The sequence below is a fragment of the Chanodichthys erythropterus genome, chromosome 3, assembly GCF_024489055.1.
Source record: "Chanodichthys erythropterus isolate Z2021 chromosome 3, ASM2448905v1, whole genome shotgun sequence".
Taxonomy (NCBI): Eukaryota; Metazoa; Chordata; class Actinopteri; order Cypriniformes; family Xenocyprididae; genus Chanodichthys; species Chanodichthys erythropterus.
In genome coordinates, this window is record NC_090223.1 from 23,994,820 (window position 1) to 24,066,908 (window position 72,089).

The 72,089-nt window shown below is 38.5% G+C and overlaps 1 protein-coding gene across 1 annotated transcript; it reads right to left on the bottom strand.

Moving 5' to 3' along the window:
- Positions 1–6,887: 6,887 nt before the first annotated feature.
- On the bottom strand, positions 6,888–43,562 carry arhgap44a (Rho GTPase activating protein 44a). Its single transcript, XM_067372260.1, has 18 exons — positions 43,451–43,562; positions 41,975–42,051; positions 41,756–41,873; positions 41,534–41,602; positions 41,359–41,440; positions 41,075–41,202; positions 38,823–38,934; positions 38,348–38,429; positions 34,385–34,465; positions 33,005–33,118; positions 31,507–31,598; positions 31,230–31,413; positions 24,629–24,646; positions 21,903–22,091; positions 18,773–19,285; positions 13,338–13,483; positions 12,079–12,456; positions 6,888–7,709 (listed from the first exon to the last, which is right to left on the bottom strand). Exons 1-18 carry the CDS (start codon positions 43,556–43,558, stop codon positions 7,555–7,557), a joined length of 2,646 nt encoding a protein of 881 aa, XP_067228361.1. The 5' UTR covers positions 43,559–43,562; the 3' UTR covers positions 6,888–7,554.
- Between the last annotated feature and the right edge of the window lie 28,527 nt (positions 43,563–72,089).

Consider the following 72,089-nt stretch of genomic DNA (forward strand, 5'->3'; position numbering starts at 1 on the left):
TTTTTTTTTTTTACCAAGAATTCTGCTGTTAAAGGATTAGTTCACCCAAAAAAGGAAAATTCTGTCATTAATTACTCACCCTCATGTCATTCCACATCCGTAAGACTTTTGTTCATCTTCAAAACACAAAATTAAGATATTTTTGATGAAATCCGATGGCTCAGTGAGGCCTCCATTGACAGCAAGATAATTAACACTTTCAAATGGCCAGAAAGCTACTAAAGATATATTTAAAACAGTTCATGTGACTACAGTGGTTCAACCTTTATGTTATGAAGCGACAAGAATACTTTTTTGCGCCAAAAAAACTAACAAAATAACGACTTTTCAACAATATCTAGTGATGTGCGATTTCAAAACACTGCTTAGAAGCTTTATGAATCTTTTGTGTCGAATCAGTGGTTCGGAGCGCCAAAGTCACATGATTTCAGTAAACGAGGCTTAGTTACGTCATAACTATTTCAAAATTTCAATACTTCACGTGTCTTTGGCAGTTTGATATACGATCCGAACCACTGATTCGAAAATATTTATTTTTGGGTGAACTAACCCTTTAAACACGAGTATTTTAAAACTAAGTTGAAATATTGCAGGCTGACGGCTTCAACAGAAGTAAATATTGTCGATTAATAACCTCGTAGCTCACAGTAAGGCCGTCTTTAAAGTTATATAAGTTAAAGTCGTTTAGTTTTTACCTCCAAAACCCGACAGTTGCACTCTATAGTCAATATTATTTGGAACTAGATGAGAAATTTTTGAGTTCATATTGAGATAAACACTCAACTTTGTTAAAGATACAGCAGTTTCAGACATCAAGCTTGTCATTTTTTTTTTTTTTTACAAAAATCATGAGCATGCCTTATATAATGTCAGGATGTAGACATTGTTATTACAGCAGTTTGAGGTTAAAACACAAAAGCACTTACACCAGAAGTATTATTACAAATGTAGAGTTTAATATATATCTATGTATTTCTGACATTCTGATAAGGACTGCGGCAGGCTTCACAGTTCAGACTGTGTTCTTCCACTGATATGCTAAGCTGAGGAGGGTGATACAGGCAGATTTGTACATTAGTTCGGTAAGCAGAAGTGGAGAGGGCTGTACATTGTTGGATAATGTGCACTGATCAACCTTTAAAGTTCACACATCCCTGGTTCACCGTTGATTCCCTTTATGATCTGGTATCATTGAACAAACACATGATTATCTAAGGGGGATAATTAAATGCATGCTCTGTTCTGTCACTCCAACTTGCTGGCTTTAACAGGATTATGTAAATGTATCAACCAAAATGTTCAAAACAGATGATGACTGAATGGAGAAAAAGATCAGATCTTCAATTCAGTTTGTCTCCGTTATCAGATTGTTGGGTTCTTTATCCATTCTGTTCTTTGTGAACATTTGATTTTATGCTGGAAATGTCACAGATAAATTAATAAATAAATGTATCTATATAAATTATTATAACTGTGTATTACATCTCTTTTGAAAAGATCATTCATGTCATAAACTTCCTTGATTTAAGCAAGTAATGAGACGCTTTGCATGTCGGTTTAACATCTATTTTGACTTGTATGACAATGCTTACAGTACTCAATAAGAATTTAACACATTTTCTCATTTAAAAGTCTTTCTGCACTGATTTCCCCCCCAAAATCAGTACATAAAATGCAAGGAAAAGCATCCGGGTGAATTTCACAACAACATGTCCAGGTAAGGCCATTTCACTACAAAATCGAAAGAAAAAAAATATGACTATTAAGATTTTTTTAAGTACATTAAAAATTACTGCAATACAAATATTTTTATTTAATTCTACATCAGTGAAGTACAAATCATACTACCATATAAATACAATTTAAATAATATATATATATATATATTTTTTTTTCCATTGCGGTAATGACATTTGGTGTTGAAATTGTGCTTAATTATCATTAAAATTGTTTAATTGAATAATTTAAGCTATTATAAGCTTCTTCTTCTTTACAGAAATACAATTTCTTATTTGTTTTCTTCTAATTTTGAGGTGAACTATGACCTTGACAGTTATGAGATTCACCTTCTGTGTACAGATTCTGCATGTCAAATCATCAGTTAAAATTATGTTTGTACAGTTCTTCAGCTGTAATTCTTTAAAAAGTTGCATGGCTATTACATCCATTCTGTTTTAAACATTTCTTGAAAATTTCATTGACTGGAAAGGAATGTTAAACATTTTGCCACTTGTAAATGAAGAACTGAATCTGATGACAGAATAGCTTAATTTACAGATCATATTGAGGGTACGTTTACACGACAACTGCGTATACTAAAAACGGAAAAGTTTTTCTTTTGTGTTTTTTTTTTGTGTACAGACAACAAAGTTGTCAAAACAATCCCCTTTCAAACGGATCCATAAAAACTACTAAAAATGCTGTATTATTCATGCCAGGCCAGTAGATGGCGATGTCACTTTGTAAAAAAACACTACACGCCTATAAACTGAACACGTAATACGCATGCGGATGACGTCGCCGTTTCACAAATTCATGTTTTTGTAGTTTTACGCAGAGACGATAACAGTATTGTGTTTAAAAACTTGCACTTTGAAACTTGTTTTCAAAAGTTTGCATTTCCAGGCCCCCAAAATGCAATTGTCATGTAAATGAACATCCACAACAGTGTCATTTTCCGTTTTTAAGTTAAAAACATGTCGTGTAAACGCCCCTAAGATAACGTATAGCTGTGCCTTTTCACCTTTGGAAAATGTGTGATAACAGATGCAGTCTTGCAATGAGAATTCATGTACATACTGTACAAAACCCTCCCACGTCTCCGTTAACAATAACATAAGCATTCATTATGATTGCTAACAGAAAGAGATGAGCAAAAGTTTCATGTTTATAAAGAAAATAAACCATGCGTCTATTGCAGCTGCTATAAGGGGCCTTTACTCTAGTGCACTTCCAAGTAAAGGCTAAATCACATTCAATCAGCACACTCGAACAGACACAACAGCCTCCTCACAGAACACCGCGGGAAACGGCACAGACAGAACCTCACGTACGCACGAAACTCGCCGTTAGCTTCAGGTTATAAATACTGAATGTGAGGGCACTTGCAATTATCATTGTGTAATCACTACAACTATTACTCAGTCACCAATAATCATTAGACTATATTTCATCAAGAACACACACTGAGGCATATCACATTTCAGCAAAAAAAAAAAAAGAAGTCCTTTTGTCCCTGACGTACACTAATGCTTATTCAAAGAGAGATAAACAGAAGCCATGGCTATCCACCGCTGGAAGTAGAGTCCTTCGTATGAGAACAGAGACGCTTTGTTGTGCTCATTCCTTCCAAGGGACAGAAGTGAGCAAATGTTTCTTTGACCTTAATAAAGTCCTGCGGTTTTTGTACAAGTTCCGACAAGAGAAATTGCAGCATCCAGTAGTCTCGTATAGTCTTGTCTACTGATGAAACAAATGGCCAGACTCGTGCCATCTCAGTGTGACATCAGATTATTTGTCTGGGGAAAAGCAATGAGACTTTGAAGGATTTTTAGGGCTTGATATCTTTGAGATGACATTTCACAAAAATGATCCCTGCCAAGTTATAAATCAGTATCTTTCCATTGATTTTATGGGGAGATATGCTATTATAGTGGCCCTAAAAAGTATGTGGACACATTGCGGTAGTCAAACATTCGTGGATCATGTTGAACAACAGCTTTGGGGAACTCACATTATACATCCAGTTGATTAAAATTAGTTGGGGGGAAAAAAACGGGTAGTTCTAAGACATTTTTTAAGTGTCCAAAAACATTTTAGGGCCAGTGTATTTTCATTTATATAATCAGCCAGTTGCAATGCAATACTAAGACTGAGGAGATGTCATACAATCTGTTGACTTCTTAACATATTTTCTAATTATAATAAGTAGATTGTGTTGTTGATTTATGCTGTTGATTAAGGCTGTTATCGATGAGGTTGGTTTAGGGATAAAATCTCTCTCGGGAGCAAGTCTATCTAAACTTCCGCCACGTCTGCATTCATATTTCTACATCTAGTTCATGGCTTACAAAAGTGCAAAAACTCACTTGCTATGTGAACCTGACAAAAAGTGTTCAGGGACAAAATAATACTTAGAACATTATCTCTATACAAGATAAATATGGCATGTCACATTTATGAATATATAACTCATGTTTGCCTTTACATTTGTCCTCTCGTTGACACTTATCTACACATCTTTATATACAGTATTGGTATATACATAAAGGATAGTGTGGCACTGCATTTGAAGCACTTTGGAGGGCATATGGATGCAGAAAGACAACAGAAAATGCAAGGCAGTGCATTAGAACAGAACCAGTGGTTGATCCCAGTAGTGGCTGCCTAAAGTTCTGATCATTTGCAGAAACGTGTTTGCATTGACCCATATTAGCACAAGTACTGTTTCTGTTTTGTGGGCAAAAGGTGAGGAATTGAAATTTCCAGGGTTCCCATGCCTTCTGAACAATTAATTTCCATAATCAGTTTTTCCAGTTTCCAGGATAAGGATTTTTGAATACTTCAGAACTAACTTTTTTACAAACTACAGAAAATTCTATCATTTTTAACAGGATTTCTTTTAAAATGTTATTCATTTCCCATGACACAATTAAAATATAACTGTGGAAACCCTGGATTTCCTTCCTTATTTTCAGATTTCATTATATTTGATTGGGTCTTTACACTCTAATGCAGCAGTTGTCACTGTGTTGCTATTACTGTATTTTGTGGATTTCAGAAAGTTCTAATAGTGTTTTAGCACAGATAAACGCACAAAATATTAAATAATTGAACTGACCCACCGCTAAGCTCCACCTCCTCAGTTTCTGTTCACTCAATGTTTACTGAATCCCCCACAGGAATGAATTGGAGATGGAATATTTAAAAGGATTAGTTCACTTTAAAATGAAAATTACCCCAAGCTTTACTCACCCTCAAGCCATCCTAGGTGTTTATGACTTTCTTCTTTCTGATGAACACAATTGGACCGCCTTCCGTATTCAACTTACGAAGAAAGTGTAATGCCTCGCACAGTTCAAAACGCTTACGCTACTATGTCCTATGCCAGGGCTCTTCAAGTAGTTTCATTCGAGGGCCGGATTATCAGACTTGGTAACCATAGGCAAAACCATACATGGCATGGCATAGATGGATATTATATTATGATATGTTATATAGGCCTATAAACAATGCCTAAACACAGGTAAAAACTACACCTTCACAAAGAAATGAATTCCCATACCCACCTAATAAATGTATTGCAATATAAATGTCTATAACATAGTATTCAATATAAATATTACACATTTCCTCAAACCATGATAAATTACTACAGTTTGTTCATAGTAAATGTTTTGTGGTGATTTTGGGATTTAAAGTCTTCTATCTTCATTCATGGCACGTTTCTCTTGTTTCCCCTCGTTGGGAATGTTGAAGCTGTTTCATCTGATTTAAAACTAGTTTAATCATCGAGTGATTTGTGGCTTGTTACTGAGAGGTGTGTGTCGAATTGAAACACTTCTCACTGGATGTCACAACGATGTTTAATAATGTTGACTGGGAATAAACGCAACTCCTTTAAGCTTTCGTTCCATTATCCACTGGGCCGTGTTGTGTAGTGCAAAGTAAACTAGTGAAACACTTGAAAACAGAGCTATTTGTTCTGTATTTGTTGTGACTGACTGAGAAATCACCTCAGATGATTCAGTGACAGAGCGGTCCCAACAAATCCAAATAGTTTCAGATCATTATGCAGGCGCGTTTGGCCAATCACGGAAAATAAATAATCGAGCCAAAAGAATGATTAATTCACAAATGATTGATATGGTTCAGTTAACAGAAATACAGGACACGCATAATAACTGCTGAAATATTTGCACAGAAAACGTTTCTCAGTTTAATCGGGGGAGTGTGCATGGATATATAACCGTACAGCTGCAAGTGTCACTGCGGCCATGTATCTAACCAAATTTAGCCGCACCACCAGGAAAAAAGGAGGAGGGAGGTTGGGGTGCACTCGGGCCGGATGAAGATGATTGGCAGGCCGGATTCTTTATTAACCCCCCGGAGCCGTGTGGAATATGTTTTGCTTTGTATGGATGCACTTTCTTGAGCTTCATACTCATTTTGCCACTATATAAAAATGCCATTATAAAGCTTGATGCAACAGGATATTTATTAATATAACTCAGATTGTGTTCATCAGAAAGAAGAAAGTCAAATACACCTAGAATGCCTTGAGGGTGAGTAAAGCTTGGGCTAATTTTCATTTTAAAGTGAACTAATCCTTTAATTAGAAATAAGGGCTGATGCATTGTTCAAACTAGAGAGTTTATTGTATACTTGGATAATTTTGGGGAAAATTCCATTTAAAACTATCTTAAAACTTCCATAGAAATACATTTGCCCTGTGTTCTATTTATCCCTATGCCCTTTAAAGGGTTTACCCTCAAGAGTGAGAACTTCGAAGGCCTGAAGGGTATAGGGAACCAAAAAAAAAAAAAGTTCACAGAAGAGGTCACATCTTTGCCGAGCCAATTAAAGATGGGCTGTAATCGCACAATTGTGTATGCTGGGGGATCATGGGAATGAAGGGTCAATTACCCTTTGAAATCCTTCATTTTGAAGTGGCCAGTTTTGAGCACTCCGATTTGAAATGATCCTTCAATATGGCGGCCATGATTGTTCTTACTCTGAAATGCCAGTTGGAGGCGGATTTATCCGGTTTGGAACACAGCCTAGAAATTAGCACTTGTCTGATAATATAATGAAAGGCAATAGTTGCTAAGGCCGGATTGGTCAGTAGCGTTTTAGGTGAGGCTTAGTGAAAGGTCATTGAATTGGATTGCTAAAGTAGTGTATAGTGTAGGTTGGAGAGAGAGAGAAAGAAAGAAAGAAAGAAAGAAAGAAAGAAAGAAAGAAAGAAAGAAAGAAAGAAAGAAAGAAAGAAAGAAAGAAAGAAAGAAAGAAAGAAAGAAAGAAAGAAAGAAAGAAAAGAAAGAAAGACCTCAGCATTGCAAAATTAGACTTAAACATGCTATATGCCAAGTCACCTATAAAGAGCATGGCATGGACCCTGTAGGGAAAACAAAGATGGCCCACTCTCATACCGTGAGGGTGGGTCTCAGTTCGAAGCCTCCAGCAAGATAAAGTCTATGAGGTTCCTTTAACTTCTTCAGACTGCTCCCTATGTGCATTGTATTGTAATTGCAGCTCTGATAAGGCAGAAATAATAATAAAAAAAAAACATCCCAATCAAACAAAACCAACAACACAACAACAAAATGAAACAGACAGAACCGTTCAGATCGTAAAACAAAACTCCAGGTTCCTTCAGTGGCAATTTGAACAAAATCCATTCTGTTGCTTTTTATGGCACCTGTTGTGTGGTTGGCATCTTATCTAGTCTCTCATGTAGTATCCGTGACTCAGGATTTGGCCAAGGTGGGGTTCCAGTTGGGCTTCAGCAGAAGTGGGCAAGTTCTGGGTGAAGCTGATGGGTGGGCTCAGGGGTCATAGCGTGGTGCTTTGGCCCTCCTCCTCGGACACGGACTCCCCCTCCGGAGAGCTGATTGCAGCAAGGGAGCTCCGACATGGGACCCTGAACTCGTCCAACAGGCTGTCCAGATTGACATTGATGGAGGGAATTTCCAAACTGAAGAAATCTGCTACAGGATCATGGGAAATGAGAGCAATGGCCACAAAGCGACAAGACAGGTTTACAGTAAAACGATGGAAATGGCGATGATGAGGATGTTGAAAAAGACACAAAGAGAGAGAAAGCAAAAAGTAATTTCAGTTCCCAGGCCACTGTTAGAGGCAAAGTCAGCGAAGGGTGTTGAATGTGTGTTGCAGCAGGAGAAGGGGCACATCAGACTGTTTCCTGGCATTCTACACAGGGATTCTGTCACACTAAGCCATTGGGGAGGAAGGCGAAATATGTTTCCTTTCATATGAAGCCTGTAGTGCTTGCTACTCCTGCTTCAGTGCAAAATCTCTGCTAATACTATTTTTTTCAAAAAGTACAGTAAAAATAACAGAATCAACAGTTCACCACAATCAGTGCTGGGGAATGTTATTTAAAAATTAGTAAGGGCTGGTTCACACAGAACGTGTTTTGCTGTTAAAAATGCGAGACGTGGGTCAGTGGAATGGAAAAAAAGAGATGCGTGTTTTTAAAAAATTTGAACTTCATTTAGCTTGAGCGCTGCATTTTTAGAACGCCGTGTTATATGTGAGATGCTGCAAAGGACCAGACCGCAATGGTTAAACACGTCTTTCTATCACGTTTACATTGAAAAACAGTGGGAAAGCAGCACAGTAGAATGGCAAAATGAGTTCTGTGTGAACGGTCCCTAATGTGTTTTATTTACAATGCTCTTAAAAAGTAGATAATCCAGTTACATAATTACCTTTTACAGAAAGTAACGTGATACTTTTGTGTTATTTGGACTTGCCGTCAAGTAGCCATCTAGAACTGTGGTTTCAGACGTTTGTATAAATTCTGAGGTATTTTTGCTGTGAAAAAGTATTTTTCCCCTGACATAATTTGCCTGCAACAACAAATATAGCATGAAATTGTGCTTATGGATGTTTTAATGTCACACAAAGACTGCATAAATGTTTTTACACAGAAATTTCACTGGATTACTATCACTGGAAACAATGCATTGCACACGTCTCCATTTGTCCAGTTTCAGATTTTGTATCTGCAAATGGACAGGATTTGAAGTGTTGATTTGACAGTGTAAAGATGCTTTATGTTATTTTATTTATATTATATGCAATATTTCCAATTGTATCAGAAAATAAGCAGAAAGGTTGTGTTACTTGTTACTTGTTTAATGGCCTGTTATGTGCCATTAAAGGATTAGTTCACTTTAAAATCGAAGCTACACTTTACTCACCCTCGAGCATGACTTTCTTCTTTCTGATGAACACAACCAGAGTTATATTAATAAATATCCAAGCTTTATAATGGCAGTGAATGGGACCAACGAGTATGAAGCTCAAGAAAGTGCATCCATCCATCATAAACGTACTCCACGTGGCTCCGGGGGTTAATAAAGGCCTTCTGAAGTAAAGTGATGCATTTGTGTAAGAAAAAAATCCATATTATAGTATCTAGCTTAAAGTAGAAGTATTAAAGTATCTAGCTTTCACCAGACCGCCTTCCGTATTCAACTTGACTGATGTTACGCCTTTTTCGTAAGTTGAATACAGAAGGTATATGACGTAGCTTAAGCGTTTTGAACTGCGAGAGGCATTACACTTTCTTCGTAAGTTGAATATGGAAGGCAGTCTGTCGGAAGCTAGACATTTTACTTTATAACTTGTTAAATATGGATATTTTTCTTACACAAATGCATCACTTCACTTCAGAAGGCCTTTATTAACCCCCCAAAGCTGTGTGGAGTATGTTTATGATGGATGGATGCACTTTCTTGAGCTTCATACTCATTGGTCCCATTCACTGCCATTATAAAGCTTGGACATTTATTAATATAACACCGTTTGTGTTCATCAGAAAGAAGAAAGTCATATACACCTAGGACGGCTTGAGGGTGAGTAAAGCTTGAGGTAATTTTCATTTTAAAGTAAACAAATCCTTTAACTGTTACATGTTACTTGTTTGAAAAGGAATCTTAGTGTAAATTAAAAAAAGTAACACATTACTTTACTTGCTACCAGACAAAAAATATGATTACATAATGTGTGTTACCTGTAACGCACATTACCTGTAACACAAGTTACCTGTTACGCACGTTACTTGTAACGCATTACCCCCAACACTGACCACAATGACTAAAATACTCCACACATAGACAACAAGATGGGTGCAAATTGAAGATGTGGTAACATTAAGAACCTTGTCAGTGGACTATGTGGATTGGTGGACTGTATCTGATTGTGATGACCTCCCCTGTGTAAGAATGAGATGGACGCAGATGGCGTAGTCATGACTGTGGGGGGCGGACAGCTGCCGCCCTGTGATGGACTCGACTCAAAGAGAGTTTGGTTGGGGTTTACCTAGGTCCACCTATGTGGTGGTGAGGATATTGGGAGGGGGAATGGATCACGATGTGAGGTCAGGGCCGGAGGCGTTGAGATGAACTTTATAAGCGACGACGTTGGCAAATGTGTGATGTTGCTCAGGAAAGTAAGGCCGTAAGCCATGCATAGACCAGTCTCACACCATGCACAGACTACACTGAGAGAATGAAGAAGCCAAGGACAGCCCTGCGACTTAGAGAGAATGACAGAGCTAGAGAAGGTAGTGTTACGGTATGAGACAGAGAGCAAGGCTGCGGTAGGCCCCAGATTCAGCCACAGCACCAGGCCAGACGGTGTGAGATGAGGCTATGGCACGGGCACAGCAGGTTCTGGCTTACCCTAAATGTCCCCCTCACACTCAGCCCACACTCAGTCCCTGGCCTCACACAGCTGCAAGGTGCACAACGATGACAGGGGATAAAAGAGTCATACATCAATCAGTGCTCAGGAGAATGACTGACAGACACGCCTCACATGAGAAACATACAATCAGTGCCATACAGCGGGCCACTAGAATGATACAAAGACCACAGAACCTTTCTTTAGGGAAACAGTCTCATACTGAAGCTGAGAAAATAACTAGGACTCATACTGAAGGTGAAGTGTGTAATTTTTTCCTTGTGGGTTTTCCTCAGAATTTCGGCATAAAGAGGTGGATTCCTACTGAAATGACTAGATTTAGCTCACCAAACAGTGCTAAATGGGACCACACCTGTTCTCCTGAAAGTTGGAAATAAAGCTTGCCATCAAATTGCAGTTGACGATTTGCCAATTTGAACTCCTGCATGGAGATATCTTTCACCCTCACATGTACTTCATGTTCACATGGATTCCTATTGAAGTGACTGGATTTCGCCCGCGAAAATTGAACAACTATAAATATGAGTGCTGAAAGTTGAAAGTAAAGCTAGCCAATCAAATTGGACTTGATGCTTTTCAGCAAATGCTTGCTAATTTTTGTGTAAGTTTGACTACTCTATAGACTGTAAACTCTTTTTTTTTAAAAAAAGCTGCTGTGTTTGTTTGAGTGATCTGACATGTCCATCAGCTTCTTGCTCAAGTAATGGCATGAGTTTAGTGTGAGACTACCTGTTTGTGGAGGGACAGAAGGGTTGGTAGGAAACCTGGTATGGAAATATTCATTATTTTAACAATTGGCCCTTCTCTGGGAGTTTGATTGACAAGCGATCTAACCAATCATAATGCCGAATCCACCATTTTGTCCGACAAAGCAGTCAGGAATTAGAAGATTAACCTTGGTGGACTTGAACTTAAATAAATGGTGTGTACTGACGTCTTTCCGCGTTTGAAATAACATTCCTTTTCATGTTCATTCATGTTTATTTGATGTTATAAATGAATTAGTAGGAAGAGATGATCGGTTCACGAGCCGCTTGAGCTGAGGTATTACAGCAATCTTTCATGACACATTAAAGAGCCACAAAATGTTTTTTATTGTTCTAACTTCTTAAAAAATTACACAATTTGACTGGGACTTTGTTTAATATCATAAGTAACCTGCTCTGTCTTGTCTGTCGACGTGTTGTCAGTGTCCTCTTTACTCCACGATGTATTTTTCACTCTTTGTGGCGTGACAGCGCCACGGCTTATCGGACAAAGCAGCACTAACTAAGGGGGATAGGTCTTTGCGCGGGTCAATTCTGCTGGTTGTGCAAAAATTACGCACTTCACTTTCTAGTAAAATGTATATAGTACATCCCTGGGTTTTGACTGAATTCCCTTTGTTTCCACTTTTTCACAACTAAAATATAATCCTAGGGATTAAAAAAATAAGTATAATAGTATACATCTCAAAGGCAACTGAATCTATGGGCACCCCATATTTAAGACAAACAAATCTTTTCACATTTCATAGGGGATCTGGCTCCTAAAGTCCATCGCCTGCGTAGGACGGAGAGACAGACAGTTTGAGAGAGGGACGCTGGACTCCCACTCGTGATGTTGCCACTGAGGCATGTTTACCTGTGGACATGCTCTCTCCGGGGGACAATCCGTCAAGTAGACCCTGCTCCAAGGGCTGGGGGACCGTAGGGGGGACGGTGGGCGGCTGGGGAGGGGGTAGGCTGGGCCTCTGCCTGGGCTTTGGGGTGGGTCGGGACTTTGTGAGTGTACCAGTCAGAGAGGGCGGCGAGGACAACGTATGGGGTCCCCCTAATGGGGTCTGGCCTGGGGAAGAGGTGGGCGCATGTCCAGGGGGACAGCCCAAACCGTAAGGGGAGGGGGTACTTGGGGGAGTGGGGGACAGGCTAACCGGAGACGGCTGACCTGTGGATTGGTCTGACATCCCCCCCGACTGGCCGTAGGGAACCTTGGGCGGCACAGGGGCCAGTTTCTTAGACGCTGCAGGGAGAGAGAGAGAAGACAAAATCAAATATGCATGCAAGTAACCTTTACTCCACAACCCTGTTTAAACTTGGTATTAACATTTGTTTCGGGTGATCCGATCACAAATAGGAAGCACTAAAGTGAAAATTATGTGCAATGCATCTTGGGAATTTGTTTAAATTGAATGACTCTAAAAATATCATGTGGTGTAACTATCAAATAAAAGTAATAGCATTTTCCTTTCACCTTGAATGCATGTGTAAACATCTTAATCATTATTTTCAAAAAAGTTTTTAAATATTTTATATTATATTTAAATAATTTATAATATTTTTTAAATACTTAATAGTTAGAATATTCATATTTTTTAAATGTATTAATATTTTATTAATACTTTATAGTTAAATAATAAATAAATATTATTTATTATTTATTTATGTATTGGGGGAGTTGCACCACATGGCAATTTTTTTGTTGTTGTTGTATTTTCTGAAGACATGAAAAGCTAAAATTATGTATCTGTCTTTTGTCGTTTGAGTCTTGTTTTCTAAAAAAAAAATGTATAAAAATTAAGTGTGTTTATGCTTAAAACATATATATATATATTATAATGAATATAAATGAATTTTTATTTAAGATATATCTAGATATTAGTACTGGAAAAATAAATACAATTCTTAGTATTTTAGTTAATTATTTTAGCAGTTAACTAACCTTAATTTTTCATAAAACGGACAAACGTGATAAAATCGCTAGAGACGCATGTTATTACCAGGTGTATACTGATCTGTCTGATCACCCAAGTCAGATGTTATACCAGTTTTAAAAAGGAATTTTTCTCTATATAAATAATACATTTTATAAAATAATTAAAAAGGAACCCCAGTGGGACGAACCTTTGCGTAAGGTGTGGGGGCTGTGCTCTGCCGAGTGGGGAGACTGACTGTTGCTCTGCTGACCGCTGACAGGGGGCACTGTTGCACCTGACGCCTGCACCGCCTTGTGGCCAATCACAGGAGAGAGTTCCTTGCTCTTCAGAGTGCTGGAGAGAGAGACAAACATGACTGCCTGCCATCAGTCTGCACCCACCATATCATTAATGACTAACAGTGTGCAAGGACCCCCACGTCCCCCGTCATCAAAACGAAATCGTTAAACAACATGCTGATGGTTTTAATTGTGTCTGAAAACACCTTGACACAACATTGGCATAACTGATGTGGGAATCGACCCCATGACCTTTGTGTTTCTGGCATCATGCTTTACCAGGTGACCAGGTGATCTAAAAGAGCTTAAAATGATGATATAACATATAAGATAACATAAAGGAGATTTTAAAAAATCCACAACTATATCTGCTTTCATGTGGGTGTGATGTTTTTTTCTTTTCCAAAGACATGTGAAGGTGGATTTACACAGAGCGTCTTTCTCATCCACGTCAGCAGGAGGGGGATTGAGTGTCCTTGTCCAGCAAACACACACACACGCAGCATGTATCTTTAATATAACTGAGTTATATATACTTGTTTTTCACTCTGACAGCTATATTCAGGCGGCTCTCTGCTAAACTCTGATGAAGATAAATCTACGTGTACACATGGACACAGGTTGTCTACATCTATATCCGTGCAGACATGCAAAGAACAAATCTGTGATATCTGCTTGTATGTGACTATATTTGGAATGAGTCCGTCACATCTATGACTCAATCTCTGCAGTTCTCTGTGACTTTTGAATGAAGGCTCATGAGGATATATGGGGTGGGGAACCATTGCAATACACAGTCAACATCATTAATAAAAAAGCTAATACTGTCCATATTGATGCTAAGCGCTCATAATAAAGATCTTAGATTGATCTTTATTGCATTGATGGAGTCTGTATGTGCAGCAAGCGACGGGAATTCATGTAATTCCATTGACATTCCTGCAACTCGGGAGACTGATGTTCCAAAAAAAGAGCATTCATATACACAATTCCCACCTCAATTAAATTTGTGGCCTACATTATGTTAAATGTCAGAAATCTAATTTGATTTGGTAAGCATTGTTTCAGCCTTATGATGGTTTCCCAGTGCAGTTCTCAAATTCAGATGGCTACTTAGAAGGAAAGACTTAAATCTTGCACAAATTATTACATTTTAAGTGGCAATCTTTACTTAGTGTCTATTGCTTTGTTCCAAAATCTAGTGAGCTGTCTTGCTGTCTATGGATTCCTAAATGTAAATACTGAAATTATATAATATATTATAAATTAATTTAAAAAAAATTATAGCCCTGAAGTATACTTCAGTTTTGACATAAACACTTTGTGTACAGACTCAACATTTGAGTGCTGTAGCTATGACATATTTTTTGCAGGCCAAAACCTGAAAACATCATTAGCATTTTAGCACTTCCTGCTCCATCTTCCTGAAATCAATGGGTTCTCTTTCGAAGACGCTGTAGGAACACCTCTGCATGATTGCGCCACAAAGCACATGTGAAATCAGTCCAATGGCATGTTGGAAGGTCATAAGCAGGTTATGTCATGACCGGGAAACCATAAAGCAGACGAAAAACAAAATTATTGAAAATGGTGCACTATATATTGAAAATGGTGAGCAAACAACAGTTTGTTGTGTACGGAGAGACATCTATGGCTAAATCTGTCCAAAATCCAAGAGAGAGATAAGAGCTTCCTCCTGGATGCCCCACTCTAGGCCTCTTCGGCCATGCTGTCACCTCAGTCCTCTAGAGGTTTTAGGAGATGAATAAGCAGTTGGCGGCATTCCAGAAATGTTTTCTTTGCTGCTCTCAGGTCTCTGGGGCTGCTGGGCTGGAGCAGAAGCTGAGTGTCTCTACCTATACTCCCCCTCAGAAGGACCAGGGATCAGGGCAGTGCTCGCAGCCGAAGCCTTCCAAGGGTAAAATGAATCCGAGGACCATTATTATCTCTTAGAAGGCTTCAAAAAAGAAGCCCTGACGCCAGTGTTGTCCGGCTTCTGAGGGCTGTTCTCTTCTGGAGCGAAATGGATTACACCACAATATTCGGTGCCCATCTGCCCGCCACCTCGCGTGCCTCAGGGTGCAGAGTTCTCCAGCGAGTTCATGTCTCAACGTCCGCCCAAAAACATAGCGGCACTGGGATGAGGCGGCACCTCCCTATGAGGAGGGTCTCAGAGGGGTCAGTTTGGGACTGCTGGTTCGGAACACCAAGTTGGCCATTCAAGCTACACCAGAGGCCAGTCTCAAAAGGCTGGTTCCCTTAGTAGATTTTTTGGCAGCATGGAAACTTCTGCCAAATATATCTCAATGAGTCCTGCAGACAGTATAAAAAGGCTACAGAATTCAGTTTGGGTCTTGTCCACCCAGGTTCAATGGGATTTTACCCACAGTAGTAAGCCCCGAGCAGGCTCTGGTCATGGAACAGGAGGTAAAGGCCCTGTTGGTGAAGGAGGCCACAGAACGTGTTCCTCCTCCCAACAGGGAGCCCAGGTTTTACAGCCAGTACTTTATCGTTCCAAAGAAGGATGGGGGGCTGTATCTCAAGTTCAGAATGCTCACTCTGAAACAGATTGTGACACAAATCAGATCCAAGGACTGGTTTTTCCCAAAAGATCTAAAGGACGCATAGTTCCATGTTTTCATCCTTCATCAACACAGGAAGTTCCTGAAGTTTCCTTTCGGGGGGGAAGCATACCAATATCGGGTTCTTCCTTACGGCTTAACTTTATCACCCACACCTGCATGAAATGCATGGATGCAGCTCTGGCTCCTCTACGACCCCAGAGCATTCATGTGTTAAACTGCATAGATGATTGGCTGATATTAGCTCATTCGAGACACCTAGCAGTTCAACATCGAGAAGATGTTCTTGCTCACATGAAGATGCTGGGGTTGAAGTTAAATGCCATGAAGAGTGTGCTTTCCAGCTGACAGAGCCACTTTTCTAGGTGTGGTATTGTATTCATCTAAGACGCAGGGATGTCTGTCCTCTGGCCATATAGATGTGATTCTCACAATGGTAAACAAGCTAAAGCTAGGTTGGTCATTCACTGTCAAACAGTTTCAAAGACTGTTGGGTCTGATGGCAGCTGCATCTAATGTGATACCTTTTGGCCTGCTGCACATGAGACCCCTGCAGTGGTGGCTCAAAACCAAGGGGTTCTCCCCGAGGGGAAACCATTTTGCATGATCAAGGTCATGCGGCTATACCTTCGTGCTTGTGTCATGTAGAAGAAACCTTGGTTCCTTTCCCAAGGGCCGGTGTTGGGGGCTCCTTGTCGTTGTGTAACGCTTATGATGGACGTATCCCTCACTGTCCACTGTGGTACTCCCTCATGCATCCAGCCCCCTGGGGTTGGATTCTATGGTGCAGACATGGCTGAGGCTACATCTGTACGCATTTCCCCCGGAGTGAGTGTGTCAGGATGGGGTCCATCTTCTGCTAGTAGCCCCATTCTGACCGGGCCGAGTCTTGTTCTCGGACATGGTGTCCCTCCTCGACAGCTCTCCCTGGGAGATTCCCATCAGGAGGGACCTTCACTCTTAGGGTTCAATCCTTCATCCTCATCTGGAGTTATAGAAACTGCGGGCTTGGCCTCAGAGGGGACCCAGCTCATAGATTCAGGTATCTCAACCAAGGTTGTTGAGACCATACTTCACTCCAGAGATCCCTTCATGAGGAAACTGTATGCCCTGAAGTGGAGGGTCTTCACTTCATGATGCAGGAGTCACCTGCCAGACCCAGTTACCTGCCCAGTTGGTGCAGTGTTGGAGTTCCCGCAGGAACGATTTTCCACAGGGTTATCTCCATTCACCATAAAGGTGTATGTTCTGGCCATAGCTGTGGCCACAGCACAAATGTTCCCACAGCATCTTTGATTCAGTGCTACTTCCCTTGAAAGGGATAGTCTCAAGTTACGATTGTTACCATGGTTCTCTGAGAGGGAACGAGATGCTTTGTCACTTTGCCATACTCCCTGCATGCCTGTGACCAACTTGCTTGAGCCTATCAGAAGCTAGCGCTGTTTGGTTTGGGTGTGCTTTAAAGTTTCCTGGTCATGACATCACCGGCCTATAATGTTTCGTCATGCCATTGGACTGATTTCACACGTGCTTTTCATGACGCAATCATGCAGAGGCGTTCCCACATCATATTTGATGCATATTTGATACTCTTATTCCCTCCCAGGTAACCATGGTTACAGTCATAACAAGAGATGTTTTCTAAATGGGCTTTTAGTTCAATTTTTTAGAGGTTGTCGAGCTGGTTGTACAGAGGTTGTTGACCAAAGCTATCTTATAAGGCAGAATTAATCAGTTTCTTATTATTTGGAAGAGTCTTTGTGAGAGTAGCTAGATTGCCTATGTTGACTAAAATAGTTACTTAGGTGGGCAGCTCACTTGGTTTTGGAACTGAGCTGGTGGTGTTTATGTACTTGCACATCAAATGTAACTATTCCAATGAGCAAACAGACCTCATGACCCAATATATTCATAATCATCCATTTCACCATGTGCAGCTCCATCCATATGTATTTCTAGCAGGGTAATTATAGTTAAATAAAGCTGACACTAAAACTAAAGGCAACTAATAATAAAATAAAATACAAAAAGCTTAAACATTTCTCATTTTATTTGATGTAAAAAAAAAAATAAATAAATAAAATATATATATATATATATATATAAATTTATATATAAAATAATTCTAAATTCTAAATATATATATACACTATTTTAGAATTATTTTTTAATTAAAATTAAAAATTTTAAAATAAAATTTTAAAGATTAAAATTAAAATTATTTTTTAACATTAAAATGGAAAATATAAAAATTAAAACGGATTAAAAACTATTAAAATGACCAAATTTCTAAAATCTAACTGAAAATGAAAATGGAAAAAAATTAAAAACTGATTCAAAATATTAAAATAAAATATATAGACATATTTGAAAAAAAAAAAAAATACTAAAATCATAACTAAAATTAAAATGAGAATTAAAAAAAAAACTGATTCAAAATATTAATAAAAACCATAATGGTATTTCAGTGATACTACAATAACACTGATTTCTATTTAAAGGATACACTTTCACTAAAGGCCAGTAACATTATCAGTTACTAGGCAACCTCAGGCTTCCCTGGACAATGAGAATGTTACGGAATCTGTGTGATGAGGCTGAAAAAGCAATAACATCACAAATAAAGTTTAAAAAAAAAACAAGATGGAAAGAGGGAGCCAGTATGGAGTGATCTGAGGTGAGCGCTCAGAGAGTGTGGGGAGCCCTGGTGGACGTCACAGTGTGTTGCGAAGGCAGGATGGCCGCAGGCAGGTGGTATTTACCTAGTCAGCCTGGGGGGTCCTCTGTCGCGGGCACATGGACAGGCAGCCCACGGCGGGGGGGCGGAGGAGGGGAGGCTAGGGGGGTTTCCGAGGGACACGTCGTGGCGGGTCAGCACGAGAGGGGTTTTAATGTAGAGGGGCGAGGCATTGGCGTCAGGCGGAGCGGCATGCGGGGCGTCACACACTGGGCCGTGTTTGGGAAAGTGCAGGCAGCTAGGCTTGGGGTTGGAGTTGATATCGAGTGAGGAGGAGGAAGAGGAGGAAGAGGAGGAAGGGGGTGGCTGGGGCTGGGGCAAGGGCAGGGGTGGGCCAAAGCCGGCCCAGCGCAGGGGCGGAGGTGGGGAGCCGGGAGGCTGCGACTCAGGGCCGGGGGCCACGGGCCGAGCGCAGGGAGGGGGCTTGGGGTAGAAGTGGTGGGAGGACGAGGAAGGGTAAGGAGGGGGTGGCCGCTCCTCCACGTGGGACGCATAGACATGTGAGGAATCCGGCCGATTGGGCGACACGTCGTCTGAGCTGCAGATATTGGAAACAATAAAGAGCAAACACAGGAGAGAGAGCTCTGGTCAACTGCACACCGATGTTTAGCTCCAGCTGTGGCTCGCTAGCGTTATACAATACTGATCATACTGTCAGGATCCTTTGGTCTGCATGTTTGTCTCAAGCTGGTATGAGCATTTAGCCAGTTTAGCGCACGGCAATGAGCAACAGGTTTAGCAAACAGCAAGCTTAGCAACGAAAAAACAGGCGCAAGGAAACGCTTCCAACTCCGTTGGGAGGAAAAGCACAGCAATGCATTAAAATGAAAAAGAAGACAGAAAATTACACTGAAAATGACCTTGTGTCTGCGCACTGCACCAAGGGAAGAAAAAAAATCTCTGTTAAAACATCACAGAGAGTTTGGTGAATCTAGAGCTAGCGCTTAAACCAAGGTCTCCAAATACGATGAAAACCCAGAGCAGTTAAACACAGACACAAAAACCCTTTCATTGCCTGAAAGAGTGTCAGAGGAGGGGGGAGGTAAGCCAATCAAGTCATCAGCCATCGCAAACCCTAAATGCAATGACTCAACCATGGCGTGACCTTCAGTTCATTAATGTATGATTTACATATGGGCTTATGGGTTGAGTATTAGTGAAATTAAATGAATAGGAAGCCACAGCAAGAATGTCTTACATTCATGAGATAAATTGTTCGAAACTGTGATGGTCTTACCTCACTAAATGATCATATAGGCCTGTACACACTGCAAAAGTGACAACCACGTTCAAATCCAAAAGTGAATCCTCTAAATTATCGTTTTGGGTGTGAACAAAATACAGGAGTCACTCCTGAAATTGCATCGGTCTCCCATTAAAAATGTCTTTACTGTTTTGTAAGAGTTTATAGCAATTGATTTTGAGAAGTCCAAAGCTATCATATAAAATCTGTTTCTTATTGTTTGGAAGAGTCTTTATGTTGTAAGAGCGCCTATGACAAGGGTGTCCAATCTTCTCCTGGAGGGCCACTGCCCTGCAGAGTTTAGCTCCAGCCCCAATTAAACACAACTTAACTAGCTCATCATGGTCTTACTAGGAATAATGGAAGCTTCCAGGCAGGTTTGTTGAGGGAAGTTGGAGCTAATCTCTGCAGGACAGTGGCCTCCAGGCCCAAGTTTGGACACCCTTGGCCTGTGATGAATAAAATAGCTAACTTAGTTGGCATCAGTGTCACATTAAAAAAATATTTACTGTCACTTTTGATAGACACTAGACATTACAGGTGAATAGGGCAAAACATTTTAACTAATAGATATCACCATACCTTAAGTTTGTTTCCACCATGAAATAAAAAAGAGAGAGAAAAAAAGTAATTTGCGACTTTTTATCTCACAATTCTGACTTTTTTCTCAGAATTGTGAGATATAAACTCACAATTGCAAGTTTTTAAGTCAGAATTGCGTGATATAAAGTCAGAATTGAGTTATAAAGTTAGAATTGCATGATATCAAGTCAGAATTACGAGTTATAAAGTCAGTGATATAAAGTCAGAATTGCATGACATAAAGTCAGAATTGCGTGATATTGTGACTTTATATCACAATTCTTACTTTATAAAACACAATTCTGACTTATATCACACATTTCTGATTTTATAACTCACAATTGTGAGTTTAAATCTCTCAAATGTGAGAAAAAAATCAGAATTGTGAAATAAAAGGATGTAATTACCTTTATTTTTTTATTTAGTGGCGGAAACAAAGCTTCCATACTTTCCCCAGTTTATTAATCACAGTTCATGAAGACAACTGTTTTGTATTACAAGTTTTTTGAAATATTATGCTTAAATATAAAAAGAAGCATTATCTAGTGAAATATGCAATTTGCAAAACATTCCAGAACAAAAATCAGAACACTGGATAAAGCCAGGTTCAAAAGTCTTGTTTCATTTTGTTTACATACTGGAGTTATTTACAGTTTCACCATGTTTTTAGGAATAAAGTGTTATATAAATGAGGTGAATTATAAATTAAAAAAGTAAAAACTGTTAAATTATTGATAATAATAAAACTGTAAAGTAAGTGCTACTGAAGTGGAGATTTGGTGCACGAGAAAAAAATTGAGATGTTTAAAGGCTGAAAGAACAGCCTTTAAACATACAGTATGTAGTGTAATTGAAATCTACAAATGCAAATAGACAGAGTGCAATAAAATAAACACTTAAATGTGTGTTTTGGATGTTTTCTTTCTACTAATCTGAAAAAAAAAAAAAAAAAAAAAAAAAAGTTATGCAAAAAGTCCAAAAACTCAAAACTGACCAGTGCATGAAAAAAACAAAAACATATTTAACTGCAGTGTGTACGCGGCCATACTGACTGCACTATGTATAAGAAAAAAATAAATGACTTTTATTTATATAGACTCAGTGAGGCAAAAAAATAAAACAGTAAGAAGAACAAGGAAAGCATGAAAAAGCAGAGGAAATGTCATTAATACACAAATGCAGGGAAAGCAAGAGAGTTAATTGCTGAATGGAAAACAATGATGTCACAGGTTAGTTAATGCAACTGTGAAATGCATATACAGTACATTGAAATGACAATGGAAAACGGGTAGAGGATGAAAGGGATCAGATGTTTTGTTTTGTTTTTTACCTGCCCCTGTCTCCAGGAGGGGGGGTGGGGATTGGAGATGTGGCCAGCTCACCGGGCTGCTCAGTGATCAGGGTGTCCGCAGGAGAGCCGGGAGGTTGTGCGCTGGGAGGCGTGGAGGAGGCTTTGCGGGCCAGCGTACAGGAACTTTTGCCCTTCACCCACGATGTGTCCATCACTCTGACACCCACACTGCCCACATAAAGACCACATTTGAGAAGTCACTGACCCACAAACCCGAGCTCCACCCAACCACTAAACGCAACACAACACAACACAACACAACACAACACAACATGTACAGTACTGAAGCGTTAACCCTCTTAATCATTACATCAACTTGTGTGTTGTTACATACAAGCCACCATGGGTCATTAAGCAAAAGCAGTTCAAATGTATAAATACTTTATCTGATGGTGTATTTCAAAATGGCTGACAAAAGCAGTGAAGAATAAAAGTATCCCTGGAATATCTATTCAAAATATTGTCATTACAGATGCCAGATGTCTAACTCCCACAATTTTTATTATATTCTTATAAAAAGAAACATTGGTAACACTTTATTTTACAGTGTCATTGTTACATACACTGATCAGGCATAACATTATGACCAAATTCCTAATTGGTCCATCTTTTTCTGCCAAAACAGGTTTGATCCGTCAAGGCATGGACTCCTCTAGAATCCAGAAGGTGTGCTGTGGTATCTGTTCCAAGATGATAGCAGCAGATCCTTTAAGTCCTGTAACTTGTGAGGTGGGGCCTCCATGGATCGGACTTGTTTGTTCAACACATCCCACAGATGCTCAATTGGATTGAGATCTGGGGAATCTGGAGGCCAAGTCAACACCTCAAACTCGTTGTTGTGCTCCTCAAACCATTCCTGAACCATTTTTGCTTTTTGGTGGGATGCATTATCCTGCTGAAAGAGGCCACGGCCACCAGAATACCGTTTCCATGAAAGTGTGTACATGGTCTGCAACATTGCTTATGTAGGTGGTACATGTCAAAGTAACATCCACATGGATAGCAGGACCCAAGGTTTCCCAGCAGAACATTGCCCAAAGCATCACACTGCCTTCTTCTCATAGTGCATCCTGGTGCCATGTGTTCCCAGGTAAGCGACGCACACGCACCTGGCCATCCAAATTATGTAAAAGAAAACGTGATTCATCAGACCAGGCCACTTTCTTTCATTGCTCCGTGGTCCAGTTCTGATGCTCACGTGTCCACTGTTGGTGCTTTCAGTAGTGGACAGGGGTCAGCATGAGCACCCTGATGGTCTGCAGCTATTCAGCCCCATACACAACAAACTGTGATTCACTGTGTATTCTGACACCTTTCTATCAGAACCAGCATTAACTTCTTGAGCAATTTGAGCTACAGTAGTTCGTTTGTTTTGCTTCCCACGTGCATCAATGAGCCTTGGCCGCCCATGACCCTGTCACTGGTTCACCACTGTTCCTTCCTTGGACCACTTTTGATAAATACTGACCACTGCAGACTGGGAACACCCCACAAGAGCTGCAGTTTTGGACATGCTCTGACCCAGTCGTCTAGCCATCACAATTTGGTCCTTGTCAAACTCGCTTAAATCCTTACGCTTGCCCATTTTTCCTGCTTCTAACACATTAACATTGAGGACCAAGTGTTCACTTGCTGCCTAATATATCCACCCACTAACAGGTGCCGTGATGAAGAGATAATCAGTGTTATTCACTTCACCTGTCAGTGCTCATAATGCTATGCCAGATCGATGTATGTTACATGCAGTTACTTTAGTAATAACTATAAATTAAAACCAAAAACCAAACCAAATCCTCTCTACATGTACATGTAGTTACTTAATATTGAATGTATAATTACAGTGTAATAAAGACACCTTGAAACAAAGTGTAACTGAAACATTTTTTTTTTTTGTAATTTAATAATTAATGTCAGAGGGTTAAACACTGACTTTATAGTAACTTTTATTGTTAAAAAAATAACATTAATTATTGTAATTATTACAATATATAATGTATAATATTATTTGTATTAAATTTTTGATTCATACTGTATTCACTATCATTCAAATGTTTAGAGTTGGCATTATTCTTTTAATGTTCTTGGAAAATCAGGATTATTTGATGAATAGAAAGTTCAAATAGTACCTATTGTAACATTATAAATGTCTTTACTATTACTTTTGATAAATTTAATGCATTCTTAATTTTTTTTTTTTTACTGACCTCAAACATTTGCAATAATACACTGATCATTAATTAAATTTTTAAATCTCACTTTATATTAGGTGTCTTTAACTACTATGTAATTATTTAAAAAAAAATGTAGGTACAATGCATTTACTGTTCTGGTACGGGTGTACAGGTAAAGTTTTTAAATGTGCGGCGCTCACGTTAAAAACAATTGAAAAATAACGCTGGCCTTTGAAGAAAAAATGCTTTGGTGGACACACGGCCTAAGTTTGGTGGTATGGGTAGATTTAAGGGTGGGTTAAAGGGAAAGGGAAGGGTCAACAGTATAATTAATTATGTAATTACAGAAATCAATTACAGCTGTAATTACATGCAGGTATTTTTAAAAATAAGTACACCGTAAAAACATGCATGTACAACAAATGTCCACTGCATCAAATGATTAATTTAAAAAAATTAGTAAAAAAGTGGGAACAAAAGTGTTACCAAAAACAAAGAAAGTCACAGTATTACAGAAAATGTGGAGAACAGTACCTTTGAATTTTCCTAATGCTGCATTAAGTAAAGATAAAACAATGATTTTAGAGAAAACACAGTGTGTTTACATGTCTGTTATGAGTAATAAGAGTAAAAGGAAATGACATGGAGACAGGGAAGGACAGCAGAGCGAGAATTATGTAGAGTGCAGTGGGAGACATGTGTAGTTTGACAGTGTTTAGAGGATCAGGGAGGTCCAGAGGTGAGAACATGTCAGTCTAAATAAGCAGCTGGCACTCTTGCCTGCTGCGACACCATTAAGCCTCATTTACTCTAATTGCCTTTACCCCGAGAGCTGTGGACGTTACAATTAGACACTTAACCTCTGCTTAAACAAAACAAGTCACTCCTAAAATACGATTGATTAGGGTCCTTAATTGTTATATAATCTCTAAAACATGTGCATTTGAAATGAGAGCAGACATCAGGATATATTAACATGAGGAAACGTGAGGGAGACACATTTTAAATGCCAAGCTGGCGGGGAAATACTCATATGAGATAAAATCTGAAAGATTAAAAGCTAATGCTTCATGGAAAATGTCAGTCATTCCTGCAGTTTTGTCAAAGTTTAGGTTTAAATGTCTACAAAGCCAATTCCAAAAAAGTTGGGACACTGTACAAACTGTACAGAATGCAATGATGTGGAAGTTTCAAATTTCAACATTTTATTCAGAATACAACATAGATGACATATCAAATGTTTAAACTGAGAAAATGTATGATTTTAATGGAAAAATAAGTTGATTTAAAATTTCATGGCATCAACACATCTCAGAAAAGTTGGGACAAGGCCATGTTTACCACTGTGTGGCATCCCCTCTTCTTTTTATAACAGTCTGCAAACGTCTGGGGACTGAGGAGACAAGTTGCTCAAGTTTAGGAATAGGAATGTTGTCCCATTCTTGTCTAATACAGGCTTCTAGTTGCTCAACTGTCTTAGGTCTTCTTTGTCACATCTTCCTCTTTATGATGCACCAAATGTTTTCTATGGGTGAAAGATCTGGACTGCAGGCTGGCCATTTCAGTACCAGGATCCTTCTTCTACGCAGACATGATGCTGTAATTGATGCAGTATGTGGTCTGGCATTGTCATGTTGGAAAATGCAAGGTCTTCCCTGAAAGAGACGACGTCTGGATGGGAGCATATGTTGTTCTAGAACTTGGATATACCTTTCAGCATTGATGGTGCCTTTCCGGATGTGTAAGCTGCCCATGCCACACGCACCCATGCATCCCCATATCATCAGAGATGCAGGCTTCTGAACTGAGCGCTGATAACAACTTGTGTTGTCCTTGTCCTCTTTAGTCCGGATGACATGGCGTCCCAGTTTTCCAAAAAGAACTTTTGATTCGTCTGACCACAGAACAGTTTTCCACTTTGCCACAGTCCATTTTATATGAGCCTTGGCCCAGAGAAAACGCCTGCGCTTCTGGATCATGTTTAGATATGGCTTCTTTTTTGACCTATAGAGTTTTAGCCGGCAACGGCGAATGGCACGGTGGATTGTGTTCGCCGACAATTTTTTCTGGAACAAGACCTAATAAGTTGCAACTTGGTCCTCCAGCTGTTCCTTATATGTACATTTAACTTTTCCGGCCTCTTATTGCTACCTGTCCCAACTTTTTTGGAATGTGTAGCTCCCATGAAATCCAAAATGAGCCAATATTTGGCATGACATTTCAAAATGTCTCACTTTCAACATTTGTAACATATGTTATCTATATTCTATTGTGAATAAAATATAAGTTTATGAGATTTGTAAATTACTGCATTCCTTTTTTATTCACAATTTGAACAGTGTCCCAACTTTTTTGGATTCGGGTTTGTATAATGTTGTTGTATGAATATACAAAATGCATAATTTTGTAAAATATCTCTCCTTTTCCACTGTTTGCATCTTCTTAAGAAGTTTACTTTTTGCCATTAATAACTATAACTATATTACATGACTTTAATACTGTTGTGCCAAATTTCGACCCCCTCGCTACTTGATTGCATAATCTTAACTCCAACCTAAAACCTAACCCCTCCCCCACACCTACTCCTAAACTTACCAATACTAGGGGGGGTAATATTCTGGCAGGGGGGTCAAAATTTCGGCACAAAAAATTCTCAGGTTGCATAAAAATCATCTTTGTTTTGACTTAACCCTGCAGTTAATACTTGATAATTGATAAATCGCCATTTATGTTAGCCAAATGTTTGCCAGAACTCAATATTTTTTGTAAGGCAGTCTGGAGTAGGACTCTGACTAACAGAAGTCTGGATCTCCTCCTCCGTATGCAGTATTTTTCCACCTGCTGGAGCATTGCAGGTGGCATGAGTCAGAGCCTGGCACATCTGCCACGTGTCTGTGTCGATAGCGGCAGAAATCCAGCCCCCTCAGTAAATGATAAGCGAGCTGTGGCCCTCCTTCTAAACTCCATCCATGTAACCATAGATACCGTGGCAGCCCATCAGCCCGAGACCAGCGCTATTCAAATGAGATGTTCCCGGAGTTCAACTCCAATTGAGAACAAATGACACAGAAATGTTACTGGATAACGACCTGACTGACGTCCCAGTCGAAGTGAATTAATCGCTGAAGATATTAACTATCTACTGCTGTCTCATCTGCCACTTCTAATTGGTTTAAGCGGCATTATCGAACCCTGTCGGTAATGGGCAGTTAGTGCAATGATAATAGTGATGTTTAATTTAAAGTTCAATCCCTTTAAAAATTCTGTTCTCATTTTCTTTTTTTCAATGGAACATTAAAGGTATCTTGTATTAAAGGTAACATTAAAGGTCACTCTTGTCCATATAATTAAGGTGAATCGGGATGAGGTCAAGCTCCAAAGTTATTCAAAAAAAAAAAAAAAACTCATGAGCAAGTCTTCTGAAATAAGACACTTGCCTACTGTCACAATTTAAAATAAATAAATAAATAATAATAATAATAAAAAAACAGCAAGCTCAAAGTTTGCCATGCTTGTTTGTTGGGCTGCATAATTAGGCCAAAAATGTTTTAATTGTAATATTAAAATTATATATATATATATATATATATATATATATATGTGCATGGGCGACATTTGACTCTCGAGTTAGGGGGGGCAATTTTATTTTTTTATTTTTTTATTTTTTGCAGGTAAACATCTTTTTGTACCTGCATCAGCAAATTATTCGCAGAAGCTTTAAGCAAACAAGTTTAAGTTTGCTTGTTCTTTTTTTTTTACTTATTTATTTAATCATTCACTTAATTGTATTATCACGGGAAATGACGCGGACGTGGAGTTCATCATTTTGCGAGCAACTGATGATAAAGAAAAATGTCACGTCGCAATATTGATAATAGGTATTACGATTTTAAACCATGAAGCCGAGCCAGTTGATATCACACAAACAATGAGCAAACTTTGCGTGAGAGTTATGCGGATGAAGTCTCACTAGAGAACAGTAGCGGCTCCTTGCCATAAATATAGGTAGGGCAGATTCTGGGTGTTAACGCTAGTTTATTATAAACATTTTGCAAGCTTTATATTCTAATCGCTGAACACATCAGACACACTTTTGGCAGAATTCGAATGTCCTAGCGTTATTCAGACTGAGGGTGGCGCTCTAATGATGATTGACAGACTTTAGTACACACAACACACAAAATCTTTGAATTGTATTTATTGCTTTTGTTTTTAGAATATTGTTTTAGAATAGTTATGAAGGAATTCGAGAAATGAGCACGTTTAAATTAAAGGGTTTATACCCTCATTAATGTTATACGCTACTCCACATAGGAAGAACAGACATGCCAAACAGTTACTGACCTGATGCAGACACATATCTGAAGCGGACTGATATCGTCTTGGTCTGGAGCGAGGTGTACGTGAGGCGTGTTTAACATGGAAATAAGCGGGGCAGCCAGAAATCTGCCACTATGGCTCTCTATGAGAGGGTGCTGCAGTTCCATTTTTCACCACAGATTTACATAGGAAAGTTGTGTGGCGCTGTAGAGCTGGGATGGGGCTTCCCCGCTTAGTATTATGAATACATGCCTGTCGAATCCATGCACTACAATTTAATATATCCAGCTCACTTTACGACTTAAAGTAGTCTAGAAAATCAGAAAATTATTTGTTGCAGAATGCTGAACACATTTATAATGTATTATTAATTCAGTGTACATAGGGGTAGGCCTATATTTTGGGATTAATATTTTGGTAAGGCTCTGCCCCACCTGCCCATACAGGGCTGGTACAGAAACTGAAAGTAAAAACCATAGACTGTGGTAAAAACGGAGCTTTTGGCATCTGTCGGCGCATATCCTCTTAGAGACTATTAATTTATTTTCTTAATATTTCTCTTGTGGTCCATAGTGAGGAAAAAAATGTAAAATTTTACAAAAATAAACTAGTTGTTTTTTAACAAGTATCCAACTAATCTTTTATCCTCACTCACAGCGTATCGGTTATGCGGTGATACGCTATGATATTGTGGGGAAAATTAATTACAATATTATCTGAATAATAAAAGTAGCATAATAATAATAAGAAGAATTTAAGCCTACCCGAGAAATTTTATATATATATATACACACACACCGCTCCAAATTGTAGTGGACGAGCTGATGGCTCACATCGGGAAAAATTATGGGGGGGCAACTGCCTAAGTTAGTTAGATAGTAGGTTAGAAAGTTAGTTAGTTAGTAAGGTAGATTGATAGATAGTTAGTAATATAGATAGATATTTAGTTAGTTAGTAAGTTAGACAGTTAGTAAGATAGATAGTTAGAAAGTTAGATAGTGTATGAGTTTGAATGAGTTTGAATGGCTCAGTAATAGAACATAGAATGGAAGCTTCATTGAGTCTAATGGGCTTCAGTATGTTTAGATTTGAATTTGTGACAGCTGGAGGTTTGATGGATTGTTCAGATGTTCAGTGCAAGTCTATGGGAGTTTTTCCGAGTTTTGATCAGCATTTTTAGGAAAACCGTAAAGCCGCGCACACACTTAACGATTGTAAGGCCGATTATGAATGTAAATTGATACTTATGACTGATTGCGCTCAAATGCGTCCAGTCAGAGCCAGTTGTGTTCAGTCTGCGATTGCAGTCGGTGTTCAAATTCCATGTGTAAGTATTTAAATTGGCTTCAGTCACAGGAAACAATCGCTTATATGTTGAGCACAGACTTAGAATGTTTAGTCGTTAAATGTGTGCCCGGCTTAAGTCGGATCAGTTTGAAAAGATATAGCAACCCGAGTCAGAACAGAAGAAGAATAATAATATGTTTATATAGCAGATCAGTAAGTTGGCTTTTTCAAGCCAACTTAACTATAAAATTACAATACTAATATTTATGTCTGCTTTAATTAATTAATTTTCGAATGTTAAACTATTAAGCGTTTATTTTGGAGGAAAACCCTTGGGAGCCCTTAAAGCAGGTTTTATAAGCACTTCTCCAGAGTTTGGGAAGAATCGAGCCACTCTAAAGGCCTGTTCACACCAAGAATGATAACTATAAAGATAAAGATATAGCTGTAATATTTGTTCTGAATATAAAAGAATAGCACTGTCCACACCACAGCTATAACGATAACAATATAGAGAAACGATATCATTGGGATCACTTTCAGAATTATTTTTTTTTCAGCTGTTGAACGATAAAACACTGACAACCAATCAGAATCCTTCTAATCTAAGTGCTCGCGCATTTAAAATGGCAGACGACATTGCGGAGAATTTAATCACAGAGGTCCAGAAAAAGCCACCTCAGTTTGACAAGTCAAACCCCCTTTTCAAGGATACTTTAAAGAAAATGGATATATGGAAAACAATCAGTCATACCCTCGGAATAACTGTTGAGAAGTATTAACGATGAGATCATTATGTCAGGCTAGCAAACAGTGTAACATAAAATTAACTCAGGAATCCAGCACTAGTTTCCACAACACTTCCTTCCTTTGAAGTTGCAGTGAAAAAGACTAGGTGTTTATTCCACTATATTGACTTTGTCAGCTAAATTCACTGTTAGATTAGATTGATTACACTAGCTATTCACTCGAAACATAGCATTCTGAGGACATCTGCTGGTTAAAGCTGTGTAAGTGCAACAAGAACAGCAAAAACATGTTGTACACACTTTGAAACCGCAGCGCATGAGCTCAGAATAAACAGACCTTTATTGTTTGTTGGTGTGGATGCAAATAGTTATCTTTATAGTTTTCGTTCTTGGTGTGAACGGGCATAAAGACATTAAATCAAAACTGATAATGAGCTAAACACATGTAAAAGAACACAGTGCCTTGCTTCACTCTGAAACATGCAACACATTTATTTCACTAAAACAGCCATATCACGATTTCAGTTTTATTTTGATTAATTGTACATCCCTACTAGCCAAGATATTCTTCAAAAATTCACCTTTTGTTTCGTGAAAAGAAAAAAAGTCATACAGGTTTGGAATGACATGAAGGTGAGTAAATGATGACAGAATCTTCATTTTTGGGTGAACTGTCCCTTTAAGAAGTAAGGATGGCATGAGAAGGTAATGGAAGCGTGTGGGAGGGGAACAAAAAGAGGAGAGATGGAGGAGGCAGAAAAGAGTGCAGAACAACCTACCCATCCTTCTTGTAGAATTCCAGCATCATGTTGTCAGTCGCAACACTAAGTGGGCGTCGGCCCTGGTCGTGCTGCTGCTTGCGATCTGATTGGTCCATATCTGGTGAGGGCATTGAGCTGTAGTTGGAGTTGTGGTTGGTGTGGACCGGGCTGCCATAGCTGCCTGTCAGGTTGAACTCAATATCTAAGAATAGCAAAAACAAATTAGTCCAAATCTCACAGGAGAACATGCTCGTGTGTAAGTGCGAATATGCTTTCACAAGTCTTTCTATCTAACCTCCAGGGAAGAACCAGTCAGCATGCTGGATTATCGGCTCAATGATGCCAACGATTTGCAGGGACACGGTGGTCATCATTTCCGTCATGTTTCTGTGAAGACCAATGACCCATTTCATCTACACATTTCATATGTCAAAATATAAAACTACTAGATCCATTAAAGCAAAAATGTCATTAATTTACATTGAAACCTGTATGACTTTCTTTCTTTGGTGGAACACAAAGGGTTACATTTTGAACAATCTTCATGAAGTTCTTCTCTATAAAACAACTCTTGGTGACTACAACTGTAGAGCTCGCATAACAACTTAAATGTCACTCTGTTTTCCACAGGAAACATTCACATGACTTCAGATATAATGCACAAGCCATATGAACTACCTTTATGGTGTGCATTTTATAGGTTTCTAATATTGTTTTGGAGGTCTGAAACAGTTCAATAAAGCATTTAGTAAACCCCTCCTTTCCAAGATCTACTCTGCTCTGATTGGTCAGATGGCCGAGTCTGTTGTGAGAGAACAGTCATACTCGCTTTGAGTGACCGCCGATGATGACAGTGTTGGAAACTTAATGCCAATTATTACCATATCTGAATTTCAGCTCCGGATCTTCCTCAGCACTTGAGTGATATGAACAGTAATGATATTATGGTTTTGCTGTATCAATTCCAGTGTTAGTCCTCTTCTTATGGAAGTGCATCAAAGTAGATTTGCTTTCGCAGCACGGAAAACTTTGTCTTCTCAACGTGTCGACAACACAAAACCAACTTACCCAGGCCTCAGAGAGCCGCGAGGGAACGGCGCGAGGCCGGTGACGCGAGTGATAACGAGCATCACCTGCGAGGCGTGCCGGCCTCGAGTCTCTCACGGAGGAGCTCCGGAGGCATAAAAGGAGGAGCGACATCAGTGAAGGACAAGAGAGGACCAGGCCTGGACTTTATTTTATGTTTTATTATGTTTGTGTGGCCGGCAGACGTCCGCGAGGGTCTGCCGGCATTACTTTCGTTTTGTTCTTTGTTTATTTTGAATTAAAGTTTTGTTGAATGTTCGCCGGTTCCCGCCTCCTTCTTCCCATATCTACTGACCTCGTTACAGTTACAAACCTTCATAGGTTCGAATTACTGAGAATTTCAGCAGTTCAGAATCGGTTCTTTCTTTTGGGAGAGAATAACTTTTTCATGCACTTTCTGGAAATTAGTTTTTGCAGAGTGAGATGTCTGAAAACAGCTATATTACACACTACATGAAAGGTAATATTCGGAAGAAAAATAAAAAGCATATTATTAGCACTTTCAACAAAATACATGATAGTTTTAGTCAACAATAACAACACTGTGCTCCACAGAAGAAAAGTAACAAAGTCATAAAGTCATAAGTCATATGTAAGCAATGACAGAATTTTCATTTCTCAGTGAACAGTCCCTTTAAATTGCTATGTGAATTTGCTGCTATCCACATAAATGAGAGAAATAAGCCAAACAGAGGACATGCACTCACCCTTCCGAATGTGTCCACAGCAGGTTGGGTCCAAGAACTATTGCAATGTTACCTGGTGTCATTTTATTAGCGTCTTGATGCTCTGTGAGTTTGGCTAAGAATTTGATTAGATATCTGTTTAGAAAAGGGAGAAAAAATAGTTTCAGTCTCAGTGTGTCAAAAGGTTTTAGCCCTGGCATTCACTCTTAAACTTGCTATTCCTGTCGCTGTATATTATCAATATTTCAGTAGGTCTGACTCAAGCCAGGTGCAGTCAAACAGCAATGACCCATAGCCTATATCTGGAAATCTTGTCAGGTGGGCTGGAAGTAAAGATGGCCAAATATTCACAGGATTTTACAGAGGCATTGTAAAGAAAATACATAATCAATATGAACAGGCCTCCTTATTTTCTATAATAGTAGCTTTGTTTCTAGATTATAATGATTTAAGTAAGCAATAAGGTATGAGAGGCTGTGCTGTATCATGAATAAGTCACGGCTGAAGGGCGTTGTTAGACACGATGCAAAGCGGAGTGCCTGCAACCCCTTCAGCCGTGAGTTATTCCTGATACAGCACTAGCCTTGAGTACCTTATTGCTTTTGTAAAACGGTTACCACACAATACAAATATTAAAGCCAAAAATATGTATCAATGCAACTTTCATGAAGTAAACTTTCACTAAAAGCCTTCCTTCCACCGGAAAAAATAGTTCCTGACTGTGAACAGCAACAAAAGTTACATTATTACGCCATTAGATGGCAGCAAAGACTGTCTTTATGAGTGTGTCAGTCAGTAGCGAAGACTTTTACATTGAAAAGACTGAATTGTTGTGAACACGGAACAAGACGCAACTGAGAAAAGCTTTGACTAGCGCTGTCAGTCACGGGAAAACCCCTTAACTGTTAAAAGGACAAGATGATACATCAGACATTTAAACAGATTTTTTATTATGGACATAGGACTGACCTGAAGGAAAATGCTAAATCTGAATGCTGGTAATAAAATCACTCACTCAATCTCTTTCTCACAATACTCTTCTACATAATACAGTAAGCTTTAATGAACAATATCAACTGAGAACAAACAGTTTACGTTGCTAAGGGTGTTGTGTAGTGATATAAAACACAGCTATTGACCAATCAGAATCAAGGACAGTAACCCTTTTATATATTAATTATTGTGGCTCTTAACTTAGTTTTCTTTGGCCACATCATTCAGGGCAAAATGAAAGGCTGAATTTATCCTAGCATCTGTAAAGTTGGCACATTAAACAGGTTATATGACCGAGATTTGACATTCCTCTCTGCTAATGAGCTGTTGCATTCATGACTCATTCAAAGACAAAGACCTTGTCAGAAATAACAAATAATAGGTAAATAACAAGCACCACACACCCACCTGAAGTTGTTCAAATTGTCTGATGGTAGTTTCTCACATGTACCCAACAGGGCTTGAAGCCTTTTATCCATATCTTGAATACTATAGATTGGACATTAGAGAGATGCATTAAGGTACAGTATATGGATATACTGCTGTATGTTCATGGGTGAAATTCAGTTTGATCTCTTGTATACAGTACTATTAACACTAGAAGTCCCAGAGAGCAGCCATTTGGCTTTTCTACCTATAAAACCCGCAGGACAGCCGATGGGCTTGATGTCTTTAGGCTAATATCCTTAATCAGCTGTGAACAGTTGCTTTTGTTATGTAAACAATGTGGGGCCATGCTGAGCCAATTCAAGGAAACTTGTGTTTCACTTTGCCATCTTAGGGAGAAATCAACACACATGTTTTTTTTTCCTTTGTTTCTGAGATCTATTGATAAAAATAGTACAAAATAAAAAAAAAAGAAACCAACCATTTGTACACATATTTACAAATAATATTAAAAAGTGAGTGAGTACATTCCAGCAATCACTCAAAATCCTGGCACTGCCTGGCAATATATTATAAATACATTTTGCATATATTCATTATATATTAATCTTATATTTGAAATACATCATAAGTCCATTTTTAAAAGTGTTTGAAAGACGGGTTCAAGTGTACTACAAGTGGTAACTAAATACATTTTTTCTATACAGAGATAGTATGTTAAAGCACATTTTAGTTCAAATTCATGGTGTCTCAAAATAGCACAGTTGAGTACACTTAGATGTTCTTAAGATTATCTTAAGAAGTACTAAAGAAGAGCTTTTAGTATATTAAGTACAAAATAAGTGCACGGAAATAGAGCACTGTACATTATGGAAGTGTAAAAGTGTACTAAAATAAAGTGTATTTTACTGCACTTTTTTTTTCACCTGGGTAGACACTCCAACACTTTCCGTTTGCATTAAGATTATTTTTATTACCACACTGGCAGATATTGATCATTTTACTTAAGTAAAATGCACTTAATTTAGATCCCCCCAGGAAACAAGACTAAATATCATATATAATTTTCTCATATAGAAAATCCATCTTGATTTAAGATTTTTTTTTAAATTTACTTTAAATAGGATAAAAAAAATACTTAGTATGAAAAGCATTTTTGCAGTGTGAATGAGTGAGTTAACTTTTTAAACATCACTTGCACTCCCTCATTTCAGGGTTAACATACTCAGAGTTTTCACTTAACCTCCTTTCTGAAACCGGCCCATGGTCAATCAAGTTCTCTGCTTTTAGCAGTCCTCCCTCCCCCACACATACAAACAAGCCACCAGCAACCATTCACACACACACCCCCAACCCCCCTGCAGATTGCTCAGGTAATGACCATATTTACACATGAATTGATGCTAATGATAGCCAAAAGACTAGCCAGTTAGCATCCACTTGGCTAAAGGAGGGTTACAAATCTCTGGGACTTCTAGTGTTAACCCACACAGAAACTGTAATACTTGCTTTAATACTTGTATGCATACAAATATGCACTAATACTTGTCTAAGTATGCTATAACATACAATTATGTTTTATGCTGTTGCTGTATAAAAATGATTAAATTGGTAGTATTCTGCAAACTGTAAAACCTTGAAATATTAAACTTACAAGTATACTACTAAAACATTGATAATATTTACACTTAATAAACATACTTTACTTAAAGCTGTAGTCCGTAAGTTTTAACTCTTTGTCGCCATCTCTGTTTGAAACCTGCAATTGCAGTTATTCCAATGTTTGCTGTCAGTCTACATCGGTGTGGATGCTGTACTTCAGAATCACAGATTGTAGTCTTGAAGTATGACCAAAATAAGAATTTTCACCGGAAAATGTCATCTGAACAAGTAAGTGACATGTCTGCCACGTTTTTCTGACCAACTGATAAAAAAAAAGCATTACAATATTTTGTGCTGCCAATGGTGATACATCTAACGATCGCTTAGCTCGGATCACATCAAACCACGAAAATTATTATTATTGTTATACTTGATTCTCAAATTGTTAATGTTAACAACATCAGCATTGCGTGACTATGTGCATTTAGTGTGTATTAGCGTTACCTGTAGATTTCAGTTTCTGTATAGTCTAATGTATAATTGTCCATTTGTCATACCATACCATACAATCTGTCATCAAATTGATAAGTTTAATTATTGCAGCTGCTGTGACAAAAGGCTATAAATGATCCGTCACCAGCAGCATCCTCACATGCCTTATAACCTACTAGCTGGAACTGGTTCTTTATGTAAACAGACGTGACGTAATTATGCAAAGACGAACGGCTGCATGCTTGAATTTCCCGCGGAAACCCACCAGTACTGATTTTATTATAAAACATTATTACAAGCTTACCATTGTGAATCGGGCTAAGGTAAGGAGATAGTTTTGAATACTGGCTGGTTATGTACTTGCTCAAACATTTTTATTTTGGATCATTTTTAGCCAAAAAATGTTACATACTGCAGCTTTAAGTTTGCTTACTAAGTATATTTTTTGTAAGGTTTTGCTCAATTGACAACATACATTTGATTTTAATCAAGTTTAGCATTTCCACATGCTGCAAAGCTAACATAATACTCTAAAAAGCATACACAAATAACATCGCAACACAAATATTGGGTGATGATACTGTGATTAAATTATTCATAAATCATACAAGCAGTGTTAGGGAAAGTTACTTTTAAAAGTAATGTATTACAATATTGCGTTACTCCCTAAAAAGTAACTGATTGTGTTAGTTACTTTTTATGGAAAGCAATGTGTTACATTACTTTTGCATTATTTTTTCTCACCTGGGCTGGGCTTGCTTGTTTGTTTTTTAACATTACAACAAAAAAAGTTCTATTTTTGGCAAATATAAAGGCTATTTTACACCAAAAGTGAATAGAATAAGCTTTAGGCTGATCACAAATGTGATGTTTATCACAAAGTAATTTTTGCTTATTAGTATGGTTGAATTGGATAATCAAAGGTCAGCAGCAAAGACTTTGGTGAATAAAGTGAGATTAAATACATAAAGTATATTTGTGCAATTTAATATATTTAATTTTTGCAGGTTTATGCAATATTCTGAGATTGCATTTCACTGTTTTTATTCATTTTGAGGAATACTGAATTTTGTGCAAGTGAGATGAGTAAATGAATGTTCACATTTAGTCTAGAACTACAATAACCATCATGTTTACAGAGCGCACACAACGCCTCGGCACTTACTCTCGATTTTTCTTAACATGGGGACAGGAGAGCTGTCAGTTAATACAATGATAAAACAAAGTAAATTGCATTACTGGTAACACTTTACAATAAGTTTCATTAGTTAACATTAGTTAACTACATTAGTTAACATGAACTAATAATAAACTGCACTTATAAAGCATTTATTAATCTTTGTTAATGTTAATTTCAACATTTACTAATACATTACTAAAATCTTGTTAACATTAGTTAATGCAATGTGAACTAACATGAACAAACAATGAACAACTGTATTTTCATTAACTAACATTAATGAAGATTAGTAAATACAGTAACAAATGTATTGCTCATGATTAGTTAGTTGTTAGTTAATACATTAACTAACGTTTAACTAATGAACCTTATAGTAAAGTGTAAAGTGTTACTCCATTACTTGTTAGAAAAAGTAACTCAGATATTTTCATGTAAATTTAAAAGTAATGAGTTACTTAACTAGTTACTTGAAAAAAAGTAATCTGATTACTTAACTCAAGTTACTTGTAATGCACTACCTCCAACACTGCATATAAGTGGTATTTTAAGAAGGTATCTCAGAAGACAGATCATTTTTCATTGTTTTAAAATGCTATCCAGGTAGGTGGCTCACTTTGTTTTAGAACACAGCTAATGTGTCACATCAATATGAAAGTGGCAAATGGTGCTGGGTAATGGAATGTGTGTTTGGGTAGATCATTGATACTCACTTTGAGGCTTGAATCCATTCATCATAAAGTTCAAAGGACATTAGAGGTTCGGGAAGTTCACGAAGATAAGACTTCAATGCCCCTGAGGGAAGCAGATGAAGAAGGGAAGAGGTCAGTGGGAGAGAAGGAGAGAGTGAAAGAGGCAGGGACATGGAGAAAGAGGGAAACACAGCATGTGTGATAGGATGTGAGTGGAGGTGTGCTATTCTCTGCTTGAAATACTAAAGGGAAGGCTGACAAATGAGCTGTCAAAAGCTACAATCAGCATGTACCGCCTGTCGGCTGTGGCCCCCCTACCTGGCGGCTAATAGGTCACACTTCAGGCCCACTGTAATGAGATCAAATTAACCTGGGAAAGAATTTAATGTGAACTGCCATGGGGTCTGAGCCTTTGTAGCTGCGATCGACTAAAAGGACACTGAGGGTAGATCAGTGAACTCTTTAAAAAGCTAATAGCAAAGAATCAGATGCTCACCTGCGATGGCATGTGGGTCGGCTGAGTACTCCTGCACATCAAGAACCCCGCAGTCCAGTGACGCCTTAAGTTTCTTCAGTTTGGAGGCCGAGGGAGCCACCCGAAATAAACCCTGAAGTGACAGGAAGAGTTCTCAACCAGGTGGCTAGGACCCACTAGGGGGCCTTGGCATTTCATTCATTTAAATACTTTTTAGTAATCTTGAGGCCGCAAAATGACCAAAAAGTATATGAATTAATAAATGATTATTAATATATTAAATCAATGGATTGAATTGATCTCACTTTAAAGGGATAGTTCACCCAAAAATGAAAATTACCCCATGATTTACTCACCCTCAAGCCAAGGTGTATATGATTTTAGAGTTATATTAAACAATGTCCTGACTCTTCCAAGCTTTATAATGGCAGTAAATAGAGAATGAGATTTTGAAGCCCCAAAAAAGTTTATCCATCCATCATAAAAGATATTCACACAGCTCCGGGGGTTAATAAAGGCCTTCTGAAGCGAAGCGATGCGTTTGTGTCAGAAAAATACCCATATTTGAAACTTTAAAAACTATAATAACTAGCTTCAGGTAGACGGCTGTATGCACGTCGACTTACGCCAAAAGAGTAACCCCTGACTCAGGATCTTCTATTGAAATCATCCGACATTTCACTTTAAAAATGATCATTTTAGACTTGACCGGTGTTTTGATTTGCTCTCTCCTTTGCGCTTCCGCTTTCGTCAGTATGTCATGTGTCACTTCAGGGGTTACTCTTACTCTCTTAAATTGATGTGTACGGCCGTCTGTCAGAAGCTAGTTACTTTCGTTTTTAAAGTTTTAAAAATGGATTTTCCTCTTACACAAATGCATCGCTTTAATTCAGAAGGCCTTTATTAACCTACTGGAGCCATTTGGGGAGTACATTTATGATGGATGGTTGCAATTTTTTCATGGGCTTATTTTCGGTTTTGGGTGAACTATCCCTTTAATAGTCCGCTCACTGTTTAGGCTGCTCCATAGAAGTCTCTGAGGACACATATAGGCTAAAATGCAAATTGGGACACCCTAAAGCAGGGTTGTCTAATCCTGCTCCTGGAGCAGGGGCATTTCTTCCGAGGAGGCAAGGGAGGCAGTGCCTCCTCAAAAAAAAAAAAAAAAAAAAGGATGAGAAATTAATACATATTACATATTAAACAACAACATTTATTTGACAAATTATGGCATTAAAAAGAGCGCAAGTCACTGGTATTTCTAAAGGAACACTGCCCAACAGTGACACCCGCAGGTAAAGTTACAGTTACCATTAGACCCCTTAAGCGTGCAGTGGGTTTTGTGGGGGGTAATTGAGAATGAATGCGGGAAAGTCACGTGAGAGGAGGCAATGTCTCCATCACGCTATTACTGGATGTAATTGGTTATGATTGGTTTGTGCGATAAATCTCGCCTCTTGTGCACGTTCCGCGCGTCAGTTTGAATTCTATATAGTATGAATGTAATCCTGAAGTACTATATCCACCATGTTATCATTATCATGTGACCTACCAGTGTCAGTTGCGTTGCTTCACTGCTATTCATAAATCCTCTCCCGTGGCCTCAAGGGATAGTAAATTGTTTATCGAATGCGTACTTCAGAATATCACCGAAAGTAGTAAGTCATCCGGGGACTTTTTGCCTACTGTTTTTCGAATACTATGTATTCAGACATACTCTTTTGCCATACTGTTTTTTTGTTTTTTCATATTATATAGTACAGAGAAGTATTTGATTTCAATCTTAATCCTGAAAACCTAGATCAGCTGGTTCAGGTGTGTTTAATTAGAGTTGGAGCTAAACTGGGCAGGAGCCCTCCAGGAGCAGGTTTGGACACTCCTGCCCTACAGTCTTGTGGACTTCATGACTGTTTTTTTCCATTTATAGGCAGGTTCAAATAAATAAATATATAAATAATGGCACAGAAAAAGTGATAAACAAATGGGTACATGGGATATAGTTAACAGACTGTGGCTTGTTCTGTGGATGTTCCATCTGATGCTGAGACTATAAAAATTCTGGTCATTGGTACTATAGACTTAATAATTTTTCAAGATGAAATCACTGGGATCTTTCCAGAATATTTAAAGTTATCTACAGTATAATGTCTCTGAATGGCATCCGTGACATGCCGTTGACTACCACAGACAATAGTTTCTTCCTCAGTTTGTAGAGAAACTGTGCTTCCAGGTATACATAAGGCATGTTGTGTTATTTCTCAGCAGTCTCGCACCTCTTCCTCCATGCCACATTCTAGCAGCATGGTGACGCACGCCTCGATAGGAAACGCAATCTCCCTTCCGCTGATGGCTAGATGTTCCTCTAAGGCCTTTCCATATGATGGCTTCTCTATCCAGGCCTCTGGAACACATCATGATTGATGTAAAAATGCATCATTTTGAATCATTTTAATAGCTACAGAAACAAGTTTACTGACTTATCCACACACGCATTTGAAAGACACCACTTAACCAAACTTGTATGCTCGGACATTGAAGTGGAAGTGGAGAGTCTCACCCTGGTGAGCTTTGATCTGTGGCAGCACACTCTGCAGAATCTCCAAAGACTTCTTGTGGTACTCTGCCTGAACCTCTATGAGCTACAGCAAGACCAATAAGAGGACACACACACATGTTGAAAGGTATCCCGGCCAAAATTACACACTTCACCTTTAGTGTCCAGAGGTACTTACCGTTTGAAAGTAGTTTGCATAGTCTATTTCTTTGGCCACAAAGTTGTACATGTCCGCTGATAACTGGTCCTACAGAAAGGGAAACATGTACATCGTCATAAATATCTGAAATTTCTTATTTATAATAAAACAAGCAAAAAGTTTTGAGATGGAGGCTACTAAGTAAGTGCTATTTTTGCTTTGCTTTTAGTAAATTCTTTAATCAAATAAAGAGAAATCGACCCTGCAGATCTCCATCCGATTGGCCGTCTCCTCCATTTCCTCTCTCAGGGACTCAGACTTGGCTCCACCCTGCTGCACATTACTAGGGTGGCTTGAAGACTTGGATGACTGTTGCCACCTACAGCGCAGGAGGACAAATGACATTGTCAGAGCATAATGTGGGCAATACAGAAGAATCCAATCTCTGGAATCAGCCGTCATTTTGCTTATAGTTCATACCGTGTCCTTGCAGAATCCATGTCCAGGACAAGTTTGGCTAAATGTTTTCGCTGTTTCTGAATGTTCGGAATTTCCACCTAAACATAACAGAGTGACTTTTATTTTTTTAGTAATATTTCAACATGAACACTTGACTGTATTGCATTGCATTACAAAAAATAAAACAAAAAATAAAATAAAAAACAGAGCATTTATCATAAAACTAAAGGGATAGTTTATCCAAAAATGATCCCATGATTTACTCACCCTCAAGCCATCCTAGGTGTATATGACTATATTCTTTCAGACGAACACAATCGGAGATATATTTTAAAATATCCTTAGTCCTCCAAAGTTTATAATGGTTGTGAATGGGAGGCCACATTTTGAAGCCAAAAATAATGCATCTATCTATTAAAAAAGTAATTCATACGACTCCAAGGGGCTAATAACATTTTTGAAAGAAAAACATCCATATTTAAAACTTTATAAATTCAAATAGCAAGCTTCCGGCGGACGACCGCACATAGAATGCCCAAGTCGATTTGTGGCGGAAGAGTATCCTTTGACCTGACGCACAACGTAATGACGAAGGTGGAGGCGCAGAGGACAGAGCAAAACAAATCACCGGTCACGGTGTCTAAAACTGAAAATGATTGTCTAAAACAATCATTGAAGAGACATGTCAGAGGATTTCGATATAAGAGAAGAAGAGCTTAAATTAGTTTGAACCGTGAGAGGCATCTAAGCTTACAATACTCCTACATACTGCGTCATACTTCGCATCAGAGGATTACTCATTTGGCATTACACATTCTGCGTACGGTCATCCGCCGGAAGCTAGTTATTTGAATTCATAAAGTTGCAAATATGGATATTTTTCTTACAAAAGCGCACCGTTTCGCTTCAGAAGGCCTTTATTAACCCACTGGAGTTGTTTAGATTACTTTTATGGATGGATGGATGCATTATTTTTGGCTTTAAAATGTGCCCCCATTTCACAACCTTTATAAACTTTGGAGGACTAAGGATATTTTTAAATGTATCTCCGATTGTGTTTGTTTGAAGGAAGATAGTCATATACACATGGCTTGAGGGTGAGAGAATCATGGGAAAATTTTCATTTTTGGGTGATCTATCTCTTTAAATATCACCTTACTGAGACTACTGGGAGATTTGGAGTGACAGCTGATCTTTATATGCATTATATGTCAGTAGTCAGTTATACTGTTATAAAGATCTCTTTGATTTACATTAGAAGCTATATCAGAATTTCATCAGAATGTCAGCAACTGCATCAAATTGCATATTTTTGTTCAGTTTCAGGTGTTTTTCCACCTCGAGCATGAGCTCCTTATATTGATACTCAACAAAAAACTTTTTTTTAGTCTAAAGGTTCAATAAACTGTTAGGCTTTACAGGGTTAAATGTGGATGAAAAAGAATGCAAGATGTGAATTTCAGCATAACACTGAAAGGGGAAAAAAAACATGCTCACCTCAGCCAGCACATACAGAGGCTCCACAACATCTCTTTCAATCTGTAACTCAAACACGAGCAGCTCTTGGGCCAACTTTTCCTCTGTATCGCCACAGAGCTTCAGCATCTTACTGCAGAAAGAGACCGCCAGTCAGTCAACAATCTAGTCAACAAAATCAGGACTACATCCTGGTTGTTTCACAAACTTCTTGGTGAAACTCATGAAAGCTCTCAAGAACTTGGATGTGAGCAGAAAATGCTAGCCATATCTTTTGATGTTGATATCAAAGGCTGTGTGTCTAATCAGACACTGTGGTACTTTGGTGCTGTTTCATCTGTCTCTTCATAGAAACTCTCAAACTGGGCCCACACACCAAAGACATCAAGGTTTGTCATGTTAACATGATCCCATGATCCCTACACTGCTGGTAGGTGCTTTAACTACACCACCTGGCTGCAAAAAACACTTTTCTTCTTCTTGACTGGGGGTGCATCTCAATCAGCTCTCTACCTCCTGATCTCGTGAATCAGTATGCAGTTTAAACACATTGTTCTGTTACATATCCTTACAACATTTCAGCCGAATAGTCATTATAAATTTTAACTGTCTGTCTAATAATGCGTTTATGCTAACATATAATAAAGAAACAGTTTGTCTTTTTACATTTTCTATCGTGTGATTATATTGAGTGCGTTTCATGTTTCGCACTTCAGAAATGTGACGTAATTTCCACTAAAGTGAGCATAGTGAACATCAATGCTCCCTGGTTTTTGCAGTGCATTGTGGGATTTTCGGGGAGCGAATGTTCTAGTGCACTGCAAGGATTTTGCGATTGAGACAGTCCTTAAAATATCTGACTGGTAAACTAGGGAACACCCTGAGTTTACTGGCAGGTTGCAAAACAACTGAAGTAGATGCATGCTGCCATCTATTGGGCTGGAGAGTGGTGACAATTGAGTGTAAGTTTATAATGAAGATTTGCTACATCATGTGTTTAAATCCACTATTTCTAATAACTTTAAAAAAAACGTTTTATCATTTTACCTGCTTCTGGTAATTTTGTGGAATATTGTCTATTTTATGGCGATATTGCCCTGACACAGTGTCACTGAGATAAAGCTGAAATAAAATAAAATATAAATATTAGATTTACATGAAAACTTGACTGAAGCAACTTTTATTTGATTATCCATATTTTTATTTTTTATTTATTTTATTTTATTTATTTATATATATATATATTTTAAATCATGTTAAAATGTGAGCATCAAATATGATCCATCAGGCTTTTGAGGAATGTTGATTCGTATCACTCATAATCACTGTATTGCATTGCATTATATGTTTTATGTTACTGAAATAAAATAAGTTGAAATACAAAAATAACAAAAACTAAAATAAATGTAAGCTAAATAGAAATGTATATATATAAAAACTAAAACTAAAAGTGACAAAAACATGAAATTACTAAAACTTAAAAGTGGTCATGACATGGATTTCTTTTTTAAATTATTTTGATATGTTTTTTTGAGGTTTACTTATAATGTTAATAACGTTTTTAGCACAAAAAAAAAAAAAATACATATAAGATATACATTTGCTGAAAAATGATTATTTTCATCCCTTATTCTGCCACTGTTATGATTTGCTAACGTCACTGCATAGGAAACAGTATCAATGCCCCCTCGCTATTACATGTGATTAAGTTTTTTGAAAACTTTATCCATATAAAACCATAATTTACAGACAAAGCATTATGAAATCATATGGTTTGTGAGATCCAATACATTTGGCTGATTCAGCTTTCAACAAAAGTTTCTTTTCGAACTCTCCATTACACTGTGCTTTGTTTACAAAACAAAATGCTCTGAAGAAAAATAAGCCATCCACTTGTTTGCGAAGCTGTGATCCTTCTGAAGTCTGTACGGGGATGCAAACAAGCTGTTTAAACTGGAACAGCTTGTTTGCAAAACTTTCACTCATCCATTTGTCCTGATGTCAGCAGACTCAAGTGTGTGGATGCGCATCTGTATACTGTATCCAGTGTAGCTTCAGTGATTATAATGGCTTCTACTTGCTTTTGACGCGACACTCACATCTAGTTTAATCAAATGTTAGCCGCTAAGCGACTGAACGTCAGTGGGCGGGGCCTTTGGTGCGATCAAGTGAAACTATTCGTCGATGTCTTGCTTTGGATGCAGTCATATGCAAATAAACGTCATAAATCCCACAATATCCAAAGAATGAGCCGTTTTTGGAGCTTGATATAACACATGCTTTGTTTATAACGAGGAGGATGTTTTAAGCTCTGGAAATGCAGGATGTTTTAATAGTACAAAGACCTCTTATATGTCATTTCTCATGTCATGACACCTTTAAACTAATATTACAATGAAAACTAAAAATACAGTATATATAAAAAAATCATTCTAATATTATTAAATACAATGATAAAAATAATACTAAAATATCACTGAGTGTGACACACATAGTACTCCTGTAATTTATGAAAAGCTAGGATAAATTGCTTCCGCTCTGCTCTGCTTTGAGCAATTGTTAAATTTGGTCAAATCGAAGGGATTGATTAGCCATTTTGACCGCTTTTTCATTTCAGGATTAATCTGTATTATAATACAAATAGTATTTTTGTTAAAATATTATATCAGTGTCTGAAATGAGTGAAGGCTAAGGAGTGATACACTGAACCAGAACATATCACAACTCTTTTTGGCATCATGTATTGCTACCATTTTTTAGTGTACACTGATGTCCCATCTGTCAGTTTCCCACATTTTTCATTTTCCTTTTTTATACTTGAGGACATTAAATACTGAACCTGTTCATCCAATATCTGCACTGCAAAAAGTGATTTTCTCACTCAGTATTTTTGTTTTTTTCTAAACATTCTTAAATCAAGAAACATTTACTTGAAAAGCAAAATGACATAAGATATTAAGATATTAGATATTATTTATTTTTCTTTCCCCACTGGCAGGTATTTTTCTCATTTTAATTTTGATAAATTTGTCATTCTGCTTCTTGTTGGACAACAAGTTTCGTTTCTGAATCATTTATCAAAATTAAATGAGTTTATACATAAAACCTGAAGAATATCTGACAGTGGGGTGAGAAACATACAATTAATAAAAAAAAAAAAAATCAATTTTTTTTTTTCGTTCCACACTGGCAGATATTTGTCTTATCTTCCAGAAAACAAGTTAATGTCTTATGTCATTTTGCTTTTCAAGTAAGTATATATCTGTAATAGAAAACAAGACAAAAATACTGAGTAAGAAAATTACTTTTTGCAAAGTGGGTTTTCAATGCATCTTCTCCATTGATGCTCATTCAGTGCAATATGATCCTGGATGCATTAATCCTAATCTGGCATATACACTGGGCAGAATGAGAATTAGGACGCAGCCCAAACAGTTAAAGGTCAAAATACAAAGGCAACCCTGCTGAAAAATCTGGTCTCCCTGCCTGGTCATAGCTGGTTTTAGAGGGGTTTTGGTTAGCTAGGAGACTGGGAGGCTGGAAGACCAGCTTAACACCAGCTAATCCAGGCTGAGAGACCAGCTAAAACCAGCTACTTCCAGTTTAAGCCATAAGACCAGCCAACCAGCTTAGGCTGGTTTTAGCTAGATTTTTCAGCAGGGAAACATTTACTGAATGTGAGCTCTCACCCAAGAAGAGAGTCATCTCCTAACACAGCTGCTCCCTCCACCATACATTGAGCAAGTGTCGTCAGGGGCAACTTTTTCTGTTTAGGGAAAAATCACAATCAAGTTGTTACGACGTAAACAATCGCAGTGCAGAAAACAGAAGTAAGCGAGGTGTGAGAACTGACGTACCGCAGGCGATTTGACTGATCTCTTGTCTAAATCGGCGCCTTGTTGTCCCTGCAGACAGGCAGTCAGCTTCTTATGTGTGCTATGAGAGACCTGCTTTACCAGGTCTAAACGCTTCTCCACCTGAACGCAAAATAAGTACATATGAAAGGTGTAAGCAGGGTAGTGTAGATAAAAGTATGGAGCATACATTGTAAGTTATAGCAGTAGATAAGCAGTATGTGTTCACACTGATCTCAGTACAGATATAATCTCACCTGTAGCAGGTCTTCACTCAGTACCTCTGTTTTTTCTGCCCTGTAATATAAGAGAAAACAGCCATTTAGGTGTTGTAGCATCTGAACAGATCAAACACACAATTGCTCAACTAAACAGTTTACTCTTCCAACCCTTCACCCATGCAGGGCCTGTAATGTCTGGGTTCCCCACTGAGCGCTATCACCCCTTCTGCACCATTTGCTCTCCACATACACTTCAAAGACACTTAGGAGACAGGCCACTAGAATCATACATTGTCTATAAAAATGGATTCTTTGCCATTAGTTCATTGACAACTTTGTCTAAATGAATGAACATGCATCTCCCCAGTATATTTTGTGCATTATATCTGTTTATATATTGTTTTTGTTTTTTTTTTGTATACTGTAAAGTGTTATTAATGCATGTGATGATACTTTTTGATATTTTAGTCCATCTAGGTGGTTTAATATCAAATTACTCCTTGTTTAATGACTTACATTTTTGTTTGTTATATTTATCAGAGTATAAATGGACACAAACCTACTAGTTAACTCCCCCATGCAAACGAACTCACTTTCAAACAAAGGAATCTCCCGCCAGAGAATTGCACCATTCTCATTGGTCAAGCCAAGACGGAGGGGCGTAAACTTTCTGTAGAAGGTAAATAACTCTGAGCAGATCAGACTTGACTGGTTCTACCCTTTGTTCCTGCTGATACTACAGACTGCATCATGTGAGACACCACCTAGCCCCTGAGCCGGGCTGGTAGGCCTCACTTCCTTTCTAGCCATGAACAACTGCCTCAACCACAAAAGAGTCACATTAACAGAGCATGTTTGTATGAATTTCTTCGTTCAACGCAAAAGATATTGATTACGACTTCAGCACCATCGGACCGAACCATCAAGGATATGTCCTGAACCTACAGATCCGGACTCTCAACAGTTAAGGCATTTGCAAGTATCATTTGAACACTAAACGGCGATTTAGTATTAAGATTGTGAACCCCTTTTGTTAACAAAGGTGCTTTATAGGTATTGAAACTGATGGTTTGTCCAGCTTGTTATTTGTGGCCTTTTCCATTGCTTCATTCCTCTGTTATGATACCGGTCAGATTCACTTCACTCTCTCATTTCCTATGTATGCATGAATTGTATGTTTGGTAGTTTAGTTATGTGTTTGTGATTTAGTTAACTAAAACTTGTGTGCACACTCTTGTGAGTTGATTCTGATCTACTTATAAAACCAATGTCCCTGATAATTATTACGATCTACATGCTAAGAAAGCGATATTTTTCTGTGGCCATGGAAAAATATCCTTTTTGAAAAGTTGATAGACGGTCAATACTGAGTGTTCGCTGGCCGAACAGATTAATTGATTTTAATATTAGTTCAGCTACATTAAGTTAATTTGATTAACTGATTCAGATATTTATAATTAATTATAACGAGTTATGATTAATTATTTGTATTTGTTTTGAGCTAATTTGCTAGTGTTGCAAGAGGACGAGGCTGAATAATTTTGCTAAACACACTCTATGGGAGCACCTCTACCATGGGAATGACTATAAATCCCTTCCATAATTAATTATACATATGTTGTTTAAGATACTTGTATGCAGAAACACATGCTACACAGATTTTTGAGCGGATTTTGAATGCAACCTCAAAAAATGTGAATACATTTGAGTTGTATTTTTAAGTTAAGAAACATTTCTCTCTGTATACAATATAAAACATGTGATCCAAAAAAAATACCTGAAACACAAAAACCCGTACCATTAGAATATATATTGCACTTTAAAAAGAAACTCTCAACCAACTTCTAAGACAAGATTACTAAGATTATTAAGTTCTGCTCTTATTACCATTCTGTCATTTGATGCCATGCCAAAAAGTATCTTGCCTTGAATACTGATAATATCATAAGAACAACAAATCAACATTCCCTATATACTGTAACTGGCTGAGAGTCAACATTTCCAAGCAATTCAAGCTGGGGAGATAAACTTTTCAGAAATGAGTGGATGGTCAACTCTGCCCCCAACCCCCTCTAGGTCACATACATTCATGAGCCATGAAAATCAATAAAAAAAACTTTCCCGATCCCCTATGAATGTGCTGTATTGAACTCTGGCCATTATAAATTCATAATGAATCACAGCACGTCTGAAGCCACAACGAGGATGCAGAGCAGGTTCTCTTTCTGCTGAGCCTCAGATAAGCAGCATGACCCATATGGCACTCACATACATACAAAAGAGCAGGTTGCCATGGCAGCAAATGCCGGCGAATGAAAATAGACACCAGCACATCTCCTTCCCATCCACGATGACAGTGACTTGTTAGAGTGTAAAGAGGGTCTTCATGTATTGAGAGGAGCATTTTATATCTAAGGTAGACACAGCAGCATGTTTTTAAAGTGCCCTATTTATGGAACAGACTGGGTCATCTGACCAATCAGAGCAGAGTAGACCAGTCACAACAGACTGAACCATCTGACCAATCAGAGCAGAGTATCTATTGATATGAGGTCTGTAACATGATTAGCTATAAAGGGGATGTCTTAGAGAGGCAGAGTCTCTTAGAAGTAAAGATGGGCAGAGCTGTGAAAGAGTGCATAAAAAAATGTGGAATACTTTAAAAACAATGTTCCTCAATGTCAGATTGTAACTGGAGAAATCTCTTTCTCTTTATTGGATGGCCGTGGTCTTCAGGCCCTCAGACAACACTGCATCACTCGTCGGCATGATTGTTTTAGTGACATTACTAAATGGACCCAGGAATACTTCCAGAAACCAGTGCCGGTGAACACAATCCGCCGTGCCATCTGCAGATGCCAACTAAATCTCTATCATGCAAAAAGGAAGCCATGTGTGAACATGGTCCAGAAGCGCCATCATGTCCTGTGGGTCAAGGCTCATTTAAAATGTACTTTTTCAAAGTGTAAAAGTGTTCTATGGTCAGATGAGTCCAAATTTGACATTCTTGTTGGAAATCACGGACCCCATGTCCTCCAGGCTAAAGAGGAGGGACACCTTCCAGCGTGTTATCAGCGTTTAGTTCAAAAGCCAGCATCTCTGATGTTATGGGGGTGCATAAGTGCATACGGTATGGGCAGCTTGCATGTTTTGGAAGGCACTATGAATGCTGAAAGGTATATAAAGGTTTTAGAGCAACATATGCTCGCCTCCAGATGACGTCTATTTCAGGAAAGGCCTTTTGTATTTCAGCAGGACAATGCAAAACCTCAAACCTCAAAAAGAGTCCCGGTGCTGAATTGGCCTGCCTGCAGTCCAGATCTTCCACCTATAGTAAAAAATATGTCAAAGATGACCATGAACTCTTCAGCAGCTGGAAACCTATATCAGGCAAGAATAGGACCAAGAGGAGATGCTACACCATGGTAAACATGCCCCCGTCCCAACTATTTTGAGACCTGTAGCAGGCATCAAATTTGAAATGAGCTCATTTTGTGAATAAATTGTAAAATTTCTCAGTTTAAACATTTATGTTATCTATGTACTATTGTAAATAAAATATTGGTTTATGTGATTTGAAAGTTTCAGAAATTTCATTTTTGGGTGAACTAACCCTTTTAAAAGTGATTGTGTACTCACCAGATTGTCAACACTTTACAGGCATTTTTATGTCCCTAAATGAGGGTTAATAAACTCATTCACAACTTTTCAAAATCGGAAGCCATGAAATAATTCACTCTTTACCAATTTTAGCAGCGAATTACTAAATAAAATACAATATCCTCTTAAACAACATTTGTCAATTTTGAGGGTTTTTTGCCCTTACTAACGCCAGAATGCTGGTTTTCCTTCTGTTGGTGACTCATCACTCAGTCTGTCTGTTCGCTTTGAAGACGACATGAAACAAACCCTATTGACTTTCCATATAAATGTCCCTAGTCTTATTGTGCATGATTCATCAGTGCAGACTATTATGAAGAAAAAACTGTTTCATCAAAATTGTAGTAATTTTGTCTCTTCTACTGATGTAATTCAGTCTGTGTGAGAAAAAATATTATTTTTGACTTTGATTAGATGAGACACAGTCATAGCTATTTTAAAATAGCCAATATACACACACCTGTGAGCAATGAGCCAAGATGCTACACAACATGCCAATCATAAACAGCCTGCAGTTATTTTAATTATTATAATTCCCACATTTATCTATTTATAACAAACAAAGGTTTCTTTTAACAATTCTATTGTCATAAAATAACTGTAATGCGCAGACTCTAAAACAAAATTAACCTTATCCAACTCTCCCTCCTGCTTTTGAGCAGCAGTATCCTCCTGTTTCAGGTCGATTGTATTATAAATACTAGAAACGGAGGCTGCCTACAACAGATGCTTCAAGCTAAACGGCTCTCCTACTCTGCAAATTTCCCAAGGCAAAGACAAAAACAAACAAGCGGCCTGGCAGAGGAGAACAGATGATGCATGTGAATGACCTAGTGCTCAGTAAGAGCAGGCCTGCTGGGGCTGGGCCAGAGCTGAGGCACTGACCGGGGACTTCACTGCTGAGAGAGTGCCGCACACATCTACTCAGCCTGTCATGAGGCTCACAAAAGCTCTCCTCCACTCACTCTTCAAAATGACTCGCGGGCAGCAGGAGAACTCTCAGAGGCGGCAATTAGTTTGCAAACATCTTGCGGAGTTGTTTCTTTTTATTACTGTGATTGCAATGAACTACATTGATATTTCCTATTTTTCGGAGTTACACTTTTCTCTGTGCTGTTAGTGCAGATTTTGAAGGCCAAAAAAATTCATTCATTCATCATAAAAGTAATCCATACCACTCCAGGGGGTTAATAAAGGCCTTTTGAAGTGAAGCGATGTGTTTTTGTAAGAAAAATATCCATATTTAACCCTTTCACAAGCAAGTTTAAAATATTCTGGCTGAACCCCCAGTGTGAGTTTTTCAAGGCGACCACTATTTAGAATGTATCACTTTATTGTTTCCGTGGCGACATGTCATTGCTTGTCATGTGACACACCGCAGCCACAATAGCGCTGTATGACTGATGATCTAGATTTCTTTTTTAATTTTTTATTCAAAAGATTCACAAATAACATGAAATATGTGATATGCCGATTGTCAAATATGTGCAAGTGGATGTTTAAACACCTTTATAATGATTGCGTTAGTTGAGCTTTAGTTGAGTTGTGAGATGGGCGCTGCCATATTAGTTTGCGCCGCAGTTCAGAGAATGGCCGGTGAACTGGGAGAACAATAAACTTTACAGTTACTTAGACAATGTGTATCTGATATGAATAAAATATATCTATTAATGTAAAGGATTGTTATTGCCACTTCTATAGAAATCAGTGTGTATTTTACAAACTCTAAATGTATTGTTTTGTTAGTACTTATATGTATTTAAATGTCTGAAATAACATTATGTGGTTAAAAACACGGCATATTTGTGATATATGACAAGCGCTGAGCACGTCTATCTCCAGCCAAAGTGTGAAAGCACATTTGAATTTAGCGGTTGATTACGTGAAAACTTTAAGGTTAAATCTTTATAAATTCAAATAACTAGTGTCCGGCAGGCAACCGTACGCATTCTGCGCAAGTCGACTTGCACCACAAAAGTAACCTGTGACACGATGTGCTGTATGGCGCAGGATGTAGGGGTATCGTAAGTTTAGACGCCTCTCGTGGTTCAAATAGGGCTGGGCAAAAAACTCAAGCTCCTCTTGTCTTATATTGAAATCCTCCAAAATTTCTCTTTAATAATTTTATTCTAGACTTCTAATTTGTGATGGTGTTTTGTTTTGCTCTATCCTGCGCTTCCACGTTCATCATTGCGTCATGCGGTTATTCTTCTGGCGTAAATCAAGTTATTCTTCCGGCGGCCATCTGCAAGAAGCTAGTTATTATAGTTAATAAAGTTTTAAATACGGATATTTTTCTTACAAAAATCCATTGATTCACTTCAGAAGGCCTTTATTAACCCCCTGGATATGGATTATATTTATTATGGATGGATGCTTTTTTTTTTTTTTGGGCTTCAAAATGTGGCCCCCCTTCACAATCATTAAAAAGCTTGAAAGAGCCAGGATATTTTTAAATATATCTCCAATTGTGTTCGTCTGAAAGAAGATAGTCATATACACCTAGGATGGCTTGAGGTTGAGTAAATCATGGGATAATTTTTATTATTTAAAAATTTTTATTTTTAATTTTTAAATTTTTTTTTTGGTTTAACTATCCTGTGGCGAGCAGGGCGGGCGAGAGCCATGAGGGAATGGCGAGAAATAATGAGCTCCACCTGCGAGGCACACCGGCCTTGAGTCTGACACGGAGGAGCTCTGGAAGCATAAAAGGAGGAGCGATGACAGTGAAGGACGAGAGAGGACCAGGCCTGGATATTATTTTATGCTTCCGGAGCTCCTCCGTGAGAGACTCAAGGCCGGTGTGTCTCGCAGGTGGAGCTCATTATCTCTCGCCACATAACCCTTTAATGTTAAAACAATTTAATGTGAGTTTGAATGTCATTTTGCATGAAATGTATAGCCATACTGAGAGAGACAATATATAATTCACCTTAGATCATGAAAATAAATTAGGAAACAGGAACGTTAAAACTGTGAACTCATTGTCAACAGACAAGTGTCTTCTATGACAAATATTGTTTGTATTTTTAATAATGTTAAAAAGGTGTAATATTTATGAATTTGGCTATACACATCCATTTTGTTGCGAGTGCATTGAGTTAGCAGAGGCTTGCATCAGTGCATGACCTCCTTCTAATTCCTGGAAAACTGAGTGAATGAATTTGCTGCCATTCAGGTCTATATGAGCACTCTCCTCTCCCAGCCAAAGATTTCCAAACTCAGTCTGTGCACACGGCACTTCCTGTGTGCACGGGGTGGTGCCTGACACTGAGGGGACCGCAGGAACAATGTGTGTACGGACAGCCCAGATCACAGACCTCAGAACAGCCAAGACAGCAGCCACACAGACTCACACTCTCTCCTTCCCACTTCCTGTCCCGTCTGCAAAACCTCTTCCTGCTATTGTGACTCGGGCGGAGCCACGCCGCTACCAGGGCGATCCGCATAATAGCCATTCAACTGCTTTTATTTAAAGACAGAATGAGACTTTATCACTGCAGAGAAGAATAGTGCTGCTATCGGGGCTCTTATCTGATGCCAACAGCCCTGTGGTGGAGGGATTGTTTTTGCCATCTGTTCCTTGGCTCCACATCTTATTTCCAGCACTTTGTCAGGCCTACAACAGTTGGCACTTTCCAAGAATAGGGTACAAAATAAGGTCTTAAACTTAAAACATTCTATCCCCCCATTTTTATTCTATTGGTCAATTAATGGAGGTTCTCAAACTTAGTAATATATGAGCTGTTATTTCCTATTAATTTAGGGTATTAGATTTCTTTGCTTACAATGTGCTTATTGTGTTCATGTTGTATTGCGAACACTTGTGCTGCAGTTGAGGTGAGATACGGGTAAGGTTAGGCACATGTTTGGTGGTATGGGTAGGTTTAAGGGTGGTTTAAGGTATAAGGGAAGGGTCAACAGTATAAATAAATATAGTTGTAATTTCAGAAATTAATTACACATGTACATGCAGTTATTTTATTTAATAAATGCATTGCATGAAATGATTAATTTAAAAGGTAGTATAATAGGTAAAGACGCCCAGTATAAAGTGGGTCCAAATATTGGGCATAACTTCACTGGCATTGAAGTTTCCATGAAGGGCCTTTAACATCCACGGAATCTTTCCATTACACAAAAAAAGTTCTTTATAGTGGAAAAAAAGTTCTTTAGATTTTAGAGTATTATTCACACTTAGACAAAAATGGTTCTTTTAAAAGCTGTTCACTGAAACGTACTTTGGGGAACCCAAAAAATGGTTCTTCTATGGCATCACTACTATGATGGCCGAAAGAGCTCAATGTGCTGCAACTGAAGAAAACACATGCAAATAGAAAAATACACCAATAAATTAAGAAAACGTGACAACACGTTTTGCAAATACTTAAAACACAACCAAATACAGAAACGGTTTAAATGTTACAAAGGGTGATGAACAAGTGACGAACCTGGATGGGACATGCTTTTTGAAGGAGAAAGGAGAGTTTTTTTGTTTATTTTAACATCTTGATCATATGTGTGTTGTGAGTATTTGCAGCATGTGTTGTCAAACTGATGTTTGTCTATTTGCATGTATTTTCTTCATTTGCAGGACATTGAGTTCACTCTGCCATCGTATAAAACCCCCTTTGAACCCTTTATTTTTAGGAGTAGCAGATTTAACAACAACAACAACAACAACAGCAAAAACATGTTTAAAATGCTGGATTGATCAATGCTTCAAAATAAGTAACTGGGCCAAAGTGTTTTGTATTTGTAAGTGGCAGTTTTTCTGAAGCATTAGGCATTCTTTTAAAGAGCAGTAAAAGTACACTAATAATGTACTTAGGCAAGAGAGAAAGGTTGCATTTGAGTGTTTGTGATTGAATATTTCATATAAGCAGTCTCTACAAGTCTCATATAGTGGGATATGAGGACAGTTATCTAGGGCATCACACAAAGAAGTGGACCATCTCTTTCTTAAGGATGTTCAACATGCAGCCAGAGAAAAGAAGAAAGTAATATTGACTGTGAGCAAAAGAGAATTCATTTTATTTGCTTGGAAGAGGACCAAAATAGCAAATATGGAAATTAACAAGTGTGTACACAACGCAAAAAAATTCTGTTTACTGGCATACTGCACTATTTTTTTCTTCATCCTTATATGTCCTTTGCAGATCTACACACAACATGATGCAGAAAGCAGAGCAGCTGTATGTCTGTCATCCTGCATGTGTGCAAACAGCCCTTGTCAATGAAGCAGAGAAAAGGTTCCTACAGAACACTCTGCTGGAGCCTTTGACTAAAAGAAAATTGTTCTCCATTGATGGCCATTTAAAATTAGAAATACAATTTCAAATCTAGTTTTTAGTTATTTAAGTGTCTTATTTTAGTGTATTGTGCTGAAGCAGCTAGGGTGACACCTGTGAGACACACTGGTCTCGAGTCCCATGGAGGAGCTCCGGAAGGACAAAAGGAGTGACTACAGTGGAAAGAGAGACAGAACCAGACCTGGGACAGTTTAAGTTGTCATTGTATTGTGTTATATGTAGTATTATGTTATATGTGGCACTGTTAATTGTGGTGATTAACCATTATGTTAAATGTTTGGCGGACCCCGGCTCCTTCTTCCCTGAGCTTACACACATACATATACATATATATATATATATATATATATATCAAAACGCTACAAATCCATCCTTTTTTTTAGCCTATTTATATAAAAACATCTAGAATCTCAGTATTGAAAGGTTGACTATACGTTTTAAACAGTTTACTGAATAGGTTAAATGCCTCATATGATGTCACACACTTGCACACACACACTTGCACACACACACACACACACACACACACACGAGGCGAGGCAAGCCTCTTATAAAGCAGCCGTGAGTTGAGCGCCTCTTTTTTTTAGCCTTTTTATATAAAATCATCTAAAATCTCAGTATTGATCGGGTGATCATATGTTTTAAACAGTTTAATGAACAGGTACATCGCCTGATACGATGTCACACACTTGCGCACACACACACACACATACGAAGCGAGGCGAGCCGAGACACCCTTTATTTAAACGACCCTATCTCGGGAACCGAGCCGAGTTGGGGCTCCGGACTCCGGCCCCCAGGTGTAGGTCTCACTGGCTCATCCAGGCCATTAAAAGTGTTAATAGAGTTTAAAGCACTCATTTTGAAGACTGAGCACAAACAAACTCCCTCACTTCAAAGAACTGCCATGTTAAATTGCATCGAACGCTCACCGAATTCTGATTGGTCGAGAAGACATATCACATTTCGGCTAAAAACAGGTTCGGCGCTTATAGTGGTTTGGAAAGAAACTGCATCTTGCAGTACATTTTAAACAAGGAAATATAGTGTTTTTTGTTTTTTTTATTTGCCGTTTATCGCGTTTTGGAAAAGAGCTCTTCATTATATATATATATATATATATATATATGGTAGTGTTCATATATATATACTTCATATATATACTGGTAGTGTTTGCTGTTAGCACTCTGCAGCGCTCTTTCAGAAACCCTCCACCTTCCCCAGCTCCACCTGTATAGATCTGCTACAGAGCTTATTTCATGTTTGCTATATTGTGCAGCAGCAGCATGTCTTACTTGCTCACAGCAGCATGTTTGTGAATGTATTGGCACTAGCAAGTCATGTACTTGCTCTGAAGCAGCAGAACTGCCTTAATTCTTCATGGCATAGATTCAAAAAGGTGCTAGAAACATTCCTCAGAGATTTTGGTCCTAATTGACATCTCCCATTTCCAAAGGTGCTCTATTGGATTGAGATCTGGTGACTGTGGAGACCTTTTGAGTTTAGAGAACTCACTGTCATGTTCAAGAAAACAGTTTGAGATTATTTGAGCTGGAGTGTTATCCTGATGGAAGTAGCCATTAGAAGATTGTACGCTGTGGTCATAAAGGAATGGACATTGTCAGCAACAATACTCAGGTAGGCCGTGGTCTTTAAATGATGCTTAATTGATACTAAAGTCCCAAAGTGTGCCAAGAAAATATCACCCACACCATTACACTACCATCACCAGCCTGAACGGTCGATACAACGCAGGATGGATCCATGCTTTCATGTTGTTTATGCCAAATTCTGACCCTACCATCTGAATGCCACAGCAGAAATCCAGACTCATCAGCCAGGCAATGTTCTTCCAATCTTCTGTTTTGGTGGGACATTGTGAATTATAGCCTTGGTTTCCTGTTCTTAGCTGACAGGAGTGGCACCCGGTGTGGTTTTGTGCTGCTGTAGCTGCTTTACTGTCACTTTTGATCAATTTATATTACTAACCCCAAACTTTTGAACAATAATGTATACCGTATATTCAGTACATATTGTTCTCTACATCGCATGCCACTATTTAATGAGCATTACGAAAATAAATAGGTCAATTATATATGTCATTATAAGTAATTCATACTGACTTTTGATTTTGCATTTCATATTCGTTCATATGACAGTTTCTCACTTTCATACGCATTTGGAAACCAATGCTGTTTATGCACCCTAAGGCTATCCCTGGAGGACTCCAGCAGGCAGACACATCCATCCAAGTGAAGCCTTCATACTCATTGGGTGACTACACACTTGTCTACAGACTCCGCTTCAGAGAGCCATTTGAACAAGACAGGTAGTCGTCCCCCTGCTGCCATGTCTCGGACAGAAGGTGAGCCTCAGACAGCGAGCGAGATGACAGGAGCATATGTTTAAGAGGACACTTCAGTGTCTCCCACAGCCCCTGCACCACTCAGGCCAGAGGGGATTGTTCTCAGAAGTAAGATCAAAGCCAGGGGTCTGTATCAGCATAGATCTTTAAAGAGACAGACAAGGGGTTGAGCTCCTCTACACTGTTTGTTTTCAGAGGGAGGAGTTTCCTCCTGGGATATCTGACATGCATTTGAACTGCCTATCACGTCAAGTGCCGAAAGCCAATTGCACAGTTGCATTCTGGGCACACGGGATATAAACTCGAACACTGTGGTCTTATTGACCCCAAACATAGACAGGATGTGGAAGGAAGGACGTAGTTTGTTTGTGTGAGTATTTTGCAACTTGTAAATACTGTATGAAGCGGTCTACATATCAGCCTTATTAGAAGTGGATAAATGGGGTCTGTGTATTCATGTGGGTAGAATCCCAAGAAGAAGTCACGCAAAAGCAGTTTGACACTGACATCTGTCACCATCTTTCTGTGCTTAGCCTACAGTGTAGATCATGCGCTGACAGAATTAAGGTGCCTGAATCTGAAGCCTTAAAGGGTTAGTTCACCCAAAAATTATAATTCTATCATTAATTACTCACCCTCATGTCATTCCACACACGTCAGACATTCATTCATCTTCAGAACACAAAATTAAGATATTTTTGATAAAATTCGATGGCTCAGTGAGGCCTCCATTGACAGCAAGATAATTAACACTTTCAAATGGCAAGAAAGCTACTAAAGACATATTTAAAACAGTTTATGTGAGTACAGTGGTTCAACCTTAATGTTATGAAGCAATGAGAATACTTTTTGTGCACCAAAAAAAAAAAAAAAATAATGACTTTTCAACAATATCTAGTGATGGGCGATTTCAAAACACTGCTTCATGAAGCTTTATTATCTTTTGTTTCGAATCAGTCGTTCAGAGCGTGTATCAAATTGCCAAAGTCATGTCGAAACCGTCTATGTTCGAAACACTTCAAATCACGTGACTTTGGCAGTTTAATACACGCTCCGAACCACTGATTCGAAACAAAAGATTCGTAAAGCTTCAAAGCTTCATGAAGCAGTGTTTTGAAATCGTCCATCACTAGATATTGTTGAATAAAGTCGTTATTTTGTTTTTTTGGCACACAAAAATTATTCTCGTCACTTCATAACATTAAGGTTGAACCACCGTAGTCACATTAACCGTTTTAAATATGTATTTAAAACCTTTCTGGGCATCTGAAAGTGTTAATTATCTTTCTGTGTTCTGAAGATGAACGAAGGTCTTACGGGTGTGGAACGACATGAGGATGAGTATTTAATGACAAAATTTTCATTTTTGGGAGAACTTACGCTTTTAGGGACAGTTAATTTACTCTCCTATATCATTAACTCTCCCATATAATAAACTGGTATGATTATTTTTTGTTCTTTTGAATACAAAAAAGAAATGAAATTTTGCACAAAATGAATTTAATGTACTTGCTCTTTTATGGGTACTGTGGATTCTGACATACTTCTTTTCGTCACATACCATTTTTTGTCAACTATATTACTAGGGAAGTATGTGATTTCAGATGCAGTCTTTCTGTAGGTTACATCAGTTCACCTGATGCAGGGAGTTTTCTCTCAGAAGAAAAAGGAGGCAGTGAGTCGTCAAAATGAGAAAGTATGGAAAATGATAAAAAAAAAATCTAATAAAATATGAGCAACATAACAAAATACTGCTGTTAATAATGTCATGTGCAGGTGGTGAAATAAAAACTTATACTAATTAATCGAGTCAAGATCACATTTAATGTCAGATTATTATAGTTCAACTGTACATTTTTTAAATCATGTTATGCAGTATGTAATAGAAAACATTTTGCTCCCATGTGGTTTAATTCAGTCAGCAGCTTTCTCTTTACAATGTAATTTCTCTGACATGCTGCTGTTAATATGGCACTTGAGGACTACTTCACTACTTCTTTTTTTTTGTTTGTTTTGTTTTGTTTAAATAACTACGGAAGAGGATTAGTGTTACGGATGCTGGTAGAGATGAGGCTGATACGGATTTCCACAATACGAATGATACGTTTATTCAACAGAAAGCAGGGAACACCAAACATACATCTTAACAAAACAGAGAACGGACCAGGAGTGAAGGGAGTGAGTGCAATATATGGGGAGTGCTGACAATAGAGTCCAGGTGCAGGTGATGAGTGACGATGAGGAGCTGACGAGGGAAGTGAGTGCAGGTGTGGAGAACAGGAGGATTCTGGGAAATGGAGTCCAGGGAAACAAGGGATCTGTAACAGTACCTCCCCCTCCCGGTAGGCGCGTCCTCGCGCCGTAGATGTAACAACCGGGAGGGGGGCGGGCGCCCTGGAGACCTCAAACCGGAGCAGGGGGATGAGTAGACTGGAGTGGAGGTCTCCAGGGCGGGCTCAAAAGCCATGGCGGGTCAGGGGCCGAAGGCAGCCATGGAGGGTCAGGGGCCGAAGGCAGCCATGGAGGGTCAGGTGCAGCAGGCTGCCATGGAGGGTCAGGGGCCGAAGGCGGCCATGGTGGATCAGGAGCCGTGGGCAGCCATGGCGGGTCAGGTGCAGCGGGCAGACATGCAGCGGGCATACATGGCGGGTCAGGTGCAGCGTGCAGCCATGGCGGGTCAGGTGCAGCGGGCAGCCATGGCGGGTCAGGAGCCGAAGCCTTCGAGGCGTTGAGCCCAGGCGGCGCTGAAGGACCGGCGGGAGATGGCGGAACCAAAGGCTCTGCCGACCGAAGCGCAGCCGGGACTCCAGAAGGCCGCAGTAGAAGCAGTAGGACAGCCAACAAAAAGAACACCGGGGGGAGTGAGGAAGCCAACTGAAACTGAGGGACGGAGTGACGGAGCGGAGACGGAGGAGTGTAGTCCAGAGGGAAGGGCAGGCTGACGAGTGCACAAGGTGTGAGTGGAGGCAGGATGGATACTGGTGACGCTGGTGGACTGATGGGTAACAGTGGAGCAGAGGGAGGTTGGAGCCGGGGTGTAGGTAATCGCCCAGAGGTCCGAGGTGGAGATCTGGGCGAGGGGGCTTGAGGTGAAGGTTCCGTGTAGACATAACTGGATGGAGGTGGGAGAGGGAGGCAGGGAGGGAAAACAGTCTTTGGGCTGGAGGGTTCAAAAACACAGTTCATAGGAGCAGTAGGTTCGGCGGCGGCGGCGGATGGAGAAACGATACACTAATCACAATGCGTCAATATATTGTCCCAGCCCTACTATTCAGCAAGCCTCCTTTTCATAAATCAGAAGAGCAGATACAACTGAAGACTTCAGAGGATTTTCAAGACTGCATCAGCCACACTTTTCATATCACTCATAGTATTAGCCAAGCTTTCTTGCACCATCATTTAGTTCTAAATGACCATTTCCAACCTTTTTCTGACCCTTTGAAATAAACCACATTTTTGCTCATGTACCTATAATACTTCAATGCAAACGACCTCTATTATGATTGGTTAACCAACATAGTTCACACTGTTGTTTATCAAGCCACACCAAGTTGCAGAATACTGAATAGGCACTGATATGTGAACGTGGGTGGTCATACTGTATGTTCACACGCTCATGGTTGTCAAGGCAATACTATCCCGGTTTTTGTGGCTTACTTTCCATAAAAGATCTCTGAAGACTGGGCTTTGCATTTTGAATGTCAGAGTATGTCTGCACAGTACATCAAACATAATACTTCAAAGGAGCAAAGAAAATCCCATTTTCCATGATATGTCCCCTTTAACAAGCGCCTCAAAGCTCCTGCTTTTAACCCCAGAGGCAATTTTCGGATTTTAGCCTTAAGACGTTTCAGCCCCATAACTGAATATGAGATGATGTGGTTCAGAGGAATAATTCTTGTGAGAGGTCACACTTGCGATTTGTCCATATTCGGCAGGGCTGACATTTTACCTTCCAGCACAGCCATGAAAAATGGTGCAGAGAAAACTGGCAGCTCAAACTCTTCCTCCTCCTCCTCCTCTTCACGCCGCACCTAAGATGAGTATATCTGATCTAGAGAGAGTAATACACTCCTATCCCACTGTGCCGCCCACTCTCCCTCTCACACAAGAGATGCTACATTTTAATAACTGGGAAACGGAGAGAAAGAGAGCGTGAGCAGGAGGAGGCCTGGAGCGTTGGCGGTGAACTGCATTTTCTTCATGCGAGACCTGCTTTTAGAGTATCTCTCTACTGAGTATATTTATGAAAATTTCTGCATCAAAATGCATCGAGACACATAAACGCTACCCTGAGATGATAAGAAGGAAAGACGGGGAATGACACAAGGCGAGTAAAAAACAGAGAAACCCACTTACTGGGGACGTGCGGTGAACTAGGTCACCACTCTGTTAAATATGCAAGAATAACTGCAAGGAACACACACTCACACACACATTCAGAAACATCATTCATTCAAGGAGTGTAAAATCTGATTTATAAAAATAGCACCGAACCTTCCTTTCCCTGCAGCACATTACATATGCCCAGATGTCTGACCTGAAGGTACAACATCAAATGCAAAACCCATCAAATGAAGTGAAAATGTTACTGCTTAGATGTTACTCTTTCACAGCTCGGGAGATTTAATGGAGTTCTCAGTTATGTTTTAAAGGTGTCCTATTATGCTTTTGACATTTTCACCTTTCTTTAGTGTGTAATGTTGCTGTCTGAGCATGAAAAATGTCTGCAAAGTTTACTAAAAAGGTAGTTATTCTCTGTCACTAAGCACTGTTTCTGAACTCCCTGTAACGCCTCGACTGTAGTCTTGAGTTTTCTTCCAGGAACGAACACGTCACAATATCCCTTACTTAAATAATTAAACAAATAGGAATACACAAATAAAAGGGCTGAAGAAAGAGTTAGAGTTTAGAAGGAGGGGCTTCATAGAGACCGGAACTAAACAGAGCGTTACTGACAGACTGGGAAGAGAGGTGCTGCAACAATGTCAAATATGTGAAAAATAATGTGTTTTTTGAACATTAAATCATCTAGTAGACCCCAAAATCAAAACTTCGAAAAAGGGTATAATAGGTCCTCTTTAAGAGTCAACTAAATGTTTCTCCTACAACACTTTAGGAGAAATAAAGATAGACACAAATGAGTAAATATTATAGAGATACAGAGCTATATGAAAGATTTGGGTAGCATAACTCAAATAATTGAAATTTAAATGAACAATATTTAAGTTCATACTGAAATTATATCGCATCTTGGAAATTTTTAGCTCCATCTGAGAAGTAATGAGGTCTAGAACACACAAGAGAACTTCATTTACTCCATTTAATCTCATTGGTGTAGCCAAGAAACAATATAAATCACAATGAAATGAAAATAGCGTCATATCTTTTCTTCCCTTTTGTGACACATCCAAGTGAAATGGATTAATGGAAAGAAAAAAAGTAGGGCAGAGACTTGGTTCAGTCCACCAGTTGTTGAGTGGATGGAGGCAGATCTGAATGAGAGCTTTAAATGGGATTGGAGAAGTCCAGCGTACGTCACTAGAGAGAAGAAACGTTTTAATGGAAGATCGAGTTATGGCATTTTTATTAAAAATTATCAGGTCATTTTTTATGAAACCTGCAGGGATAAATTGTTCAAAACTCACTAAGATCACTAACAAGCATTTAGAAAATAAATAGGGCGGATTTTCATTAAAATGGATGTAACAATTGAGATGTTAATTGATCTCCTGAGTGTTTTCTCTTTCCTATGGGTAATCACACAACTCTAAAGGTTGATTATAAAGCTATGCTGCACATTACACAAATTACCTCCCCTAACAAATATTATGCAGCCATTTAATTACAGCATATCTCTGTAGGATGCATTTGGACGTCTGATTTTAGAAGTACAGGGCTCTGCTTTGTCTTTTCACCTTCCTGGAATAACAGGATGTAATTATCAATATCAAGTAGGCAGCATGCTGTAGATGAGCAGGCTTTAAAAAACGAGATGCATGGTTACTAGGCAACCAAATGTGAGATTCCTATATCATTAACAGCCAAAACAAATTTCTGGAAGAAAAAAAAAAAAAACACAAAAAAAAATGGACAGTGACAGTGAGATTTAGCCTGAGGAACAAACAAAATGGAGCATTAAAACAAGCAAAGGAAATTTCAACAAGACCTAGCGTTTATCAATCTAGAAGGCAATGAAAATGTATTGCCAAATTATACAGTAGATATGATAGTAAATATTATAGAGACGTACAGAGCTATAAAATTAATGTACGGTAGATAGTGTCATTAAAATTTGAAAAAATCTGATTAGGAATCTTTGAGTTCATACTGAAATTGTACATTTGAGCACAGTTTGACCAGTGATTTAGTCATTTTGTTATTTTTGTTAGTTTTAGTTTTTATTTCTATTTAGCTTTTTTTTCAGTTTTAGTTTTAGAAATTAAAGTAGTAATTATAGAAATTCATCTTATTTTCAGTTAGTTGCAAAGGCAACATTTCTACTTTTCAACCTTTTTTAAAGTTTATAGGCATATTCACGTCATGTCGTAATTACGAGATTATGACTTGTAAAAAACATTCACATTCTAGTAGTAATTACTACAACTCGTAATTACAACTTGCAAACTGGGAATATTCTGAGAGTACCACATGACCACTGTTGATTCATATTGTCATTGATAGTGTTCATATAGATAATTCAAAAGATCGTTGCATGTTGTTTTTACAGTAATTACTACATGGTGCGATCGCAGCATAAGTTTTTCATCTAATATTTATTTCATTTCAGCTTTATTTCGATTAACAAAAACAATTTGTAATAGCTTTAGTCAGCAATTACAATACGGGCCCTAATAACTTGAGTTTTGATCAAGCATCAAACCCAACGAAAGTAGCTGAAAGGGTCAACCTATGATTCCTGCAATATTATTTCTAATTACTATACATATAGTACTATGATAGTACTGGTTAAAGGCTTTAGGTGCAGACTGTACATGATAGTAGGCCAAATGCAGTTTTGTGACTCAATTTCAACTGCAACCAATTGGTTAAATGTTTGCAATTGTAAGATGATTCAATCTGTTTGTATCGCAAGCACTAATCAGTCAGCAGCTGTACGAATGAACCATTTTCAATTTCAGTAGCTGTATAATGTTCTGAAGCAGCTGACAGCCGCTAACTTTCTGCCACTCCGATATCTATCTTTTATTAGAAACTCCTTTTGCAAAGACTTTGCAGTATGTGAAGTTTCATTCTTTCTTTTTTTTTTTTTTTGCTTCTCTTCTTGGTTCCTCTATTGCTTCTATAACTGCTCATTAAGAAACATGGCCATGTTTTATGCATATAAGAACTTGAATAATTTAAAAAGGCATTTTAAAAACCATTCATGGTCACTTCAGGGAGCCAAGGTATTATCAAATTATTGTGCGTGTTCAGATAAACAAAGAAATTTTGCGAAGAACATGTCATGCGATTATTATTTCCTCCTCTAAAATTCTTGCAATCCAAACAAAATACACAATATTTGCATATGCAACTTGAGGCATGCAAACTACACTAAGGTTTATGCATGAGGTTCAAGGTCTGGAACCTTCTGAACAATTTCATAATCAACGAAAAAGCCCCCAGTGTGAACTACGTGATCCTGAAGCCATCAAGAACAGTTAGCTACCGGAGGGCGGCAATTTAACAGTTATCCAAATCATATGCTCGGTAAGTGCTCCAAATGAGCGAATGATAAATGGGTGAGTCAGTCCAATAATGAGCGCTGCTTAATGCAGGTAAGGAAAGTCCTGCAGAGTCTTGAGCAGTAATGACATCTCCCTGATTCAACCAAACATCCAATCAACTCCTGAGAAAGCCTTGGTAGGACTCAGGAACTGAGTGATCTCACCTCTGCTGTTTTTGAACAGCTCATCTTTTGAGAAACAATGAATCATAAGTTCAAATTAGATGCACGAAGTTGATTCTTGTGCACAGCCATGAAAACAAGAGAAGTGCTGCAGATATTCATGACAACAGAAGAGTTTCAGGTCACTCAGATGCGGCATTTCATTTATATTGAATAACACAGAACCAAAGCGATATTGCATTCAAATCAGTTCATGTATTCTCAAGGAATCAAACCCATAACATTGCTGTTGTTAGTGCCATGCTCTATTGTTCAAGCATAAGGAACGCATCTTTACATTTGAAGGTGGCACTGATCCATCTTGAACTAGCAAATCAGTCAGTTTTACATTCCAGATCAAATTTGGATCATCTACCTGGAGCTTGAGGAATGACATCTTATTGTTGTAGCTGCCACATCCAAACAGAGAACCTTCAATCATGTGAATCACTACTGAAGGTATATTGCATGATTAATTGCAAAGCTTTGCCTCTCTATGCTGTTGATGATAAATCGTTTTGTAATCTGTGAACAGGGTAAAAACTTCAATCTCTGATAATATTAACATAATAATATGGTATCATAAACTATGATTAGGTCAAATTAGGCTCAATGGAAAAACGTGCCTGTGGCGACATTTCTGCAAAATAATATGTTGCTACTTGCATGTTTTGTGACACTTTCAAAGTGAAATGTCTTATTTTATACGCAACAGATGCACGTGAATCTGGCAAGGTTTCTTATGTTGTTTATTGTATTTATCGCTGCAGTGGCGCTAAAAGGTTAATGCTCTATGACATCTGAAAATAACATACCATTAAACTCTATCCTAAACATAACCGATAGAGTTAACTAAAGCAGACATGAGATAAAATGCATTTGTTGCAGCAACTATGCCATTTTAGCTTGCTTCTACAAGTCTTTGAGCTTTTTATCATGCTTCACGGTACTCATACCCAAACGATTACAAGTTAAATGCTGTACCAGGTGAGCTACTGAGCAACTTTACTATGTCAAAAAAGCCATACATTTAGAGTTGGGTATGTCTTGCAAACATCAAGACGTTTTAGTTTACAAACCCAATTCCAAAAAAGTTGGGACACTGTACAAATTGTGAATAAAAACAGAATGCAATGATGTGGAAGTTTCAAATTTCAACATTTTATTCAGAATACAACATAGATGACATATCAAATGTTTAAACTGAGAAAATGTATCATTTTAAGGGAAAAATAAGTTGATTTTAAATTTCATGGCATCAACACATCTCAAAAAAGTTGGGACAAGGCCATGTTTACCACTGTGTGGCATCCCCTCTTCTTTTTATAACAGTCTGCAAACGTCTGGGGACTGAGGAGACAAGTTGAGGAATAGGAATGTTGCCCCATTCTTGTCTAATACAGGCTTCTAGTTGCTCAACTGTCTTAGGTCTTCTTTGTCACATCTTCCTCTTTATGATGCACCAAATGTTTTCTATGGGTGAAAGATCTGGACTGCAGGCTGGCCATTTCAGTACCCGGATCCTTCTTCTATGCAGACATGATGTTGTAATTGATGCAATATGTGGTCTGGCATTGTCATGTTGGAAAATGCAAGGTCTTCCCTGAAAGAGATGACGTCTGGATGGGAGCATATGTTGTTCTAGAACTTGGATATACCTTTCAGCATTGATGGTGCCTTTCCAGATGTGTAAGCTGACCATGCCACACGCACTCATTCAACCCCATACCATCAGAGATGCAGGCTTCTGAACGGAGCGCTGATAACAACTTGGGTTGTCCTTGTCCTCTTTAGTCTGTATGACAAGGCGTCCCAGTTTTCAAAAAAGAAGTTCAAATTTTGATTCGTCTGACCACAGAACAGTTTTCCACTTTGCCACAGTCCATTTTAGATGAGCCTTGGTCCAGAGAAAATGCCTGCACATCTGGATCAGGTTTAGATACGGCTTCTTTTTTGGCCTATAGAGTTTTAGCCGGCAGCGACGAATGGTACGGTGGATTGTGTTCACCGACAATGTTTTCTGGAAGTATTCCTGAGCCCATGTTGTGATTTCCATTACAGTATAGCATTCCTGTATGTGATGCAGTGTCATCTAAGGGCCCGAAGATCACGGGCATCCAGTATGGTTTTCCGGCCTTGACCCTTACGCACAGAGATTGTTCCAGATTCTCTGAGTCTTTGGATGATATTATGCACTGTAAATGATGATAACTTCAAACTCTTTGCAGTTTTTCTCTGAGAAACTCGTTTCTGATATTGCTCCACTATTTTTCGCCGCAGCATTGGGGGAATTGGTGATCCTCTGCCCATCTTGACTTCTGAGAGACACTGCCACTCTGAGAGGCTCTTTTATACCCAATCATGATTTTTAATTTCCCAGCATGCTTTGCCCATGGCACTTGATAGGGAGAGTAAATGCTAAAATTAAGTGTTATATAGTGTTTTTTATGTGCAAGATCAATGGCAAGGGACATGATTAATGTTTTGAGCTATACCATGCTATTGTTAACATGCTAGCAAATTAGAAGGGCTGCCCCTAATAGTTGACTAACCGTAATTCCACAGGAAGTGGCGAAATCACGCAGTCTGTGACTGACAGATCATTAACAGCTGGGCTATGTGATAATTACAGTACATCGGGCAGGACATCCAAACACTCGCCTATCATTCATCGACTTCAAATATCATCTGAAACATGTAAGTAGTAGCAACTTTACATGGCCGGAGTGTGAAAGCTGAATAGTAGGGCGCTTACTGAATGACAGCTAACATGGAGGTGCCAGTGCGATCACTTGCACTAAAAATACTGTCATTTTTGGTCATACAAGTTAGAGTAATACATCTTTTGAATCTGTGAAAAGTCTACTTTTATTTGTGTGCACTCACAATAATAACAAAACATGCTTTTGTGAAATAATGAAAGCAAACAGTGTGTTTTTTTGTGAACTTGAGCCCAACCAAAAAAGAAAAAGAACCGAAACCTCATGTAAACTTGCCTCAGAGTCATAAAAAATATATCTATAAAAAGTGAAATGTCTGTTTTAAATGAACCAATTCAAATGGAAAACAAATATTCTCAGGTTATGTCATCCATATGAAAAGTGCATATAGGTGCATCCACTACTGTGGAGATGACAAGTCAGCATTGTTAACTTCATCACTGCAGCCAAAAATACAGAAAACACTAGTTTATCAATTAATTATTAACATATTCAAGCAATCTCCTTGCTGTTTTTCCCCGACGGATTCTTAATGATTACTTCTGCCGGTGTGCTGTGGCAAGCTTCATGTGTTCGATAGAAGGCTGATTAGGTTATTAAAGGCTCTTTATTATGATTTATATGGTTTATTAATACATGTGCAATTAGTCAACTAATTGCTTAAAATGAACTATTACTACAAATTAATGCCCTACAAATTAGCAAGTTGGCATTTTCTGAATTAGTTTGTTTTAGCTTGCAAAATATTTATGTTGAGATAACCTGATAATTTTAAGTTAAACATATTAATTAGTGTACTCAAATATTTAAAGTTAAGAACAATAAAATGTATGAGTACAAGATAAAAATCTATACTTAAACTTTGAGTTTCTTAACATACAAAATTCTCATTCAACTTTTTTGCGTTCTGACAACTTTTTATGGTTTACAGTGAAGTAAATAACTCATTTGATTTGCAAGAACTCAAAATAAAAAAAAGTTAATTCACTAAATCTTTTGTTAATTGCTATCAAAATGCTATTCAAGTTAGCAATTAACATGCATGAGTACTACAAACTCAAAACTTGATAGTTCTGCTAACTTAAAATTGGGAACACAACTCAAAGAATTTGATGTAACTAATTACCTCAAATTTTTTTAGTTAGCTCAACCCAAAGCATATTTGGGTTTACACAGATTTGGGGACATCAACAAGTCCGAAAACCCCTGTTCAAGAGCAATAATGCAATTGACTCTTGTAACTGGGAGGTAGGACTTCCTTTTTTACAGCCACCATATTGCGTAGACTTTTTCCCAGTCATTTTTATAGTGCCGGTTCCTTCTTCCTTATGCTGTCTCATTTAAAAAGATATCAGACACAGGGGTTGAGTTCTGACACACAGCTATGAAAATTCTCACACATCCCCATGAACAAATCCATCACAGCAAGCAACAGTCTCTCTTCGGTAACCCTAGTCAATATGGGTTCGATTTGTGACTGCAAATGCTTGCTTGTGGTCAGAGGGACGTCATGAGAAGCCCGTGTGCCAACTCAGCGGTAATGTATTCCGGCTTGAGAGTGTGTGTTTTCTGAGCCAGGCAGAGGGGCGAGACAGATTGACAGAGACAATGAGTGCGAAGGAGGACTGTCCATTCCAAAGAGTGGATTCGTTCGGGTAATTGGACCGTGCATTAGAGAGGGGCCGCCTGCCCTTAATTGCTCTACAGACATCTATTACTGCACAGCAACCAGTATTATTTCAAAAGGCCTGGGCTTTGGAACAAGAGCAGGGAGTGAGAGAGAGAAAAGGGGGAATAGGCATAACACATAAGTGGAAAGTGTCTGCTGGTGGCTACAAGAACCTGACGCTAGAGGTCTCAGCTAATATGTTATATTCTGGAATGTTCCGGAATCTGTGGAAATAATCTTGATGAGCTGTATTTATCAATTACACTTTTACACAATTACACTCAGTTGCTTTATGATATCAACACAAGATTCATCCGGAAGGTCATTTTGGAGCAAGTTCAAATTAAAGGTCTAAAACCCCTTTTTGACTTACTTCCAGGCTACTTAAGAAGTAGGTGGTCGCTCTATTGCCACTGAAAACCTCATATCTACTCTCTCTCTCTCTCTGTGTGAACCCACCGCAGAGACTGATCACCACTAACCAGTGAACACACACCAGCATGAGTTTAGTCTCAGTGCTGCTGACAGTGCACACCTGCATGGCCCCAGAGACACTGGAGGAGAGAAGGAAGGAGAACCTCTTTATAGAAGCATTTCCCATCTAATTAAAAACTAGGCCACTGCAGATGCATAGACGAAGGGACGCCATGATGTCTGAAAAAAGACACTGTCCCTGTGACTTACATCAAATATAGGCTAGGCTAATGATAGAGCTACAGTAGCGGGGCTAAAGGCTCAGCTTCTGTCCCAGGTTGGCACACACTGACCCTTCCTGTGTTTTAGAACAAGTTTTGAAACTGGCAAAAAAGCATAGTATCTGAAAATGGAGGCGTCACATTGTTTACATGGCAAAGAATAATGATGTCAAAGAAACAATACATAAACTCAGCCATTGAACTACAGGGATGTGTGATATATTGGAAACTATACAGACCGATATTCATCTGCCTGGCCAATACTAGAAGAAA

Bases quoted from the DNA above. Each gene is read 5' to 3' on its own strand.
- arhgap44a (XM_067372260.1), bottom strand. From the start codon at position 43,558: ATGCTGAAGCTCTGTGGCGATACAGAGGAAAAGTTGGCCCAAGAGCTG. The intron at 31,414-31,506 runs GTTAGATAGAAA...TGCTATTCTTAG, and splicing joins TGACTGGTTCTTCCCTGGAG to ATATTGAGTTCAACCTGACA. The intron at 12,457-13,337 runs GTTCGTCCCACT...CTCTCCCTGCAG, and splicing joins CCCCCACACCTTACGCAAAG to CGTCTAAGAAACTGGCCCCT.